At 46.6% G+C, this 72,089-nt stretch overlaps 2 protein-coding genes across 2 annotated transcripts; both read right to left on the reverse strand.

The window, feature by feature from the left end:
• Positions 1-1,436: 1,436 nt before the first annotated feature.
• LOC149330556 (venom protease-like) lies at positions 1,437-14,884 on the reverse strand. The gene is made up of 7 exons (XM_089559876.1): positions 14,759-14,884; positions 13,681-13,714; positions 12,068-12,138; positions 9,364-9,464; positions 8,425-8,687; positions 2,533-2,672; positions 1,437-1,637 (listed from the first exon to the last, which is right to left on the reverse strand). Exons 1-7 carry the CDS (start codon positions 14,882-14,884, stop codon positions 1,437-1,439), a joined length of 936 nt encoding a protein of 311 aa, XP_089416002.1.
• Positions 14,885-24,969: 10,085 nt separating this feature from the next.
• On the reverse strand, positions 24,970-39,512 carry LOC149330557 (venom protease-like). The gene is made up of 7 exons (XM_089559445.1): positions 39,503-39,512; positions 36,043-36,113; positions 35,493-35,590; positions 34,045-34,186; positions 32,697-32,811; positions 30,572-30,711; positions 24,970-25,176 (listed from the first exon to the last, which is right to left on the reverse strand). Exons 1-7 carry the CDS (start codon positions 39,510-39,512, stop codon positions 24,970-24,972), a joined length of 783 nt encoding a protein of 260 aa, XP_089415571.1.
• Between the last annotated feature and the right edge of the window lie 32,577 nt (positions 39,513-72,089).

Here is a 72,089-nt window from a genome sequence, read left to right on the forward strand (position 1 = left end):
CGCGCAGACTTTGACAAGGGTGCGCATGTCTTCGGGACCCATTTCACTGCATTGAAAACAGTGTAGCGAAGGTCGATGGAAAACGAGGCCGCACAACATCACCACCTCCGCTACAACGATCGTCGAAGCACCCGCCATACCTGACAACGGCAACGAGTCAGTCAGTGACCCATATATCCACCTCGAGAACAAGGAGAAGCGATATGTGCATACCACCCAGCGTTCCGCATGATCGCCGAAACGTTGTGTCAATCGTCAGTTATACATTTGTATTTTCGTTTTTTGTTTTCTTACTTCTCTTCTACGCCTTCAACTTCTTCCCCTCTCGCTCATCGACCATAGTTAGCGGGCTAACGATGAACACAAACGCCAATTTGAAACTCTTCCGTGCGGTTCTTTGAGCATGCTGCGCAATCTTACCTAAAGCTAGAAAACTACAGTCAAAATTTCCCGGAGTGCTTCACTACAGCGTCCCTCATAGCCTGAGTCGCTTTGGGACGTTATACCCTCATAAACCAAAAACCATAAACAGTAAAATTTTCCCTCTGTCTTTGCTTTCACGTGATTGTGATTTTTGAACCTCTTGTGAAATAGAGGAGCGTAGGCTTTGAGGATGGCCGCCTCCGTCCGCATTGCACGCGCACTGAAACGCGATTAAGGTCACGATTCAGCTGCGCCCACAGTTGAGTTTGTCTAGTATTTGGTAGAGGTGACTGTGATGAATGCTGCCTCATCATCCGACTTTATTTTATACGACGAAGATGACCCGAGGAACGATCTCAGAACGTAGGTTGCATAGCCTCTGTTAGTTTAGCCGGGACCGTTTCCCTCCATTCAGCGGCCATTTTCAATGGAGTGACGTTACTAATGTTATCTGCCTTATCTATATGGTCTCCCTACCAGCTGGCTTGATTTTGAAGCATTGGATGAAGTTTTTAACCTATTAGTTTTTATACCACAAGAAAATAACGAAGGCCCACAAAATACGGCCATTTTTCCCATCATAGGGAAGTTGTTAAATTCCTTTATCTACAGCACACTTTCCGCATGTAAGTAGACCATCGTGTCTCGTGCTTTTCTTTCTGGGATATCGTTGCCTTCCGGCTGTTAAAGACAGATTATGACAGGAAATTACTATGGGATTTGAGAATGGCGGACGTTTGAAGCTCGGGGTGCAGGGTAGGCGAATGTGACGCACTCTCACGCAAGGTCGCAAGGTCGTACATCCGTTCATAAAAAAAAAAAAACAAGCGTCCGGCGTAGCCGGTGCAGCAAGGGAAAGGAACAAGAGGGAGTTAGCTGTGGCTGTTCAACTGTGCAGCTGTTTTTGTAAAGCTGTTTTCGTACAGTTGTGGATGTACAAAAGCACCCGTTTCTCTCTGTAGCCACTCCGCACTCCATTTATTGTGTCTTCGATGAAAGACAGGCGGAGTGCTTCAAGTGCTTTGATCTGTCTGGCCTCCGATTTCCTTGAAGGCGCTCTGGTCGGCGATGGTCTGCAGGATCCACTCCTTGTAGACGTTGACGGGCACGTAGATTCCCGGCATGCCCTGCGCGCAGCCGACGCCGTGCGACACGATTCCCACCTGGATGTACCGGTGGGCCTGGCGGTACATCACGCCGGAGCCCGAGTCGCCCTGTGGCAGAAATATCTTTTACTAGGATCACCTGTTAAACGCTTGTAGCGACATCGGGTCGTTTGCACGAAATGAAGTAATCATCACGTGACCTGGATCTACAAACCTATTTAAATAGGCCCCATTATTTACGTATACAGTGGAACCTCATTACACCGATGCTGAAGGGGCCTGACGATTACTTCGTTATAGCCGTAGCTTCGTTATAGCCCATGGTGACCTAGCGTCCAAGGGGAATCGCCATTACTTCGTTCTATCAATTATTTTGTTATAAACCATTTCGTTATAACAAGGCTCGACGTATGCCACATCGGTGATGTCACCTATTTATTTCAATAAATAGGTCAGATGACTATAGACATGACAACGACTCGCTTACACGTCCATGATCCCATGAGTCCTTTAAGAGTCCGTGCTGAAAGCTCGTTTTTTTTTTGCCGGTAACCGCGTGCTGGGCCTTGGGAGTGCCATAAATGGAGGAGATACGCCTCAGTGTGGTATAAGTAATTTCATCATCATCATCATCATCGTCAGCCTGACTACACCCACTGCAGGGCAAAGGCCTCTCCCATGTCTCTCCAATTAACCCTGTCCTTTGTCAGCAGCGAAAAAAAATCCATGCTATCTGACATTACAGTGCGGCGGTAAATTATTGAAGGTGCGCTGTGAAATGTAGTCTCCAGTTCAGCTGTTGATAAGGCAATGCGTGCTGTTGCCGCAGAAAATGATGCCCCTACTTCATCAATGTGAAATGTTTGTGTCGTAGAAGAATCGGACAACATGAAATACTCGCTCATTCGCTCTCTCTAGAGCTGTCTTCGTCATAAACATGGCTCCCTCGTCGTTTGTTTGTGTATACCACTCACACTTCTGCGAAGCACTTGTCATAACCCACCTGACAGGCGTCCGTGTCCTCCGCGTATGCGCACATCATGCTGGATTTGTTGAAGCTGTACGACTGCAGCTTCTCTGCGCACTCCGACTGCTCCAGCACCTGCAGCTTGGTGTAGCGCAGTTTATCCGAGGGACCCCGGCCTGGTAGGTTGGGTGTGTCAGAGGGAAGTGAAGCAGGGGTTAGAAGGCAACAGAGTATCATATCTCCAGAACAAACAAAATACAATAAAAAACAACTGTCTACGAGGCACGCCGTAGTTTAGTACTGCCGATTAGTTTCGACTTGGGGTGTGCGAATATTCGAAATTTTCGAATATATTTCGAATATTATATTTTTAGTATTCGTATTCGATTCGAAATCCAAGTATTCGTGTTGTTTCGAATATTCGACACGAAGCGAATATTCGTATCTAGCCGAATATTCTATTGCGAGCACCGGCGTTCATTTCGGTCCTCAAGTCCTAAGACATAACAACATGGCGGCGCCCAGAGCAATGCGTAACGTTAGGCCATGCAGTAGCTGACTGCACTGGTGAGCTTCTTTGTGGCTATACCTGCGAAGCTGGTATAGTCAGAGCTGTTCGCGAAATACCTCGCAATACGAGCCAGTTCAGTGCCAATTGAGAGGGCATTTTCTGTGGCTGGAGAAGTCGTTCCAGCTAGAAGAGAACTACTTCTGCCTGACCATGTGGAGCAGCCGGTTTTCCTTCACGACAACCTGTTATGTTCATCCCAGCATCGCGCTTTTGTGCTTATTTCAAGCTAGCCTTGATCAATACTGTGTACTAGCCATATTCTCTGATATTTCACTCTTCTAAGAACAATGTTCGAGACTGATACTTTTTGTGCAGCCACACACACCTTTTTTGCTCATTTCATCACTGATAGTTGAACTGTGATGTTCTTGGGTGCTCAAATAAATGTTTTGTAGTTAAATGCGTCTGTCCTTGATTATTCGATATTCGATTCGATATTCGGAACCAAGTATTCATATTCGATTCGTATTCGAAAAGTTTGATATTCGCACACCCCTAGTTTCGACCATTTGGGCTGCCAAAGGAGCACTAAAGGGGAAGACTAAGTCAAGCTGGACTGATAGAGTAGGGTCACGTGATAGCAAATATGGTAGTGAGAGGGCACGAAGATTAATTTCATGACAGCACAAAAAAAGTGAACAAGGGATGGGGAGGCTGAGGGTGCTTATCCAACATTTCGACTAGAGAACTTGTCTTCATCTCGAGAAACGGTCATCATTGGCGGGGGGCTTAAATAGGGCCTTCACTTCGAGGAGGAAGCTCCGGTGAAGTGGTGAGATTGTGATATGGTTAGGGTACTAGGATTGGGAGTGTGGATTTGAAAATCTTGTCCAAGCAGGATGGCTGCGCGGGAAGGATTCCTCCAACTTCGCCCGGAAAATATGCTGTTTTTTCACAAAGAATAGAGCTCTTCGATTATCCACAAAATTGCATAGAAGCGAAGAGCATGTGGCGACACCTCTCTCAGATTCTTGCAACTGCTCGCAGTTCTTCGCAGGCCACGATTCGTTCACGCAGCGCTATATCGCCGTCAATAGACACTTTTAGTTGGCCGTACGGAACGGCGTTACGTACGCAGGAACGTTGCGGGTCGCGAGTGCGCATGCGCAGAACGTTCCGTACCGCTGGGCCGCTTGCGTACGTACGCACGCATCGTGTCGTTGCGTGCGTGCGCTACGGGCACGTTACGGGTTGCGTTGACAAGATGGCGGCGCCCAGCTCGCCCGCTTCGAAATAAATACATGTCGCCGCTGCATTCTCCGACGGGAGAGCTCGCTCAAATGGTAGCGGTTAGCTTTTATTTTGCACACTCTAGCCCACACGCAGAAGTATAAGCGATAACTAGCCCCTGTTTTTCAGATAATTTGGCGATTTTCAAGCTTTTAGGCATAACCGTGTTTACCTCGTAGCAACGACACCTGGCGGAGCACTTCTCAGGCTTTTAGTCAATTATTTCATTTTTTTTCTGCTTGCATAGTTTTCCTTGGAACAAAAAAAAAAAGACTCGGGATGCAGCCAGCTTCGTTACCAGTAATTATATGCTTCTCGGTATTTCGATAGCTGCTGTGGTAGTCGCGGAACACACGAGAATCACAACCTGAAGCAAACAAAACAGCGAGAAAGGCTGGAGGAGCGAAAAATGCGAAGGATATCTCGAATAAAAAAGTGCAAAACATCCAGCGGGCAGAAAGACAAGAAAGAAACACGAACGCTGTGCTTTTCGTTGCCATTTGGCCCACTCCGCTTGAGTGCAGTCGTACGCAGCAAGCCCAGAACTGGAAGCGCTCAACGCCATTCACACTCGGAAGTTGCTGACCTAATTCACCGCAGAGCTCCGGTCAGCACACGTCATAAAAATTGCACAACTTTCTCTAGTTCGGGGCATTGTGAATATGGGGAATTTCGTTACCGATTTTCTCAGCAACGTAGCCACTTTTCTGTGAAAAACAAAACCAAAAACAAAAAAACCTTTTGTAGTGTAGCTTAAGTTAAGAACAACGCAGCGAGCTATGGAAAGGAAAATTATAGGTGTAACGTTAAGAGATCGGAAGAGGGCAGAGTGGGTGAGGGAACAAACGCGGGTTAATGACATCCCAGTTGAAATCAAGAGGAAGAAATGGGCTTGGGCAGGGCATGTAATGCGAAGGCAAGATAACCGCTGGTCCTTAAGGGTAACGGAGTGGATTCCAAGAGAAAGCAAACGTAGCAGGGGATGGCAGAAAGTTAGGTGGGCGGATGAGATTAAGAAGTTTGCGGGGATACAGTGGCGGCAACTGACAAAGGACAGGGTTAATTGGAGAGACATGGGAGAGGCCTTTGCCCTGCAGTGGGTGTAGCCAGGCTAATGATGATGATAATGATGATGATGAGTGTTATCAGGGAATTATCTACTTACATAGCGTAGCTCCTTGCTTAGTTTGCTATTTCCCTTTAGCATCCGTTTGATGTGCACCGAAATCACAGTACATGTTGCGCTGGAGGCTATTGGGTGCCTAAGTGGATACAAAGAGGCGTCAAACGTAACTGAGACCGGCGGAGACGCAATCGAGTGGCCGTCTAAGGAAATTTACTGCGGAAGTTGACGGTGGCAGACTCAAAACAGGAACATTTATTTTGAGGTAATTTGGATAGACCTTAGTTCGACAGCTGAACCAACTCGGCTGATGATGATAGAACCACTGTGTTAGGGTCGCAATCATGCCGCACAGCGCTGTTTTTGCTTGTGGTGTGCATTGTTCCAATTTGCGCTGCTGATAAAGTGATATTCCTGCGGAGAAAAAGTTGGTGATACACTCGAATAGCGTAGAATTTTCCCCTGGACAAACTAAAAAAAATTCGCTGTGGCTTAGCTTGATTGAGCCCGGTAATTGCGAAAGCAATATCCGTGCCTACGCCATGGTTCAGCTGGTACTGTAGCTGGTGGTGGTGCTTGTGGTTAAACTTGTGGTGATGCATCGGTTATACAATCCAATCCAATTAACTCCAATCCAATCCAGTCCAATGTAATCTAATCTAACCTAATCTAATGTAATCTAATCCAATCCAATCCAATCCAATCCAATCTAATCCAGTCCAGTCCAGTCCAGTCCAATCCAGTCTAATCCAATCCAATCCAATCTAATGCAATCAAGGTCAAATGAAGGTCAGTGGTGGTCACCGCCGCGGCTGTTACCGCGGCGCTATTACATTATAAAATCATTCAGCCATTGGTTTGGTACGATGTGGTGGCGTTTCAGTCTTCCAAAAAAGCGAGAGGTGCGTTGAAAGCGATCGCCTCTTTTGTGGAGAGCTTAATGATCAGCTTCCTGGCACGCGCCGAAGAGCAGTTTGTTTTCCCTCTATCCAGGTTAAGGTCTGGATTTATGGGCTGAGACCACAGCCTTGTCGCTTAGCACAGTGTATTCAGGTTGAATGGCATGTGGCCGAAACGTTTGAGAACAAGGGCACTGAGATCGACCTATTCTGTCTAGCCGCTTTCTGTTCGGTAGAAAAGTAGAGGAGAGAGCGACCGACTACTGCGTTGATGAGCGCCTAAGCTGTGCCAGAGAGTTTCGATTTGAGGAAGCATCCGCACGCTGGGAGCTGATATATGCTTTGACCCAGAAAGTTTTTAATGATATGTGGATGCAGTATATATATAGGATATCCGCAATGTGTTTCCCCTTTTTAAAAGAAGTATGCTGACCAAATTGAATGGCCACTACACTGACATCATCGTCATCATCATAAGGCAAATGAGGAGCGTGAAGGACAAGCCTCTGTCATTGATTCCAAGTACACTTTACGTGCCCAGCCATGATCACCCTGCACCAGCGAATTTCCTAATGCAATATTCTTGCTTCCTTACTCCCGCCCAATCAAAGCTACGCTTCCCTTTAGGTGGCATTCATTATATTAAATTAACGGATCATCGGCTCTCTGTTCGCCGCATCACAAGCACAACCCATGTCCACTGTCTCTAGTAGTAGAATGGAAAGTTGGGCGAGTTGGTATACGTTCATTTTGGGTGGAAAAAACAGCGCGAAAGGGACGGAAGACAAAGATGAAGGAAAACACACGGACGAGCGCTGACTCACAACTAATTTTTTATTCAGAAAAAATAGACATTTATAGAGTGACGTCAGGTCATGTGACTTTTTTAACTATAAATGTCTGTTTTTTCTGAATAAAAAATTAGTTGTGAGTCAGCGCTCGTCCGTGTGTTTTCCTTCATCTTTGTCTTCCGTCCCTTTCGCGCTGTTTTTTCCACCCAAAAATCCACTGTCTCTCTTGATTTCAGTTATAGCTTATGATTAACTCGCTGTTGTTCTTTAATCTACTCTTCCTTCTTTTTCTTTCTGAACATTACACGATAATTTTCGTTTTCCCCAATTTTTAGCCTTTCCAGAGATTCCAAATATCACCTCCATTGCTGAGTGCTGCCATAGCAGATCGGCTAGATACACTGACTTTTTGGTGTCAAAGTCGCAGTCAAGTCAACGCGTTTTATTTAGACAACGAAGTGACAGTTGTCTAGGGGCAGACCGAAAGGCGGATAAATGCCTGACGAAGGATCTGCCCCCTTCTTGCTCCTATTGAGGAGCACAAGACAATCAGTGCAGAAAACACACACACAGTGCTCCACTAATACAGAATGGATGGCTAACAATATATTGTTTTATATTGAACGTCTATATGCCATTAAAATAAAACACAAAAACAAGAAAAAATGAACAGAATGGTTACGTCTTGAGTGAAAACAGCTACAAAGCGATGTTCTTTTTGCAAGCTTTCTATGACTTGCCTTATTGAAGAATGTCGGCAGCACGAAGATGATCGTTTACAAAACTGGAAATTCTTTAAGTTAGTTTGACTACCTGCGGCTGACCGCTGTCCGTGAGGGCTGTGGGACCAGATCTTTTCGACGCATATAGTGACGCTTTAGAGAGAGAGAGAGAGAGAGAGAGAGGGAAAGGCAGGGATGTTAACCAGAAAGGATTCCGGTTGGCTACCCTGCACAGGGGAAGGGAATGAGGGGAATTAAAGAGGAAAGAGAGAAGTAAAGGGAAATAATCACAGTCTGTCAATCAAGGCAGACTCTCTCAAAAAGCGAAAGAGTGCCTTGTAAGCCTTGACTGTTGTGGCCACGGACCGAGGATCTTGGCCTCTGTGAAAGGGCGAGGGTCCAGGCGGTCCAGAGCACATCGCAGCTTATGTCTTTCGGCTACAAAGGCAGGGCACTCACACATGATATGGGTGATTGTCTCATCACAGGCGCAGTTCACACAAGAAGGGCTGTCGGCCATCGCGAAAGTGACGCTTTAAATTAACATTTTTACTTTCTCTCTCCTTGTGTCTACAAGCCGGGGGTCACTCACTGCTCTTCTGGACTCCCCAGCCGGCCACGGTGACCATCTTTCCGGTCAGGTCGCCCAGGTCAAAGTCCAGGCAGACGGGCCTTATCTTGAATCCGAAGTCGAACGCCTTGGGCACCCGCAGAACAGCGATGTCGTCGTGGTACTGGTCCTCCGAGAAGCGAGGGTGCAGCGCCACTGCCGCGATGCGGGTCTTCACGGCGTGCTTGGACGTGGTGTCGGCGGCACCGTATATGCCCTCGATCTTCGGTATCAACTTGTGGTCGCTGCGTGTGAATTGTTGCTGTTGTTATCGCAGTGATCATCAGCGTTATCAAATATCAGGATGGGAGAAAGAAAGAAAAAAGATGGCATCTTCGTTCAGCGGGAGTGAAATGTTCTGCTGTATATGCCCTCTATGTTTGACATCAGCTTTTCCCCACTGCACATGACTTGTTATTGTAAGGATCATAATTGTCGTCATCATCATCATCATCATGAGATTTAGGAAGCTAGATGGAGAGACATAGTATCTGTCTTTGGAAGGAGTACAATGCCCCGTCATGGAGGTCCTTGCTAGTTACCTCCTTTTTTCTGTTTACTGTCTGATTTGTAACTGTTAGGAGCCATCGAATGAGATGCGTGCGCGACACGAAAGCTGTGTCTATGGGCATGTAAAGGTGGACAAAAAGACACAACCACTTGGGAGATGACAGGGCACACGTTATACATTTGTCCACCTCAACTGTATGTCTATTTTACGCATTACTTAGCTCGGCCGAAATATCATCCGACCAACTGGCTCAACTAAAGAGTAGTAGCTGCACATGAATGCAACCTGCATACTCATACGTTGTATACAGCTCTCTTCGCTAAGCATGTCATACATTGCGCTGTTGACTAGCGGGTCACGTCAGAATGCATGTTCCGCCTCGTCAAATACAACTTTCGGTGACCTCTTACCGCATGACGCAGTGCCCAGCTGTCAGGATGTGCCATCGTGTAATGATGGCGCCTCCGCAAGTCGCCGGAGACGATCCGTTGATGTACACCAAAAGTCGCACCTGAAGGACACATGACGTTTCGGCATGGTTAGAACCTTCATGCCTTTGGATGATGTGTATATAGCTCGGAAGTGCTCTCAGACATTTTGGGCTCTTTAGTATGACAAAAAAGCTACAGACAGTAACGGCAGGACCGTACTCCTATCGTCATCGCCACCATACCCCCCTCATGTGTCGTGCCTGCGCCCACCCCCAATGACCGCTGTCATAACTAGACTACAGATTCAGCGCCCACGCCCTACATTAGAGGGAAGGTAGTCGGGTACGACATATAGCGGAATACTACTTGAACGAACTTCAAGGAAACTTAAGGAAACGTTCGCTTCAGTAAAAATTCAGTGAACAGTAACGGGCAGGCGGTCACCTGTTCTTTTTTTTCCAGTAAGATTGTAACATCCACATCGTTATTAATGGAATTTCATTCGCAGTACTGAAAACTCCATGCGTGAAATGTGCACTCGGCTCTTTTTACAAATAGCAATCATTTTGGGCTCAATTTCATATATTCAGTATTGCCAACTTAGTGCGCTAGGGAATACGTTCGGCTACTGCTCAAGCGAAAAGCCAGCAGCTCAGCCGTACGAAAACTAAACCAGATATACAATCCAGAGGTCCCCCAATAGAAAGTATGGAGCTGGAAAATTTAAAAAATGGAGCAGTTCCAGAATCCCAATGTTCAATGTTTAACGGACTAAGATTTCTTCGTTTCTGCGAAAATTCCACAAAGTGTCCTCGAAACTTTAAGTTAGTGCGCTGAAATCTGTTCAACTGAAGCACATAATCATTTAATGCAATAGGGTTTTAGCAGGAGGGGGGGGGGGGTAAATAATTTTTGCAAAAATTTATTTAACTGAAAAATTTGTTAAGTGGAGCTGGCTTTATCAAAATAATAGGGCACATTAAAACGCGGTATTATATCATGTACAACATATCATACCTGGCAAAAGCCTACATATGCGGCAGTATAATTTTATGCGCATAAAGAAGTATTTTCAATAGGGTTAAACCGTAGGCAGGCTTGACACTGATGTCTACATCTCTCAGTGTAGTCCTGTTTTCAATATTACTTCGGATTAGGGCCAGGTGCAGTGGATTGTATAGTGCGAGGGACATTTCGCTTCACCGTGGGGACGACAGAACATAATATAAAAAAGTTGGGGATCTTCCTAACCATATTCTAAAGAATAAATTGTTATTGTACTTAGTGCAACACAACCTGTTCGCTTTTGTTTCTTTTTATGCTTTCTTTTTGTTTCTCCCCATCACTGCAGTGTTACTTTTGATCGTCGCGCCGTTGTCTGAAGCATTGTGTCCAATAACGGTTCCGAGACCCCGTCAGGCGTTTGAATACGCCTTTTGCCTCGGTTATCCAGACAGGAAAATTAAATATGTATATGCATGTACACTGTACCGGTTTCTGTCACAAATGAATGAATGAATGAATGAATGATTGAATGAATGAATAGTATTTAGGTTGCCTACTATGGTGTCTACAGTGAGTGCCTATTGTTCTTCTAGCAATTTTCCCGCCAGAACTCCGTTTGGAACCGGTTCTATTGCCCTTGTATGATATGCATGAGTAATCGCCTTCTAGAATGTTCGAGTGCCTTCCATTAGATTATCGTATGTGATTATACTAATCCGAATCACTAATTTACCTCAATCCACGGCTAATTCCCACTGATCCATCTTAGTCAATTTTAAGAGCTTGGCCTACTTCCAAAATTTTTGGGCTCCTTTGGAATAATTTTTTTTTTTTGGGGGGGGGGGGGGGAGGGGCAGCTTCTACATTTTAGGAGCCTTCAGAATTTCGAATCTGGCAGTGCTCTATGAACAGACCACTGGCGGTTACGTGGCGTTGATGACATCGCGACCCTCTCGACCAATCAGGGAATTTTGTGACAGAGAAGCTGGAAATTTTTCGTGGGACGACAACTTAAATTTTATCGCATTAATAAGTCTAAAAGTAAAGCGTTACGTGTGTTGTGACAAACGGTGGTTAACCACCATATTCACAAAGTTCAGACACATGGGCGTCCTTCTAGAAATCTTTTCCCGCTGGCAATGTTTGCATATGAGGACTTTTCCTATGGCAGCACTGTGACGGTCTCACCCTAATTACATAATCTGCGCTGAACTGCATATGCATTACGTGTCTGCATGTAGTGCAGATGCGTTTAACGTGTACCTTCTTGTAAGTACACGGAAACACCCATGCATCACATGGAGGTTTAGTGTAGGTGAAAAGTTCCCAGGACATAGGGTCCACTTTTGGGAACCATAGGCGGACACTTACGGCGCCTACGAAGCTACCAAGGTCCTTAGGAGGGAATTTGAGACTCTTCTTGATAATTCAGAGGTTTTGAGCTTCGTGAGCGTTGAGAATTGCCATGCTTTTAGGCTCGAAACCCGACTCTGTGTCCCGGAAACTTTTGACCAATAGTCTACATATTTCACGGCAGGTATTTTAGTGTTGCATATACTTGTCTTGAACACAGCCCTTTCTCTCTTGGTTCGCAATCCCGAACTCGGCAATGAAGAATGATCACTTGGACCTCGATAACAGTGAAAGAAGAAGGCAAGAAAAGATGATACAAACTTACCATCCAGGGGAACATCCCCTGACTGGCGCGTAACCCGTTGATCACCCTGGTCTCGAAGAACACACCGCATTCTATAAAATCCGTAGTTCGAACTCGTTTTCGTCACGGCATCGACAGCACTTACTTCTCGCAACACACTGTAAGATCCGGCCGGGCAAAACATACTGAATGCAAGCACCATAGCGCAAACCCACTGGAAAGCACGCCAGTGAACTATCGTTCCAGTTGTCTGATTTCACGCAAAGTTGAGAAATTTCACACTACAGCTCAAGACTACATCCAGGATTACAATTCTCCCCGCCGAACTCCACGCGCCAACAGCTTGATTCGCGAGGTTTAGTGCGAGTTTAGTGCAAGGTTTAGTGCAATCTGGACGCCAGTTTGGACTCCACGAGGATATCACTGGCAGTTCAGCTCAGCTTCTGGGTGGGCATCGTGTTTTAGAGGAGCAGCTGGAACGTCGTAAAGGCTTTCAAGTGCACTTTTTTCAGTGAACGCCGGATTTCTCTGTGGAAACACGTACTTTCAATGTGCGTCCGGCTTATTTCACAAATAGGCACGCATAAAAGAGTTCTGGTAGAATGAATTAGGTTGCGCCTTTTCTGTAGACACCGAGCACAATGCCAGACACGGGCTGAGAGAGTGGAGCGTTAAACCACGGATTTTATTCGACGCGTTCGTGGAAGAGCGGCTAACATTTGCGTACGTCTCTCCTCAAAAGGAGAGCAGCCCTGTACTGCGAAACGTCTCAGCGGTGATTTTTTAGTACGTCTTTCTACCGCGAGGAGTCCGAGCTCTTTCATTGAGGAGCAGTTTCTGGCTCCAAGGGATCAAAGCACGCTCAGCTCTATATGTGGGGCCTTGCCAACGTCGCAAGCTGTGAGAACCGCATCTTTCCGGGGTTCGCTGCTACAGCTCTTGGAGGAGGAGCAAATTTTTGCAGTTTGTTTTTTAAGGCTTTTCGTTGCGTCTTTTAGCTTTGCTCCTCAGGCTTTGGTGCGGGGTATACAGGGCTGCTTGAATCTAACGTTCTCCGTAAGCCTCAGAAGGCTATCTTTCGACGCATCGACGAAGAGGCTACCCCGGCATCTTTGGATGGAAAGTAGAGAAGCTACTTTGTGACGGAGAAAGGTCAGTCTGCTAGACGGTGATAGCGATAAAAGGGCTGCATGAAAGTAAAGTACTAAGAGATGTGGAGTACACAGACCAACATTATATACCTCGCATTTGAAGTTTCTACTCGGCATGTCTTTGGACTTCTGACACTTATTCCCTGCACGTATTCTTTTGGCGGTCGTTTCAAGAGACTGACAGAAAGCGATCCCTCTTCCGGGCGGTGTGAGTTCAAGGTTAAAAAATTTGTTCGGCCTTTTGGGTCATGGCTTTCAAACAAAAAGAGCTAGAACAGGGCGATTCTAAGAATGTTCGCAAACTTTTCGTGGTCATAGATTTCCACAGCAGATAAGTGCAATTGCAATGGCAGCCGATTTATGCACTGAAGTTTTAAACAGCACTATTTCTTCGCTGTTGTAGAAAAATATGGCATGTTTTAGTTCATTGAGCCGCGCTCGTAGCATCGTCCGTACAACTACGTAATATAAAGTTCAACTCACGTTTTTCGTTTTCAAACGCTTCTGCTGTTAAAATCTGGAAAACAAGATGCTTGTTTAGGTTTGTGGTCAATAATTACGGAAAGCATGAAGTAGTTACTGCCTTCAGTGTTCGCTAGTGTCAGCTAGTAAAAATTTACAAAGCCGTTTGAAAGAAGATGATGCTCTTGGCAAAAAAAAAAACAAAACAAAAGCAAACACGAACGGCAAATCCTCATTCGATCATAAAGGAAGATATTTTTTTAAGCATGTAACTTGTTACTTTAATTGCTGCAATTCCGGAAGGATGACCATGTTCATAGTGGAGGTGAAACGTTGTACGCAAGAATGAAGAAGCCGACGAGATGATTAGATTATTAGTTACCAAATTGTTCGTACCACTTATAATAACAGAAGCGACTTCTCCTGGTGTTGGACTGAGGTTGCAGCTTTGTGCATATGTTCTGAACGAAATCATGGGACGGAAATTATTGCTGTAGTGCTTTGTATGAATATTTTGAACGATAATATTTTTGTATTGTCTTTATTACAATCTTATATTTGCACAGTCGTAAGCTCACAATGTCTAAAATGATTTATTGCGCTTCATTATAGCGAAAAGCCGCAGTCTTTTCCTTGGGTTGTACTCGTCGTGGGCAGACATTGCAAGACTGCTGCTCCATCTTAAAAGGCTTCTCAGTAAACGTCATCAGTAGTTATGTTAGAAATAAGGATTCTAATATAAGTGCTAGTTGGCGAATGACGATTGTTTGCTTGTTGTCAACGTAGTCAGTTCACACGTCACAGCCACTTGGGTTGCGGTACTACGTATGGCCTGGTAGCTAGACACCCTTCACTCCTTCGCCCTCGTATGTGCAAGATCCTGCACAGACGCCAGTCTGTCACGGCCACCTCCAAGCTTCCCGTGCACCAATCACTGCCATGACTGATGCATCGGACTAGTGACGTTTCGCTCCTGATTGGACAAGCATAGACACGTGCTACGGATACTCAGTGCCACTGAGGAAACCGAGGGACCAATCAGAGAACGTGCTCAGCGAATATTTACCTCGAAAGCAATAAAAAGCTGTTTTATACTCACGGATAGGCTCAGTAGCAATAACGCCCATGCGACGCCGGCTCGAATCCCGGCGTAGACCACGTGTGTCTCGCCTATTCTCCCAGTCATTGACGCCGCCTCGGCTGGCTTAATACGCTCACTTGTCATGTTGTTTATTTGTTGACTTCTTCGGGGGTCTCCTTTGTGTCCCGCGACTTGCAGAGGCGGCTGCGTGAGAAATGCGGGGAGGCTGTCATGTTTTCTTCTCGTTTCCCGTGACTTCTCTCGAATCTCGGGCTCCTGGCGCTAACGGTAAGTGCGGGGGCTTCTAACGAGGCGATAGAAAGCATTATTTGCCCCCCCCCCCCCCCCCCCCCCCTTCCCGGCCTCCCCTTTAACTAATCAGCGCCCCCTAGAACGGCGAGTGCATTGGCTGGGAATGAAAGGCGGCACTCATTTGCTGAGGTGCAGGTGCCGCTCGCATGCATTAGCCGTTAGCCGTCAGCGAAGGACAGGTAACCCGTGCATGTCGTTGCCTTCTTGGCGGCTTTCTGGGTGCCTACAGCCACTTCTGTCAAGTCTAGCAAGCGGCTGGCCGTACGGAATATGCTGTACAGGGCATGTACGCCTGCCAAGATGTCTTTGCTGGACAAAGTGCAGCAGTTGTGGGGCAGGAAACAGACCGCTATTGTGGGATCTATGACCGGAGAGGTATTTTGAGTCGGTGGGCGTTGGCATGCGAGCGCAGAAAAGTAATGGTAGTATTTAGCGCAGCAGAAGGCGTCCATTCACCGCTAGCTTCTGGGAGCGTATAATAATTTCCGGAAGTTCCAAACGTGCGACTTTGGGGGCTTCTTGCGATAGAGTTTTACTGCTTCGTAACATGCAGACAGGCTAAGATGCAGAAGAATTGAATCGACCAATGGCTTTCTCTGCTTCTTTTCTTATCTACTTTCATCAGTTTGCTTCTAACACGGGTACCATTTTTTTAAGGACGGACACGTGCGCAGAAGAAAAGGACAGACTAGAGAGGAAGGCTGGGAGTGATAAATTCTTGTTTTGAGCTGCCATTTTTCCGCTTTGTGCGAGAAACGCGCGCCAACTCACCCCAGTGGCTTGCCCTTTCTGGTAATTAAGAACGGAGATCCTCTAGGATAGACAAGAGGCAGACGTTGTGGGCTGGCGTGTTCCAGTTAAACAGGACCCTTTCTTTACAGCAAAGGAAGCACAGCTGTGTGTTGGAGGTTTTCACTCCCTGGTCTGAATGCGAGTCTCGCTTGAAAGTCTTACCAGGAAGCCAGTATTGTACGGAGTGCATTCACGTCGTTCTTGTGAGACAGCGACTGTCTGTGCTGAGGGGTTTGAATTGCTGAGTGGCTGAGGCGCTAGCATTTTTTCGAAAATATCGCAAAAAGAAGTGAACATCTTGTACTGTTTTTGCCTTGGGCTCGCCATTCTCAAGAAATGTGCACAGGAAGTTTACTATGAAGCTTGTGACTGTGTTCCTTGCACTAGCATGTTTCATCCCAGGGCTTATATTATGTAGAATATTTGTAGTTGCTACACCACTTTCATGTAGAAAATTTTAAGAATGTTAAAATGTTCGAGAGTCAAATTAGGCATGTGACACGAATGATTTTGGTCCCTTTGGTAAGTTTTGATTATCATAAGAAGAATAGCTTGGTGGTTTGCGTACAATTACCGGCCCTTGGTCTTCACCTGACAGCAAAAGCTAGGCCGGGATTACTTTTGATAAAAAAGGAGTGCTTTCAGGGGGATTAAAATGTCCAGGTGAGAGGGTTTTGTATTGTTCGTCGTGTTCAGATGCAGTTTTCGTCGAGGCCAGCATGATATCCTATACTCATCATCATAACAACGTACCTGCGCTGGCACTGTGCTGAATTCACTAAGCATTTAATGAACAACCCCTGTTTATAAAGATCTGATATCCTGTGAAGAACCTGTGTTTAACAACCAATGCTTATCCGTCGTTTCAGCAACAAATACTTGTGAGTAATAATTTCTTCAGATCTTAGGTGGAATGAACATGTGACACGCACCTACAATAAAGCTATGAAGAAACTTGGCTTTTTAAGGCGTACATTAGAGAACGCTTCACCTGAAATTAAAATATTATCCTACAAAACATTAATCCGACCCGTACTAGAGTATGCCGCAATTGTCTGGGATCCACATACACAATCTAATATTACCAAACTTGAGGAAGTTCAAAGAAAATCAGCTAGGTTCATCTTTAACTCATACAGCTGGCGCACGTCCCCATCATGAATTCTAGAAGCTGCAGAACTTGAAAGTATCGCATTCAGACGTTACCGGGATAGGATTAAATTTTCCTATTTGCTCTGTATTAACCAGTTGGGAATAGACAAAAGTTGATACATTCTGCCAGCTAACCGCCGCTCTGCGCGCTCGTATCACACCAAAAAAAGTCCTAGATTAGATTTTCCGTGCAGGATAACGAATTTAAAAATTCTTTTTATCCGCGCACTACTTGCGACTGCAATGCGTTATCCGCCGACACGGTCGACTGCACAACGGTTTCGTCATTCCTCTCAGCACTTGCGCATAAATCTTAATTGACATGTGCCCCCCCCCCCCCCCCCATTAAAATGACATTCATGTTGTAAATAGTATCTTTTGTTTTTGTTTTTGTTCTGATTTATCATTCACAGTCCTGTATCTTGTTGCTTATTTTGCTGATTTTGAATTTGTTGATTTGTATTGTCCACTCCTGCCTGAGGCGTGATAATAAGGCTTGCAGTACCTGTTAATAAATAAATAAATAAGTAAATAAATAAATAAATAAATAAACTGCAGAATATATTTTCAGTAAGTTTAGCCTTAACTGGTCAGAGACAGTAAGAATGTACAGAACTCACATGCTCCTGAAAGTTGGCGTCATTCTCAAATGACCTGGACCTTGCAGTCGTTAATAACGCTATATATATAGAGGTTTACTGACCCCTCGCCCCTCCTTTTTGCTCACATTAAATGTAAAAGCGTGGAGATAAACCAGTCTGCTCATTCTGCAGAAAATTAGCCCCGTTTAACGAAACTTAAGAAAGATGGTATGTAAAATTGTTTCACAGCGCCTTGTGTTGATGTTCTGTGATGCCGTTTTCAAAGCATCAAACTATTCATCGCTGAGATTTGACAGTAGATATAATTGCCTGAAGTTGGACTCCGTATACCTTGTCATTTGTGTAAAGTAACTTTAAGACGCTTTACTATCTAGGAAGAAACAAAGCAACTGAGACTCAATAAAAATCTGAGTAAGTAACAGTAAAAGAGTCATTTTATGCGTCACTGCGCAAAACTGGCAGAGAAATGCGCTTTCCGACATCGTTTTTTATGCGGCCAAACTCCCTGCGCTAAGCTGCCGAATGGCTCGAATCTTAAGACAGCGAAAGCCTATTTGCGAACGGGTGGTTTCTTGTTGGCCTGCCAATTCCGTACTTCTGTATCACCGCTTTCTGAGCAGTCAGTACTGGACGAAAACGAAGCACGATGCACGGCGTTCCTGCTCAGAGTGCCATAGAAGCTTTATTTGTGATACGTCGTAGTATGACGATATTCGGTCGATGTTTAGCTTTAGCTTTGCTCCTTTTAACAATTGCCAGGTGCCTCTTTTTGTTCTATTTCTTGATAAAATAGCATAAGAAGCATAGAACTGCTGTAGCGAAGTTTCTTGGGAGCGAGGAAAGTTACTTTTTTCATACCTTTTTTTTTTACTGCGACAGCAGGACTACTGTACCACCCCGTGAATCTGACAGGTGTTGGAGTTAATCCTCCAGCCCAAGCGAGGACCATCCAGAAGTTCCACTCACCAGACCTCCCCACCCCACACCCCTAGTTAGTGGGTTGCCCACCAACACACCGCCACCCTCGATCCACGTTCCCATACCCACCCTCGCCCACCTCTAACCTTTAACCTCCACCACCAAACCACCTACAGCCATCCTACCCCTCCACCAATTAAAGGTCCATGGAGCAGCCTAACGGAAAAGTGACGAGAAATGGAATTAGGAGATGCGATAGCAAAGCCAGCTGACCTGCAGAAATAGCACCCACCAGCCACTTCTTTACCCCACATACCCTAGCTAAGATGCTTCCACCCACCCACCCACCCACCCACCCACCCACCCACCCACCCACCCACCCACCCACCCACCCACCCACCCACCCACCCACCCACCTTTGCCTTCAACCACCTCCACCCATATTCATCCTGCATAAAAATTCTGTCGAGATTGAAAATCCTCGGCTTAGGGCAATGACATTCATTAGACTAAAATCACTAAAGTAATAATCGAGGGTAAACCCTACTGATTTCGTAGGTTGTCGCGTCAGATGTCTGATCGTCCTGTACTTTTTTGAATGAAGTATTCACCGTCGTTACGCTTCATTAACGTTTGACAAAGCGGAACGCTCTGTAGGTGGTTTTCAACCTGTTGTTCGAGAATATGTTAAGACAGTTCATGTGCAAAACAAACCATCAAGAAACAGTTGACGCGGACTGCTGTTCTGCTTAACTCAACTGTCTTCTAAACATAATAACGTCCAGTAGACGCCCAGAAGGTGAGCTCCGGCGGTAGGAGGGGGGAGGCGCACCTCAGTGATCACTGGAGATGTTCCCCTGGTAGCCCACTCCAGACGAGAGCTTCTCACTTGTTTGTACCTCAAGAAACGGACGATCTATTAATGCCATGACCTCAGAACCTCTATGTACTAAACTCAGTCTATTTGTTAGAACAGCAATGTAGACGCCGTGGATGTACCTTGTTAATTTGGCTAGGCCATATCTGACTCTGAAATAGTTAGGAAGAACTGAGGCATGCCGAGGGCGTTAGGACTTTCATCGGTTAGAGAACCCGGCAAAGAGGGGCACCCTACCGAAATTGGTGGAGGAAAAGGAGTTTCCGAAAATGAAGAGACTCATGGAACGCAGAGAATTGTTCTCACCTTGATGAGTGGAAAGGCTTTTTGGACAGCTTTTTAGAGGAAGGGAAGGTCGTTACGGTGGTTGCATTAGATCTTGCAGGACTGCTGATAGCAGTGAACGGTCCCCATTATGTTGTCGTTCTTTGTGGACCCAACTCGAAAGCGGTCTGACAACTCCGCGCCGAACCTTTCTTATCATTTTTGGACAATGGCCTTCCGCGGAGGCTTAGAAGCTGTAATGCTCGGCTGTTGAGCCCGAGTCCGTGTGTTCGACCCCGATAGTCGCGGCCGCATTTAAATGGAGGTAGCAGTAAAAGAGAAGGTACCTATGCTCAGATTTCAGTGCACATTAAAGGCGCGCAGGCGGTAGAGGTTAATTAGCAGCCCTCCAGTACGGCGTACCTCGTAGCCCACAAAGCACCTTTTGCTAGTAAAACCTAACCAACCTATCTTCACGCAAGGACTTCTGCTACAGGGTGAAGCCTATGGGCCCTTATTCGGCAATGCAGTGAATAAGTTCTTACTCACCGCACGACTTCTAGTCTGCACCGACTCAGCAGAGGAAGTTGGTCAAAGTGCGAGACTGTGCTGAGGCCCCTCTTAGAAGACATGCTGCGCGCAGGGGCCTCCGGGCGTACTAAGTTCTCCTGCCACTCTTCAGGCTTGTAATCACACAAAACGAGCAGGGTAGAGTTCGTGCAAGGCGGAAGCGGGCGGGGCTAATTAGCCGGGGCAGTTGTCCGTGTCCTCCTCATGTCAGTGCGAATTAAAGGCAAGAGTTAGTTGTTATATCCGTGCTGATACACGAGTAAGCAAAGACTTGCATCGGAATGTATTGAAACTTCTGTTTCGACCGTCACAGCAGCACTTTTATCGGTCAAAACTTGCTTTCATCTCGCGTCAGTTTTTAATAAGTTCATATGTCGTTATAAAAAGCAAACCGCTGTGTAGTTAACGAAACTAGACTAACAAGCTAAGGGCGCGCTTTTGTTGTCGAGGCGGGTAGTGTGCCACATCAAGGACTGTCTCTTTTTTGGGCCTTCTTGTAGCTGAAACATATTTAACAGCGGAAGCCATCATCTGAGGCTTCCGGGAAAGTCTGTGTTCTCACCCGGCTTTCTTTGGACGCTTGCTGTCTGATCGCGCTAATTAGGAATACCGCCACACCTCTAGATTCAATTTGCGTCGGCTTTGCGAGCCGGCGTAAGAACTCTTGCCGGCCTATGCCCCTTCCAGTCTGCAGCGCCTGGCTTCTTGACATCTGGATGGCGTGTTTCGGGGGCTTGACGTTAACCGTGAAAGCCGTGTTTCCACAAAGATGGCATTACGAGGGGCAGGAGAAGCGAAAGTTTCGTTATTCCGTGGATAGTGGCATTTTTTTCTTTTTTCTTGGGACAGTGCGTTTGTGTGTGTGTGCCTGGAGGGCGGACCCTCATGTTTCGTGACGCGTACCGTTGCGCTTGGGTAGTTACGGCTGGAACGGCGCCGTGCACGTTTCATGGGTTGCCCGAGATCCGTGAGACTGCTTTATCGCTCGTCCACAAACGCTGCCGCTCCGACGTTCGTGACTTGGTCCCACGCACGGAGCTGCAGAAGCAGTCGTGAACTTTTGGCCTCGCCACTATGGCCCGCCTCTGGCCTGTTTGTAACTAGAAATTGCGGAAATGTTGAAAATTAATGCTATTTCAAAATTTTTTTCATCAAGGAATTTCTGTCTGGCCGCGCACGTTGGTTGTGGATTTGGGATTTTGCAAAATAGGAACACTGAGGTAATTATCCGGAGTGGAAATAGCAGGAAATCTAATTGGGCGAGACACGTAATGCAGAGGAGAGATAACCGTTGACCTATTAGAATACATTCTAAGGGGTTTAAAACGTGCCGTAGGAGAGTGAGTGTCGAGAGGGGAGGCAATATAAAAAAAATATTCTACAGTAAGGGGACGGAGGCTGAAGCCATGCAGGACTGATTGGAAGTAGGCAGCAGACATAACTCGACTGGTGCTGCTACTGCTGCTGCTTGTGACGATGAAACTTGGAACCGTAGCAGCATTTCTGGAGCAGCGGAAATGTTACTGAGTCCGCATTGGTGCTTCTGGGGCTGTGGCTATGTCCCAAGCAGCACAGGTAATCGGCCCAATATTGGAAATAGATGGTTTTATTGTGGTGCTTAGTATGACCAGCGCTTTTGCGAGAGGCTTTAAAGCGTGGTTGGCTTTCTACTCCGCACAAGGTTTCATATACAGTATGTGCTGTCAAGGCGCTTGAGTTGAAAAACTGCCTCTCCCGTAACCAAGAGTAGAGTAAGCATGAAATGTTTACGGAAAGGTTGTAGATGGTACTAGTCAAAATCTTTAAATGGGTCTAGTGTTCACCACACCACACCACACCACACCACACCACACCACACCACACCACACCACACCACACCACACCACACCACACCACACCACACCACACCACACCACACCGCACCGCACCACACCACACCGCACCGCACCACACCACACCACACCAAACCACACCACACCACACCACGCCACACCACACCAGGCCACGCCACGCCACGCCACACCACACCACACAACACCACACTCTTCTTGTTGCGTCGAAGCGATCGCCGGCAATAGTGCGGGCTTAGGTAGGCAGCCGCGAACCGTGGCCGGGAGCGGCCGCATAATCATGGCGCTGTCGGCAGGGGCGAGCAGTCTTCTGCTGTGGCGTATCACTCGCAAAGCGATCTATTTCCGCAAGACGCTTCCTACCTCTCTTTTCATCAGGCTCCATTGCTCGGCTTAAGCAGCTGTGACGGTGGAGGCATTAAAATGCAGGACGATGCAGAAGCGCACGCGGACACGACGAGACGCAGGCCTGACAAATATGCATATGCAGCGCGTTCGAATACTCCGCGAGCGTGTATACATCTGCCTGCCAAAGGGGGAGACGTCGTGAGCTGAAGGCCCAGCGGCCAGTCTTTTACATGCATGAGTGTGGGACCGCGGCGCCATCCTTGGGGACGGCGTGGAAGCAGTTTTTCCTCCCAAAGCCCTTCTCGCCCTGGAGCTCCCCTCTTGCACTAAGCGGCCCTCTCTCAAAGCCTCTAACAGATCATGTATGAGTCTCTTTAAATCTCGTACGGTGCTCGGATGCTCTCGTTTCAGCTCCTGGATATGTGGAATTCAGTGCCCGGATGTTGGCTCTCGGTCTCAGCTTGACGTCACCACACTGCCGACAATGGGAACTAAAAGCATTTTATGCTTAAAAACTAAAATGTATGGATGATTACGTTAGCAAGCTGCACCTTGTATGCTATTTAGTGAAGCCTTCTGAAATAATTTGGACGCTTATTTTTTTTAAAGCCCGTGTTGAACTCTCAGTGTTTAGGTAGTTTTGCATTTCTTGTCTTTTGAAATGCGGTTGCGGCGGCCGAGAACTGAACCGACCAATTCGGCGCACGTCAGCAGAACACCGTAGGCATTTTGTACACGGCGGCAGGTACACCTCACGCAGGCTGGAACTGACAGTTCTGAGTTCATGCAAACGCCCTGCACTACGGACAAAAAATGGCTGAGGTTCAACGCGGCTTGAGCCTAATTGTATGAGCGAAAGCTCTCTTAAGCATGGTCTCCACTGTCTCAAATTAAAGGTCAAGGTCAAAGGTCAAGGTCAGGTACCAAATGGCCTTGGTAATATGATCACGTGGTCATACTACCATAGCTTGGGCCATACCACCACGCAGTTAAGTTCGGTTTGACCTTGTGAGGGTTTGAAGGTCATTGTCGATGTGGTGACCACTGTCTGATATCAAATGTCAAGGGTCAAGGTGAGGTACCCAATAGTCATAGTCATACTACCATAGCTTGGGCCGTATCACCACAAAGTTAAGTTCAGTTGTACCTTGCGAGGCATTGAAGGTCGTTGTCTCATCCTTATCGAAACTGGAAGCTGTACCCCGAGGACTGGAGCTGTCGCTCTAGAACTTCTGCCAAGCTTATTAGCGTCGCTTATCTGAAGATACCAGGTCTGCTGGAGTGCATTAGGTCTTCAACGCCGGCTAAGTACACTGCCATCTTTTTCATTTAGTCCTCCGGCGGTAAAAACCATGCACCTGCGCCGAGACAGATAAAGAAAAACCCCGACAACTTGACACTAGCGACCTACGAAACGAAGCGCTTAAAAGTTGTGTTTTTCCCCGCAATTTGCTGGACTGCTATACAACCAGAAAATCTGACAACCTGTCATCATTACAGAACATGGTGTGATATTTGAAAAGTTTCGAACGCTGCTTTCATTACGTGCTAGTTTATAAGCAGAAGTGTGAGTGGGTTTCGCTAATTCTTCCGTCGGTCAGTTATATACAAATTCAATGAAATTTAGGTCTAACGCTTGTGACAGTTTATTTACAGCGAAAAAGAACAAAAACACTTGCTTTTCTGCGTTTTTCATTTCAGGGCGTGACACAACACTACAAGAGCAGGCGCATAAAGCAATGGTTACTTTCTCTATTGCCTTGTTTGTTCTTTCTTTTGCTGGCTTCACTGGCTTATGCTGGGCCTGCTGCCGAATTGGCAGCTGCATTACGCTGGCGGTGGCCTAATACTGAAATAATTACTTTTCGACTTTTCAAAGTACGGTGAACGAGTCTAAAAAGCTACAAAAAAGATCAAGGCTCTGCGTTTATGCATTTTATAAAAAGATTCATAGTAACGAACCCAGAATATGTGACTAAATGCAAAACTGGCCACAAAACAAACGAATCACATATCACGTTACACTGGGCTAGCACATAGCTTACTACAATTTGTTGTTTCGAGACTGCATAAAAAAAGTTTCGCGATGAAACACTTTTTTCTTCCTCAATTCTTCGCTGTCCTTGCCGTTACTGGACGACATTAAACTGCTGGACACACAAACTACTATTCATAAAGCTTTATTTATTGTATGGCAAGCAAGAACATCGCACAAGACAGTGCTTTTTGGGATTCAGAAAAGAACGCTTTAAAACTTTAAACCATGCAGTTTGTTTTTGTGGCCTTTTGAGGTTTTGGTGTTCTGAATTTTTTTACCCTCAAAAATGCATCAAACACTGCTTCAATTTTACACTTTTAACTTTACTACTTTAAACTTCGGTGCATAGGGACATAATACGACACGGATTTAGGAAAAGAAGGGCATTGGAATTCAACAGGATAGCTAAGCGGGCGAGTTGGTGATACATTATGCAAAAAACAGCGCGAACAAACGGGCATGAAAGGAAGAATACACAGGAACATACACAGGCATTGGAAAACGCGCTACATCAGCGGTTGTTTTGTATCTTCCGCATCCAGGTCCCTGTAGCCTTCATCAGAGCGTACGGAGGCCTCAAGCCACTCGGCGTAGGCGTCCACTCGTGCGTATACGCCTGGTTCCCCGGCACAGCCTATGCCGTGCGAGACGATGCCGGCTTGGATGTATTCACCTTCTTGGCCTTTGACGAAGAGCGGACCACCGGAGTCACCCTGGAAGAATGTAATTAAACGTTGCAGCGAAGATGGTACAGAGCTTTAGCGTAGCGGAGCCATCGCCCAAGGAGCACAGGTGATCGGCCTAATATTGGAGCGATAGCTTCACTACGCCACGTAAAGCCAAGGTCGCCGCGCTTTCAATTTTGACCTTGAAGCGAGCCAGAGGTCAAACTATGTAGAGCTTATGGTGTTACTATGGTGTGCTGCCCCACGGCAGCCAAGGTCATGTTCAAAAAAGGGTGGTCATTTGATATGTGACAGCATCGCACGCGTGACATGACGTGATTCACTTGACCGGTGACGTCATAACTTGTAATAAAGGAAAAGCGATAGCTCCCCCAGGCCATATGCAGGTAATCGGCCCAATATTGAAGCGATAGCTTCACTATGCCACGTAAAGCCAAGGTCGCCGCGCTTTCAATTTTGACCTTGAAGCGAGCCAGAGGTCAAACTATGTAGAGCTTATGGTGTTACTATGGTGTGCTGCCCCACGGCAGCCGAGGTCATGTTCAAAAGAGGGTGGTCATTTAATATGTGACAGCATCGCACGCGTGACATGACGTGATTCACTTGACCGGTGACGTCATAACTTGTAATAAAGGAAAAGCGATAGCTCCCCCAGGCCATATGCAGGTAATCGGCCCAATATTGAAGCGATAGCTTCACTATGCCACGTAAAGCCAAGGTCGCCGCGCTTTCAATTTTGACCTTGAAGCGAGCCAGAGGTCAAACTATGTAGAGCTTATGGTGTTACTATGGTGTGCTACCCCACGGCAGCCGAGGTCATGTTCAAAAGAGGGTGGTCATTTAATATGTGACAGCATCGCACGCGTGACATGACGTGATTCACTTGACCGGTGACGTCATAACTTGTAATAAAGGAAAAGCGATAGCTCCCCCAGGCCATATGCAGGTAATCGGCCCAATATTGAAGCGATAGCTTCACTATGCCACGTAAAGCCAAGGTCGCCGCGCTTTCAATTTTGACCTTGAAGCGAGCCAGAGGTCAAACTATGTAGAGCTTATGGTGTTACTATGGTGTGCTACCCCACGGCAGCCGAGGTCATGTTCAAAAGAGGGTGGTCATTTAATATGTGACAGCATCGCACGCGTGACATGACGTGATTCACTTGACCGGTGACGTCATAACTTGTAATAAAGGAAAAGCGATAGCTCCCCCAGGCCATATGCAGGTAATCGGCCCAATATTGAAGCGATAGCTTCACTATGCCACGTAAAGCCAAGGTCGCCGCGCTTTCAATTTTGACCTTGAAGCGAGCCAGAGGTCAAACTATGTAGAGCTTATGGTGTTACTATGGTGTGCTACCCCACGGCAGCCGAGGTCATGTTCAAAAGAGGGTGGTCATTTAATATGTGACAGCATCGCACGCGTGACATGACGTGATTCACTTGACCGGTGACGTCATAACTTGTAATAAAGGAAAATCGATAGCTCCCCCAGGCCATATGCAGGTAATCGGCCCAATATTGAAGCGATAGCTTCACTATGCCACGTAAAGCCAAGGTCGCCGCGCTTTCAATTTTGACCTTGAAGCGAGCCAGAGGTCAAACTATGTAGAGCTTATGGTGTTACTATGGTGTGCTGCCCCACGGCAGCCGAGGTCATGTTCAAAAGAGGGTGGTCATTTAATATGTGACAGCATCGCACGCGTGACATGACGTGATTCACTTGACCGGTGACGTCATAACTTGTAATAAAGGAAAAGCGATAGCTCCCCCAGGCCATATGCAGGTAATCGGCCCAATATTGAAGCGATAGCTTCACTATGCCACGTAAAGCCAAGGTCGCCGCGCTTTCAATTTTGACCTTGAAGCGAGCCAGAGGTCAAACTATGTAGAGCTTATGGTGTTACTATGGTGTGCTACCCCACGGCAGCCGAGGTCATGTTCAAAAGAGGGTGGTCATTTAATATGTGACAGCATCGCACGCGTGACATGACGTGATTCACTTGACCGGTGACGTCATAACTTGTAATAAAGGAAAAGCGATAGCTCCCCCAGGCCATATGCAGGTAATCGGCCCAATATTGAAGCGATAGCTTCACTATGCCACGTAAAGCCAAGGTCGCCGCGCTTTCAATTTTGACCTTGAAGCGAGCCAGAGGTCAAACTATGTAGAGCTTATGGTGTTACTATGGTGTGCTACCCCACGGCAGCCGAGGTCATGTTCAAAAGAGGGTGGTCATTTAATATGTGACAGCATCGCACGCGTGACATGACGTGATTCACTTGACCGGTGACGTCATAACTTGTAATAAAGGAAAAGCGATAGCTCCCCCAGGCCATATGCAGGTAATCGGCCCAATATTGAAGCGATAGCTTCACTATGCCACGTAAAGCCAAGGTCGCCGCGCTTTCAATTTTGACCTTGAAGCGAGCCAGAGGTCAAACTATGTAGAGCTTATGGTGTTACTATGGTGTGCTGCCCCACGGCAGCCGAGGTCATGTTCAAAAGAGGGTGGTCATTTAATATGTGACAGCATCGCACGCGTGACATGACGTGATTCACTTGACCGGTGACGTCATAACTTGTAATAAAGGAAACGCGAGTAGCTCCCCCAGGCCATATGCAGGTAATCGGCCCAATATTGAAGCGATAGCTTCACTACGCCACGTAAAGCCAAGGTCGCCGCGCTTTCAATTTTGACCTTGAAGCGAGCCAGAGGTCAAACTATGTAGAGCTTATGGTGTTACTATGGTGTGCTGCCCCACGGCAGCCAAGGTCATGTTCAAAAGAGGGTGGTCATTTAATATGTGACGGCATCGCATGCGTGACGCGACGTGATCCATGTGACTGATGACGTCATAACTTGTTAATATAAGGAGGAGCGCGCAGCCGCCCCCCAGACCATATGCAGCGCAATGGAAGACGACGAACAGCCCACGGCAGCCGCTCCTCGAGCTGCGAAGTTATAACGACAGTATGAATTATGTTGAATAAACATGAGAGAAGCCAACAGCCACAGAAACCAAGGGGCACAGGGGATTATTTTTTTTTTAAATTCATTTATTTTATTTTGTGGTGTTGATCAATTTAGAATATTAATGAATATGTTATCGCTTAAAGGTAACTGATTAGAAAAGCAGAAGAAAAAACAACCACATGCCGCCGGTGGGATCCGAACCCACGACCTCCGAATTACGCGTCCGGTGCTCTACCTCTGAGCTACGGCGACGGCTGTCAAATCTTCTGCTTTCGGGGGTATTTATGTTTACAAATAACCTAACCTTGAGAGTGTTCATCAGCGCCACCCACGTTCGTAAGCGGCGGACGTAGAACGTCCTGAATTACCGCTGGTGTGACATAGAACGCCATCGAACGGCGAGGGTGGAAGCTGTGTGAGAACCCTCTTATGCTTCCTATGGCGTCAAGGCTGCCAGAACCGAGGCCCTCGCTAAGCAATTAAGCAAACAAGGGAAGGGGACGAGGGGCTCGTTATAAATATGAGAGAAGCCAACAGCCACAGAAACCAAGGAGCACAGGGGATTATTTTAAATAAAGAGATTTACCAAGCTTAACATGTGAAGCTATCGCGTCTCACTAGGTTTAACCGCAGCTAAATCACCAGCAATTTTGTGAAAATAGATGGTTTCACTCTGGTGCTTTGTAGGACCGGCGTCTGCCAATGCGTTCCCAATATTGGGGGTTCCCAATATTACCTCTGCTGCTTGGGATCCTGGCTAACACGTATAGAGGACCAGGCGAGTTCCTGCTACGCGCATGCGCAGTGGCATGCAGGCACGAGTTTCTGCCTTGCTAAAGTGGAATCCTAGTCGAAAGAAGAAACGACAGAACCTTTCAGATGCACGACAAAACATTTTGTAGTGTTGTAACGACAGACTGTGCTGTTGTTTTTAGGTATTTCTCTTTAGTACTCTAGTTATTCTGTAGTATATTTCTATAGTCTATCGTTCTGCGAAGCCGCCGCGGTGGCTCAGGGGTTATGGCGCTCGGCTGCTAACCCGAAAGACTCGGCTTCGACCCCGGCCGCGGCGGTCGAATTTCGGTGCACGCGAAATTCTAGAGGCCCGTGTACTGTGCGATGTTAGTGAACATTAGAGAACCCCAGGTGGTCGAAATTTCCGGAGCCCTTCACTACGGCGCCCCTCATAGCCTCACTTGCTTTGGTAGGTTAAACCACCCTAAAACTATAAAACCAAACCTGCAGTTCCGTAGCAGTCCTCTGTTGTAAGGGCAAAAATTTCTGTTGTTACTACAAACTTTTGGTCGAAAACATTACAGAAAATGTGTTTTGATGCAGACATTTATGTTGTGTTTCTCGGCTAAGATAGCACGGATTTCGGACATTTTGGCGAGTTTTTCCAGTGTGAGAAGATAACGAAGCTCAGAGCTATAGCGCCTGTTCTTGGGGCTTACGGGGAGCTAAATAAGCATGAACTCCGGCCTCTTTTTGAAAAGGACACCAGGGACAAATAAAAGTTCGACTATAATGGTAACAGCGTTGTAATCACAAAAACGCAACTTTCACTGAACACGTACAGTTTATAACGAAGAGAAACACTACAAAAAAAGAAACAAGAAGTATAGGTGCCACTACCAGCGACCATTTTCACAGCCGAACTGCAACGACAATACGGCAGTCTTTTTCTCGGGGATCTCTGAAGCCAAGTGACGCCACCATACACTTCCAGTCGCAGTTTCAGTGATGTCAATTCACTCCAGGGCTTCGACAGCATACACTGCTCCTGAAATAGTGTGCTAAATCTAGTGTGCTAAATATGGGCGAAATCTTGCTTTGAGGGTCACTAACAACAAAAAGTGAATGAAGTGGTTCTCGGTCTTTCTTTAAGAATCCCGAAGTTAAGCAGCGGCCGCTCCTTCGCACATGTAAATTCTGCAAAAAGAAACTGCACACGGTTTCGTCAGAAGCACATCTCATATCTCCGTGTAGCGTGTCTGCCAAACCCCAAACACCCCACTAACAGCGTTTAACACCAACTTCAGGTTAACTGTAGCGTGATATGAGGTCACATTTTCAACTTGGTGATCCCATATTCGGTCGACGTTTTTGGGACACAGCGCAGCACTCTCGCCCATTTCATTCAACGCTTGGTAACACGCCGCTGAACACCCTGTAGCACCCTGACTGCTGCACCCTGTTGCACCCTGCCGCACCCTGCCGCACCCTGCCGCACCCTGCCGCTCTCCTGTTGATCTTTGTCACCCACACCGCCCAACTGTCATGCTGACCCTGACACCAGTCTAAGCGCATCTAGCGACTCGCACTTGGGACGCGTATTAAGACTTCTCTCTCTCTGTAGCGTTAAGACAAGTTCGCAGATCTAAAAAGCATTGTTGCCCTGTGCAGCACCCCACAAAACTTCCCTGTTTACAGACGACCCTTACCTGGCAGGCGTCAGTTGCGTTGGCATAAGCGCAGTAGTTTATATCCTTCCTGTAGCTGAGATACTTGTAAGTTTCTGCACAGATGTCATTCGGCAGGATCCTGACGACCGTGTACATGAGGTGGTCTGCAGGCGGGCCGTCTGCGAAGCGAAAATAAAGAAAAATTAGGGGACACTTAATTGCACAACGCGTTTAGAATTCGACAGCATTAAAGCTTGAAGTCCGTTTCGCCTGCTTCTCCTCCTCAGTCGTAGCTGCTGAGCCTGAGTAACCGCCGGTACTGCACCTTCAACGACACGCTTCCGTGGCCGCACTCTCCGATTACGGGGATTTTCCTCTACGGTAGACGCACTCGGCGTTGATTCTGCCTCCATTTGAAAGTGATAGGTGTAGTGGCCTAGGCATGTCTGCGCACAACCAAGCACACCTGTCAACTGACGTCGAGCACCGCACTGCGCTAGGACATGTCACGTGATCAGCATACCTGCCTTCTGCCACTGGCTAACTTCCAGCGCCATGTCAGGTCGTATCATGACGTCACACGCCTCGTCGACTAAGAGAATTTTAAGACAGGTAACGCCGGTCGCCACTTTTGATGGTACCGCATAAGATACAGAGAACCTGAAATGCCTGCTTAACACCACCCCTGAATTTTGGCTCTGGCTCTGTCTGCGAAAGAAAGAGCGTAGCTGTCTTGAACGTGCTTGAACTTCATTGTCATTCTTCGCAACAAACGTTATGTCAGAAGAATGACTCTTAAGGTGCGCTAGTTAGCTGGACGAAATCGGCAGTTTTGTCCATTGTTCTCTTGACTAGTAACGTTGCTATTGACGTCAGTGTGGAGTTTTTCGCCTAAGATTTCTCAGCGTTGCTTGAGATACTTGAGCGGTTTCATTTGGAAGTACCCCAAAAGAAATTTGAGCGTTTGGAAACGCTTTATCTCAGAGAGCTGATCAGCTGAACTGTTCTGAATTGCATAAATATTGCAACTATGCGGTGCAATGCAACTTGAAAATTGAATTTTCTTCCGAGTGAAATCTTTAATGGTCTGCGCACGTAGCTTTTTTACTGGTGGATTTCATTGGCCAGTTGCTAAGTCACTCAGGGATTCAATTGCAAAGCATGATTTGTGGCCGTATGGCTGCGCTCGGGTGGACGTCAATGAGTAATTACTCCCTTATTATGATTAATGAATTGGACAGGCAAAGCAGAACGGTGGTTCTAAAATTTAATTTGCAGAAAAACAGAAGTAATATTCAACAGTTACGAAAAGGAGCAGCAGTTTACGATTGTACAACATGAACTGGGGGGGCGAGAGCGCTGTGTTTTGTCCCTTCCTTGTCTGGCTTCGAGCCATAGTGCTGGTTTACAAGAACCAAGTTTACAATTGGTAGCGATGCGATGGAAGTGGTGAGGGAACACGTCTACTTGAGGCAGGTAGTGACCGCAGATCCGTACCACGGGAATAATAAGAGTGGAGTAAAGCGCATTTTGCAGGTGCATCTCAGATAACGAATTATACTTTGCCAATACCGCTCAAAAGAAAACGATATAACAGCTCTATCTTAGCGGTACTTACCTATGGGGAAAAAACGTGCCCGCAAACGAAAAGGGTTCAACTAAATTTCGGGTCAAGACAGCCAGGTATGGAAATGAAAATGATAGGTGTGACGTTTGATAGGTGTGATGATAGGTGTGACGGGGTTTAATGACTTCCCGGACGAAATTGAGAAGAAATGGACTTGGGCAGGGCATGTAATGTGAAGTCAAGATAACCGATGGTAATTAAGGGTAACATACTGGATTCCAAGAGAAGGCAAGCAGAGCAGGGGAGGCGGGGCTTAAGTTACGGGAACGAATGGGATTAAGAAGTTCGAAGGGATAAGATGGCCGTGGCTTGCACAGGGAAAAGTTAATTGGAGGGATATGGAAGAGGAGTTTTTCTTGAAGTAGGCGTAGCCTGATGATGATTGCGGTGGAATGCGCACCAGAGTCACCAGTTTAGTACTGATGGACTGGCTAAAAATAACACTTTCCAGTATGCATCCCGACGGAATATATCAATCAAATCAAATCTAAACCAACCAAGCGAAATCAAAGGTATTATGGGCATACTAAACCGCACTTTCGGAGACGAATCCCCATCCAGCAACGATTGCATCCTTGTTGAAGAAATCTATTGGTGCCAGGGGAACACATATGGGCTTCGCGTTGTATGCGTAGTGAAATGGTTTATCCACCTGCAGAAAAAAAAAGCGGACACTTTGAGGACGAAGTTCCCGACGAGCTTAACTGTCAAGAAAATATGTTAAGAGAAAAGCGATTTTTTTCACGGCGGACGAGAGAACTCAAACATAAAGACTGCTGGCAGCTTTCCCGCATTTTTGACGGGTAGTTATTTGAGATCTTTTTGTTACTGCTTGTGCTACAAAATCGCAATATGTTCTTGAGCATCCGCACTAAGCCGCTAAAAAGCAGAGCCGATAAAGGTTGCCTCACTGTAGTAGTGGCTTATTGTACACTGACTGGTATTAGCACTCGAATCCTGTGCACTCCAACTGCACACCGATATAATTGTTGTTTACTGAAAGGACTTCACAAAATTAAAACTATATTTTACCCGTGGGGGATTCTTAGCGATAGCCATTGTTCATATTCCGGCAAAACTGCAGTGTAGTCTTGTATTTCTTATAGCAGCAGAATACCAGTGATGCACAATCACCAATTACCAGTACAAAGTTGATCATTACTACTACTGAAAGTAATGATCAACAGTTTTCGTACGTGTCTCGGAGCTCACAAGAATGGGAGTTTGGCGGAGCATGGAGACACCGCATCCTATAGTGGGGCTGAAAATTTTTCATTCGCCTTACAGCTCTGATCTGGCTCCTTCCGTCTTCCACTTATTCGAATATTTCAATCAAAAGCAAGGCCAATGATTCGAGACATCAAAGGTGAACCATGCAGCGTTGCGTCTCTTCCTCTATAAGGCTATAATAGAGTTGTACCGAAGGGGTATTTTCAAGCTTCCCGACTGGTGGGGAAAATGTCTGCAGTGAAATCGGGACTATGTGGAAAACTGAAAAAGTCCGAAAAATAGAAAGACACCGCGAACACTTTCACTAATGCTATGCAATGATATGTAAAAAAATGTTTCTCATTGCTTTGGGCGCAACCCTGTACAAAGATATAAAGAACTTCAAATCTTGACTCATACTCAATGCACGCAGCCCCAGAAGCATAGGTAAAGGGACCAATATTGGAAACGTATTGGAAAAGGCCGGTGCTGCAAAGGGCCAGAGTGAAACTATCCATTACCAATATTGGCCCGATTACCAGTGCTGCTTGGGAGAATGACGAAGACCTTAAACCTTTAGAGGGTACGCAGTGTGAGGTCACATACTGTAGCTATTAAACGTTCTATTGGTCCTGCTTTACAAGGCCAAGCTTTCATATTAAAAAACTGCACATACCAGCAAGATTGCAATGTCGTTGAGCAAAGGGCTTGCACTGTACTCGGAATGGCGTCGTACCTTCACTACCTTGAGCTTTGTGCCCCGGTTGAAGTCTGTTTCCCCGTAGATGGCGTCTATTTTGACAACTTCCTTCTCCATCCTGGCAAGATTGGTAAAGGAGCATGCGGAAAGAAATACAGTCAGGTCACGACTGTGGTACACGTGCTTCTGGCGCCTACAGATGACTGTTCACTACAACGCAGACGTATGGGCAAGCTCTTTATCTCGTCTCTTCTTCCGCCGTCACCGTGCAGCTGCGCTATTTTAGCCTTATTAATGCGAAAGAATTAGATAACTATGCCGCGTCATCAGAACTTCTCCGCACGACTGTGCCGTCCAATGAAGATAAATGCGCAAAAGATTGATTTTATTTATTAATACTGCAATCCCAGGAAGGGATTTTCGCAGGGTGAGCATACAGAAAATAGGTAAGTACAAATATTAAGAAAAAAAAGTACAAAGGCGACAAATTAATAATAAGCAACAAAAACACAACAGCAAAAATGAAAGGCTCAATGACGTAACACAACAAAAAGTACACTAAGGTTTGGGGCATATACATACACTACTATCAAGTCATCAGTGAACATGGTCAACAGGGAATTAATTAAATGAAGAAAGAGCACCAAAACGATCACAATATTAAATTCAGTTAAAAAAAATGGGAAACGGGAATGCATGACAGAGGACATTATTGTGCACTGAGGTTGGGAAAAATTTGGTTCATGAGTTGTAATTAGTTAATTAACTAGACGCAAAAATTACACTTCGTCGATGTCAAAATAGCCATGAACGTCGATATAGGACATCGACGTCAGAACAGCCGCGGACGTCGATATGGTATGTGGACGTTTTGCTTTCGCATTGCTCCAATGCGAGTTTCCGCACCGATCTCAAAGTCTTTTTTTGTGTTCACTAGTGTTGCCCTGTCCTGTTTTTGCCCAGACACTAACGCTGCCTCGGCCGCTTTAACCTAAACCCATGCTCATTAGTGGAGACAGAAATTACGATGGCCATTCTACATAATCTGATGTCTCGTATTGTAACCAATCAGGTGCACAGAGAGATCGTCCCAGTTTACTATTTCCCTTCCTAGTCTTGAAGTTTTTTTCTTTTTCGAAGCAGCAACATATTTATTAGAAATTTTTTCCTCATTTGATGTGCTCATCTGGACAACACTCTATTCTTTAGACGCTATACTGTATATCATAGAATACAGTGGCTCCGAGAACGCTTCGATTTTTATAAAGCGGAGTTGGGGGTTAGTGTTACATCCGTCTAAGTTATATTTCGTCATCGGTGATCTCAGTGTTTTTCAAAACTGCCTGAGTCACCCAACCATAATGAAATGACTATGTGGGCCTTATTGAGCTCACTGAATGACCTCGAAACCTTATTAACCTCACCATATTGTGCAGTGGCCGGCAGTAAGGACGTGGCGCCTGGTTATGATGCTTCCTCCGCATCTAGAGTCGAATGTGGGAAAGTAGACCCTCAAGAACACCTGCAGGAAACAAAAACATCGCCAATTCAGGCACCATGCGCACTTTGTGGAAAGGAGAGTAGCAGAGTACACAACTTCACAGAACCCTTTCTGTTATACCAGGTGTTTCAGTGAAGACTCTTTTTGTGCTGCAGTTGAACAGAGTTACTTTCATGGGACGAAATGCTTTGCATCATTTGTGGAGTGTGGCTTCACTTGTAGCGTAGAATACGCAGGTGTTAATATTGCTTTTCAAAGCAAGCCCCGAACGGCATTAAGGACCGCTTCTAATGGCAGCAATTTATAGGGATCAATGTGCGGGCACTTCTGGATGCCGAGAGAGTAGCATGCGGAACCTTCAGCTCCGAGGGAAATAAAATTGTGAGATGTAATTGAAAGTTAAATTTTTGGTTGGAGATACAGGAGCTGATCCGCACGGCATCTAAAATTAACTTGAAGAAGGTTGATCTCACCATCCAGGGATACTGGTTCTTCTTGGCGAGCGTCCCGTTCACGATGTAATGCCCGATAGTATGGCCGCAACCTAGAATGTAAGCACCATCATCATTATCAGCAGGATTACATCAAGTACAATTACCCCCCCCCCCCCCTCCCCCGCCCCGCCCCGTCGTGTTCAACACTGTCCTTCGCAAGTCGTGGACGCTTTACTATGCAGTCTACTACGCAGTCCTCAATGATGCCTTCATTTGTGTCCACTCTCTTTAAAGCGAGTAAAATCGAGGGCCTTTCAGATGCCTTCCTCGAACAAGAATTACTGTAAAAGATTTACAAAGATAATTTTTTAAGAGGGTGCATTTTCCAGCTTCTTGCGACGAAGTTGCCTTGCCATACTTGCCTTTTTCATTTAGCTGAAGTTTCTGAGCATAAAGCTGAAAAAAAAAAATAGACATCATCGTAAACGTAGGTCTAACAACTGTAAAGCCGTGCACCATAGAAGATGTGGCATCAAAAATTCGCAAACTTCTTTAATGTTTGATGAAATGCAAGAAAGGTAGTGCTTGGTATAATCCCTTGAAGGAGGCAGGCTGCAATACAAATGGAGTGCCGTAAAGATCCAACTACATGAAGTTCACTTCCTGGATTTATTTAGTATTGCTGCCTTGCTTGCTAAACGCCCTGCACTGAATCATTGAAGTGTCGTTTTGAACATAACTGTTATGCTCCAGTTTGAAAAAAAAAATGGTAAGAATTCTGACAAGCGAATCAAAATTTAATGTTAGGCGAGAAAAGAAAGACTGCACGAAGCAAGCGCAAAAAGGCTGTAATGGTCGCAGACTTAAATTGAACTCTGAGCAATGTTTGAAAACGATTTTTTTTTTCGTGAATTATACTTTTCCCTTTTTGCGACTGCTCAGCCCCACCAGAACATAATCCTAGACTGGGGTTGCAACAGGGACTTTACATATTATGCACGGTCTATAGAACAACTATATGACTGCATGTAACCGTACCTGTCCAATGCTATAATTGTCATTTTCCTTTTGAAAGCAATAGAGCTGTGTGCAATCAACTTCAATTTGAGCTTGTTTTGTCTTCATTCGGGCCAACAGGCTTCTGTTCTTTTATTTATTTGCTTATTTGTTAAATTATTTAAGCACACTTCTCACTATTCCGTGCAGAATGCTGTGGTTATATGAACTGCTTGTTGACCCGAGCGTTAGTACGGTGAGCAATTGCCGACAGAAACCGCAAGGCTAACCCCACCGGTAGCTTACAGCACCTCAACTCAATTCAAGTGCTATTTGTGTACATTAGCGTTTCTTTGTGTTAGTTGATAGAACACTTTGTTTTACGCTTGTCTATTTGTGTGACAGGTCAGTTAGAGTGCGTGGAGTGTCACGAAAGGTGTGTTGTACCTACCAAGTGGCAGGCAGCTAGCAGGAGGCTCACTCCGAGGACGTTAACCATGACGCACAAGGGCAAAGGTCAAGTGCGCCAACGCAGACACCTGCGCTCAGGGACAAACTTTTGTAGCCACAATGTAAATGTGCCCGCTAAGCACTGACGGAAGCGTTGAATGCTGGCTAAACTTCAACATGGATCTATGACAAAGCACATACATGATTTATTCTATGAAGAACAATATTATGTGGTAGATATGACTGCCTAGTTTGCACCCAGAGATTGGTCGGTCTTTGAGGTCACCTTTCGACCCTAATTTGTCAGTGTCTGCGGAAGAAGGACCCTCGTAATCCTTCATGATTCACACACAAGTGGCGATAACATAGGCGATTTCACCTGTGGCTTTGTTTTAGGCCTTGCAAGAAACACCTAAGATGCCGGTACACCTTTTTTTGTGTGTTATAAGTTGGCAAGGGAGTGGAAATTGTCCTTCATACGCTGAAACGGTATATTATTGCTTGAATTCATCTATTAATGTTTTGACATATAACTTGACTTTAATCCAGCGTAAAGAGAACTCGTTATAATCGTAAAAAGACCTGCTTTAACATTCATTTGACAATATTAAGATTTCTGTTTTATGCTTTTCTCAATTTTTGTCACCCAGCCCTCGTGAAAGGCCGACACAATGTGGGCGATAAATCTATGCGGGCTTACTGTTTGTGTGCTTTCCTGCGCGTCGTAACTTAGCCACTTGTCGTAATATTGTGCTGCATTACGCTAAACACCACTATTTAACTCGGCAGCGAATCGCCAGTGTTATTAGAGCGCACATAGTGCTTTCAAGGGCATATAACGGTAGTGCGAAACGGGGACAAGAGCACACGTGCAGAAAGCTGAAAGATTTCAATGCATTAAAAGCATGAACAAATTTTGGAGTCGTAATTGCACTAAAATTTGGAGGCTATATATCTATCTACTGCGGGCAGTTTGTGATATGTCTAGAGAAGGCTATCAATCGTTATATTTTAGACTGCGTATAAGATTTGTCTATCGACAATCTATATAGGCTTTGCAGACAAACGCCAACAGACGGCCTGAAAACTTTTGTAAGGGGGTTGGGCACGCTTGCGGTCGATAATACAGGGAAAGCTCAAAGGACGTAGATTTTGGAACAGGTTAGCGCAATTACTTGCTCCGCACAGCAGCAACGTGCCCAATTCACATTATAAGCCCCGTTATGTACGAGTTGCAGCTGACTTATCCCAGCAATTTTTATAACGTCAAATCTGATTGAAGATGCTAACAGTTTAGGGCAGTGAACATGACCGTGGGTCCCATTACGATGAAAAGCAATATCTCGAATTTCTCGCCATGTGTGGAGGTCAGTGAGCATGAAATGAAACATGTAATAAAAATAACAAAAAAACGTCTGCTGATATGTTGATAAGACACTATTTCAACTAATGAAGAAGAGATAAATATACCGGCACTGCAGAGCGTTTATGCTCAAGTACAGCATCATTAATTGCACATGTAAATTAGAAGGGCAACCTTACGGTATGTCAAGGCGGTGACGTCTCAGGAACGTCTAGCACAAGCGCTTCACACCAAATACGCAAGAGAAAATGCCGAAGCCGTCAAAGCGGCCACAGCGATTCGGTGTGATTTTATTTTTAGCATGCTTTGGTATGATTGTCAGGAAAAAAAGCGCGGTGCGCGGTGTCACAGGTGTCATAGAGTGCTGCTTTGTCGTGCATCGCCTCCTTGTATGAAACTACAATTGCGCCGTAGTAGGCCCAGGGCTTGAGTGATGCAGACGTCGTCTCTGATGCACTAGTATTGTTATTGGCGCTGTAAAACAATAGACAGCAGTCTGCAGCGCAAACGTTTTTCTCTTTTAGCAAAAGACGCACTCTACGAACTATTAATAGTTAGCGCAGGACGGTGTTCCGCTTATGTCACTAAAAATAAAACATGCTCGATCGAAAGAGGATGTGACGGTGGGATTCTTGAGAACAATGGTCAGCGGGAGACAGAGTCCGCAAACCAACGTTTCCATTAGCATACATGTCTTCATCTGGGCAAATGCTTGGCTCTTGGCTCCCAGAAGGAAGGACCGGTGATGGTCAGTATTGCATTCCCAGTAAGCAGGCGTAGGCTTGACGACACGGCTTTATTCACAGTGCTGCATACTGGCAGCTCGAAAGAAAACTCCCCCCGAGTACAGCACATGACACGCATATATACATATACTCAGCAGCCCGGCACATGCGCAGAACAGACAGATATATCTTATCACACAGCGGTACACGCACGTGTCGCGCCCCAGATACCGACACAACACCTCCTCCCCTACTAGATCAAAAACGGTCATAGCCCCAACGGGTGAACTGGTGATTCGGGTGATTCGGTGAACTGGCGTCCTGGCAAAATTGTGCGTGTAAAGTCTCCCACTACGTATTTGGTTGTCATTGGAAACAAAGTGCGTTTTGTGCATGCTGATCATTTGCGACATTCCGTTCTTGATGATGAAAAAACAACTGCAAATGAAATATGCCTGCCACACGCTCAGGAGGTCGCCTTTCCCGATTGCTCCTTCTTAATGAAATGGGTTCATTTTCAGCCTCAGGTGGCACCCAGCCCACTGGGCCGGTTGCCATCTGAAAATGAACCCATTTCATTAAGAAGGAGCAATCGGGAAAGGCGACCTCCTGAGCGTGTGGCAGGCATATTTCATTTGCAGTTGTTTTTTCATCATCAAGAACGGAATGTCGCAAATGATCAGCATGCACAAAACGCACTTTGTTTCCAATGACAACCAAATACGTAGTGGGAGACTTTACACGCACAATTTTGCCAGGACGCCAGTTCACCGAATCACCACGCACAGAGCGCACTAGCACCCGGTCACCAGTCGCAAAGAATCGCGGCTTCGCTCTTCGCTTATCTGCAGCCTGTTTCACCCTTTCGCTTTTCTCTGTCATTGCACTGGACAGTTTTGGTCTCAACAAGGAAAATCTGGTTCGTAACTGTCTTCTTAAAAACAATTCAGCCGGTGTCCTTCCGGTGAAGGTGTGCGGCGTTGTTCGATAACAAAATAGGAAGTTGTCTATTCTGTGCTGCAAGGTTCTTGTAGTTCCCTTTTCTCTGTCCTCCAGCAACTGCTTGAACAGTGCTGTCTTGGTAGTCTGTACAGCCCGTTCCGCCGACCCATTCGACTGTGGGTGGTACGGAGGGGTGCAAGTGTGCTTTACTCCATTTGCTTTCAGGAAGTTTTCAAACTCAGCGGCACGGAATTGCGGCCCATTATCAGTTACAACTTCAGCAGGTAGACCATGAGCAGCAAACATGGATCTTACAACTTCAACGGTTTTAGCTGCCGTCGTCGTTGTACACACCTTCACTTCCAACCACTTGCTATAGGCATCAACTGCTAAAAGGAACATTTTTCCTTCCTTCTCCGCAAAATCGAGATGAACCCTTTCCCAAGGGTGCTCGCACACTTTCCAGGGAGCCAAAGGCGCTGATTGTGCTGCAGGTTGAACACTTTGACAAATGTGGCAAGTTCGCACCGTTCGTTCTAATGCTTCGTCGATACCTGGCCACCACACCATTGACCTTGCGACCATTTTCATCTTCGTGATTCCAAGGTGCTGCTCGTGCAGCAAGTTTAGTACAACACTGCGCAAACACTCCGGAATGATTACTCTGTTTGTCCAAATAATGCAGCCCGCTTCAATAGAAAGTTCGAAACGTCGAGCCCAGAAAGGCTGCAGTTCCTGAGAAACAGATTTTGGCCAACCATGCCATATCATGTCGCGAACCGCAGTTAGCAGCGTATTGCGCGTTGTTTCGCGTTCAATGTCTTTTGCCGTCAAAGGAAGCTCGTCAAGTGTAGAAAAATAAAAAATGTCTTCAGTGTGCTCTGACGTTTCTGGCAAAGGAAGTCTAGATAAGGCATCGGCTTGGGCAATTTCCGTACCGGGCTTGTGCGCTATCTTATAACTGTAGTTTGCGAGGAACACAAACCAACGGTGCACCCTAGCAGTTGCCACAGCACTGCTTTTTCTTTTCGGGTCGAAGAGTACGGTTAGTGGTTGGTGGTCTGTCAACACCTTAAATGTTCTACCATAAAGGTAGTTATGAAACCGTTTCACACCAAAAACAATGCTGAAAGCTTCTTTTTCAATTTGGCCATATTTGCACTCTGCAGGTGACAGTGACCGGGATGCAAATGCAATTGGTTTATCTTTCCCGTCCACGACGTGCGACAGTACAGCACCAAGACCATATTCGGATGCGTCACATGTTAGTTGTATTTCTTTTTTGACATCGTACAACTCCAGAACATGCTCGTTAGTCAGCATCTCTTTAGAAGTCTTAAAGGCAGTATCACATTGACGCGACCAGTGCCATGCAGTTTCTTTGCGCAACAAGTTATGCAGGGGTTCGAGAACTGTAGCCAGATTAGGCAAAAATTTTGAATAAAAATTGATCAAGCCCAAAAAAGCCTTTAGCTGGGTCACGTTTCCAGGTTTTGGTGCGTTCTTTATGGCTGCTACTTTATCAGCTGTGGGATGTAATCCATCTCTGTCGATTTCATGGCCCAGATATCGTATTCGTTGCTGGAACAGCTTACATTTCGCAGTGTTGACCCTTATGCCATGTTCTCTTAGGCGTATGAGCACCTGCTCCAATCGGTCATGACACTGCTTTTGATCTTTTCCCGCGATGACAATGTCATCTAAGTAGCAGGCTGTGCCAGTCAGCCCGTGTAGGACTGTGTCCATAACGGCTTGAAACACTCCTGGCGCGCAGGCTACGCCGTATGGCAAGCGTCGGAACCGGTAAAGGCCGAGGTGTGTATTGACGGTGAGCAGTTCTTGCGCTCGCTCGTCTAATTCCAGCTGCAAGTACGCCTTCGACAAATCTAAAACTGAAAAAACGGACCCGCCTTGTAACATTGTAAAAATGTCCTCTGGTAGAGGGAGCGGGTACTGGTCAACCTCAATTGCAGGATTTACCGTGACTCGGTAATCACCGCACAGCCGAAGCTCCTCACCATTTTTCTTTGTAACAATCACCAGTGGTGTCGCCCAAGCACTGTGGCGCACCTTATATATGACTCCAGCTTTTTCCAAATTAGCCAATTCCTGCTCAACCCGTTCTCGCAGCGCATACGGCACTGATCGCGCCTTACCAAATACAGGGGACGCATTTTCCTTAACTACAATGCTCGTCTTGAACCCTTTTATCGAACCGTAGCCAGGCTCGAACACTTCGCGGTATTTCTCGGTCAAGGTCATCAAGGGCATTTCTTTCGTCAGTGGCTGCACATGCATCACTTCATTCCACCGAATTTTGATTTTACTCAGCCAGTTCCTGCCAAACAACGTAGGCATTCTGGCGCCTTTCATCTCTTTAACAATTACTAGAGGCAAGTGAAAACACTGATCGTAGTACTTCACTACAACATCAATTATCCCCTTGATATCAATAGGCGTGCCATTGTACGTAACCAGTTCGACGTCTGCTGGCCTGAGCTCGGTGTTTGGAAAGTGCTTCGCGCACTCTGCCTCCGACATTACGGAAACCGCTGCTCCTGTGTCCAACTCCATGGGTACGTTTTCCCCATTTAACTGCACACTGACTACAATGGCAGGACTGGCCGCACGGTTGTCGGTGTGGCAAAGGGTCAGAAGTTCACTGTCCGACGATTCCTGCTCTAGTTGATGCACAACTCTAGTTTTGCACATTTTAGCAACATGGCCTTTCTTTTGACATTTGAAACAAACACTGTTCAAGAACGGACAACTTACAGGTGCGTGCCGCCCACCGCATCGATGACAATTCGATTTAGTCCTTTGAGTCGTATCCTTTCTTTTTGGTTGGTCGGAGGCGTGACAGCTGTACGCCGTCGACGACTTGCTCTGCCAGAGGACATCACTGCCGCTTGACGCGTGCTCCCCACTGGTTTCCGACATCATTGCCACTGTGTCTCTCGCTGCCATTTCCATGGCCGTAGCGACGCTGCAAACACGGTCCCAGGTGAGCTCGGTGTCGGTCATGGCCAACAGCCGGCAACGTATCGCCTCCGAGTGTAGACCAGCAATCAGGCGGTCCCGAAGGGCTTGTTCCAGGAAGCTGCCGAAGTCGCATGAGGCTGCCGCTTGCTTGAGCTTCACCACAAATTCCGCGACACATTCTTGAGGTCCTTGCTTCCTTCGATTAAAATCATATCTTTCGCTCACCACAGACCGCTTCGGAGTGTAGTGCTTCTGCAGAGCCGACACGACTTCCTTGTAAGTTGAGTTGCTGGGCGTCTTTGGAAGAAGCAGGCTTCGGAGCGTCACATACGCTTTTTCTCCTATGGCGCTGAGGAACAGATGCAGTTTCTTCTCCTCGGCCACTCCATTCCCTGTGAAGTACAACTCGAAGCGCTCGATGAAGACGTCCAAGTTGCCGCTGTCAGGATCAAACTCCGGTAGCTTGCCGACTGCGAATGCCATTCTCAGTTCGGGTTGGATCCCATCCTCGTCGCCAATTTATTGCATTCCCAGTAAGCAGGCGTAGGCTTGACGACACGGCTTTATTCACAGTGCTGCATACTGGCAGCTCGAAAGAAAACTCCCCCCGAGTACAGCACATGACACGCATATATACATATACTCAGCAGCCCGGCACATGCGCAGAACAGACAGATATATCTTATCACACAGCGGTACACGCACGTGTCGCGCCCCAGATACCGACACAACAGTCAGGAGAGTGTTTGTGGGAATGTTGGTGAGATACGCAACGTGAACTTTAAAATATTGGATGAGATACTTAAGCTCTGCCATAAGTGCATGATGCGATAGCGTAATGCGTGAATTCCCATATATACAGAAGGAAATTCTCTGCTTTGTCTTCCTAGATTCTATGGAAGTCCTGATACCCCTCCTGCGGAGTGCCTGCGAAGGCAGGTGCTCCCAGCGGCGAGCCCTGTGTGGCCCAGGTTGTTCTTCCCGAGGGAACAATCCTTAATTTTACTGCCACGTGCCACGGTGGGCAGTTTACTGACTATACTGTAGGCAGGCTGTGATGACGTAGAAGGTCCCATGACCTATGGGTCCCACCTGCGAGTCATGTTCATGATTTTTCGCTCACAACACGGAACGCCGATGCCGACAACAGCGACACCGGATTTACTGCCAACGGAACCTTTAACGCTACTGCGCTAAAATTGTTCATGCATTTGTTCATGCAATAAAAAAATTGTTCATGCAATAAAAATTGAAACCAGGAATTGGGGAGCAGGGAAGAAGTGCGAACGCGAGCACAAAAAATCTGTTTTGTCAAGGCATGGGGGCTCTGAATCGCCATCTCCGGTCCCACAAGGCGCCTCCTCTGGGGATCCCTCTGGTAGGTGCATCCCCGGATAAAAACTGCACCTGTCACCTGCGAGCCTCCACCCTCTTCTCCTTCCACCTTTCACAAGGTTGGTGCCAACCAGATGCCCACGGCGAAAGCAAATTCAAAGAAGCAAAGGAAGACGATCAATATAAACATTGAAACGCACAACCAATACTTCTAATGAAGATTTCTCGCATCACATCGCCGTGCATTTTTTTTTATTTAATTAAAGGCTTGTTATTTTACATCTTCAATTTCTACTGTCAGTTTTCCTTGCTTTCAGATATTTTTTCTTACGTCGAGGGGCAAACATGGACAAAAATACACCGTCGACCTGAATGGCATTAAATGCCGCACGCACGTCTTTGTATACACTTACACGCATAGCTACGGTATTTGAATAGGCGCGTAGGTGAGAAGCTGGGACAGTATTGCTATCGAGGCATGTTTAGAAGACGATTGTGGATAATAGGAAGTAGTCGTAAACGGAGAGAATAGCGTCGATAAAAACAAGCTTTTATAGATACTAGAGGCTTTACTACGAACCCCATGGTGAGGTCCTTCTTACTCCAATCTAAGTGTTTGTTCTACTTGTATGATTGTTAACAGATCTGCCTAAATTATATTTACAGTCGGCTACAAATGTTGGAAGGGAGATATAATCTTTTGTTAATTTTGGCAGCGGAATTTTTACTCGGGTTCCGGACGAGGGAAATACAACCCTATGCATTTCAAATAAATATGAGACAAACATAACTATCAGCTATCTCTGTCAGGTCTTCGAGTCGAAGAAGGCGTAGCCATTTGCTCTTTGTGTCGCAAGCCTCTAAATATGATTCGCCAAGGCAGAGAACCTCACAGTGTGCCTTGCCTGGGCACCCGACGCGAAAATGATAGTGTCCTACACGAGTATAACGTAACCATTACAGCCTCTCTGGCTTTGTAACAACGTGGAAAATACCGAAAACGGCGGTAAGAAAATTCATTGTCACTGTAAAATGCCCAGGCGGTCGACATGCTCGGCCTGTAAATTATGGTCGAATATAGGTCTACTGCTACTACTACTACTAGTCACTACCACATATATCTGAATGTAAAAGAGGAGGAATCCTAAGCTGGCGTTATTGCTTCAGCAAAAAAAGTTCGGCAGCGGTTCAACTCTGCTGAACCGATTTTCGCGTATCGAAAGCTACATAAGCAAGCGATGTCTGCCGGATGGTCAGAAGCGGTTCGCCACAATGTTCGAATATATGATTCACTGTACGTGCGCTCCTCACTGCGCTCTCTCCTTCCTCCATAGCCTCTAAGACAAGCGCAAAGATCTGGTTATACCACAAACCTGACATCACAACTGTGAGCTGAATCACGTGACACAACGTGATTACCACGTGGCTTTCTCACTGCGTCTGCCGACAACTTGCAAGGTCAAAGTTCAATGTCAAAGCTCAAGAACAAAGCTCTCGGTCAAATTTTAAGTCCAAGGTCAGAATTCAAAGGTCAATGTAAAAGTTCGAGGTCAAAGGTGGTCCACTAAGTAGACCCACATGGTTAGATATATGTGCATAGCAACAATAGATCTCAAGGACTTTTCATGGTCATTTGGAGGCTTACGGCGAAATGCGTCCCAGCTGTAGTAGTGTAGCTTTCGCTAGAAAAGAAACGCCTCATTACATTTATGACCAGTTACACTGGTTAGGGACCCCAAAGATGGTAATCAATTATTAATTCCTCGAGACCTAGGCCAGATGAGACACGCAAACTTCATACAGCGTTTAGTTGGAAGGACCACTGCTACGAACAGAGAAGCCACAACGAATTCTATGAAACGAAGGACCCATGCTTTTAGGGGCGTTAAAATTTTAGTCCTAACAACCCTTGAGGCTTCCAAAGGATTCCGCTTTGTTTAAATTGAGAAATGGGAATCGGCTAGGAAGCCTTTAATCACATTTCAAAGGAAGATGTGCAAGTTCTGAGAATAGCTGCTTAGCGTACGGGCATCGGTTGTCTGCAAAGCTGAACCATTTGCTGTGGCTTTTGATTGCTGGTATTCTGTGCCTAAAACATTACACACTTCCCCTGAAAGCACCTGTCATCCAATTTTGTCAGCTTGGGGAGTAATCAGAGGGAATAAGTAATATGAAGAAAAGAGCCCGAGGCAGCAGGAAATGACACTGCTTGAGAGTTTCAATTTGAAATTTATTAGTGCGAAAACATCGCTAATTCTATTACTAGAAAAGCCGGCGTTAGCGTGTGTTAGCGTGTGTACTTGCTGATGGTACAGGAAATCGCAGTGATGGCGAACAAACAGGCTGACGTCATCAAGCAGCCTTAGGACGGACAAGGAAACCGAGCACCGCCATTTCTGCCTATGGTGTAGATCTCCCTCTTCTACATACACTTCCAGCTGGCCGACTTCAATGTGGCGCCAGTTTTGCCGACTCCATCCTCACAAAAACTGCGACGCAAACGTTTGTGGTACCGCATTCCGGGCGGTGTCACGTGACCTCTCGTTGCATATAGCTTGCTTGTGCTAGTGAAGTAGAAGGCTAGCTTGCGACCCTGCATACGCACCTTCAGTTGTGTGCTTTGCCAGACACTTTTCCACTTCTCTTAAGACATGGTTGAAGTGTCCACCAAGATTTGAGACAGTTATTGCTCCATTTATTTTCCACTAAAACCAGTCTTCATACAAAATTGTCGTGCAACCATTCTTCTCAGGGCGTTGCGTGGATGTGTATGGGGATGGTGTGTGAGTGGGTGGGTGTCAATGTACCCAGGGATAAGACTCCTGTCGCATTCCCACACGCATGCAGTCTAACAGTCGCTGTCGAAATTTTTTTTGGTCGCAAGAAAAGAATGTGTTACGGTTTATGGTTTATGGGGTTTAACGCTCCAAAGCGACTAAGCTATGAGAGACGCTGTAGTGGAGGGCTCCGGAAATTTCGACCACCTGGGGTTCTTTAACGTGCACTGACATCGCACAACACACGGGCCTCTAGAATTTCTCCTCCAAAGAAATTAAACCGCCGCGGCAGGGATCGAACCCGCGTCTTTCGGGTCAGCAGCCGAGCACCATAACCACTGAGCCACAGCGGCGGCAGAATGTGTTACCAGGTAAAATGTTCGTATGGTGCCTCGTACGTTCTATCTTTTGAGGAAAAGATGTACGGGTGGACTGGAATATCAACTTTTATGCGAAGCATACTACTTTAGCTACCACTTCAGCCCTTCACCGTGGTTATGCGTCTCCAAATCACGTGATACATGACGTCACACCACGTGACACGATGACGTCATGACAGTGGAGAAACGGGGGCCCACCTCGCGCCGTCGCTGTGGTTGTGCGCCTCCAAATCACGTGATACATGACGTCACACCACGTGACACGATGACGTCACGACAGTGGAGAAACGGGGGCCCACCTCGCGCCGTCGCTGTGGTTGTGCGCCTCCAAATCACGTGATACATGACGTCACACCACGTGACACGATGACGTCATGACAGTGGAGAAACGGGGGCCCACCTCGCGCCGTCGCTGTGGTTGTGCGCCTCCAAATCACGTGATACATGACGTCACACCACGTGACACGATGACGTCACGACAGTGGAGAAACGGGGGCCCACCTCGCGCCGTCGCTGTGGTTGTGCGCCTCCAAATCACGTGATACATGACGTCACACCACGTGACACGATGACGTCACGACAGTGGAGAAACGGGGGCCCACCTCGCGCCGTCGCTGTGGTTGTGCGCCTCCAAATCACGTGATACATGACGTCACACCACGTGACTTGATGACGTCACGACAGTGGAGAAACGGGGGCCCACCTCGCGCCGTCGCTGTGGTTGTGCGCCTCCAAATTACGCGACACGATGATGCTTCGCATTCTCCAGGCTTAACCAAGTTAAGCCTCAGCCATTTTTTTGAGTAGCATAGGCACTATGCTTTCCGAGGTAGTTCTTTATCCAGGGCATGAATGCGCTGACACTTGTGAAGACAGCACCGTATGACGGGCATGCATTGAACCCGTACGAGGTAATTCCTACTTGGACGAAACGGCCGCCTTGAATCTTGATGGATATTGGGCCGCCAGAGTCGCCCTGTACGATGAAGTAGAGTTATTAGGTCATGAGGCATCGCTCACACACTTTGGGTTTGAAGAAGTCAAGTAGAAGCTAGCCTTTCCAAGTCTGATGGAAGGTAGGGCTTTGATATGAGAATCTTTTACTACCCGACTTCACACATGTAATACTAGGAAAATTTTTTTTTCTTAAAATCAGAACATATACCGGCGCGCTAGATTAGAGGAAATCAGTGCGGTCGTGCTCTAGCTTCATTGCTTCAGGAAAAACAGGCGCCTCTTTGCATTGATGAGCGGTTAAACGGCTTACCGATCCCAAAAATGGTAAACACTTATCTGGACTTCGCGACCCAGGTCAGATGAGACAAAATGCAAACATTTTAATGTGTTCACTCTGTAGGAATGCAGCTGCGAGCAGATAAGTACACAAGAAATTTTTCGCTAACCGATGGACCCTCGCTTCTAGGGGGAGGAGGAGAAAACATTTTTGCAACACTGTACTGAGTTGGGAAAGGGAGGTAAGGATGCTAATTGCGCTAGGTGGCAATCCCTATTCCGGGACACCATTGGCCGCCGCCGCTGCCCGTGCTCTCTGGACCAGGTCCCGCTGGGCCTCCAGGTCTGAGCTGCACAGGGCCGCATCCCAGCCTTCCCTACTTGGCTGACTTATAACGGCTATATGTGCATTGTTCTGGCAGGCCCATGCCATGTGGTATAGGTCAGCATACTGCCCGCAGAATTTGCACCTGCCCGTGAATGTCGGGTCCACGAGTTTTATTACGACGGGATTTAAGAAAGACCCAGATTGGGCCCGTCTAAGGTGGCACTCCTCGGTTCTGACGAGACCCTTGGCGGGTCCCGGGAGTAACCTCCTGCAGAGGCGCAAATGGTTTGCAAGTGATTAGCGGGATTGGTATGATTGCCGCATTATCATGTAAAACACAACAACCCTTGAGGCCTCTACTGTGTTACACTTTGGTTAAAAGTCGGCTAGGAAGCCTTAAATCACGTGTTCAAGGAACATGTGAATAGCTGCTTTAGTGTACGGGCAATGGCTAGCTCCACGTACAGCCAAAATGCGCGATAAGCAGCCTCTTTACGCCTGGTGCAGGGATTTCCCACTTAAAAGCTATTTACTTTTTTTTTTAATTTTAAACGAAATTAAAAACACAGCTTACTTGACAGACAGCAGTGTTATTCTGCTCTGCGCATAGCACAGTGTCCTTTTTGTGGGGCATCATGTGCAGCTCCAGGCATACTCTGGTCGGTATGGCAGTCAAAGTCGTGTACTGAAGGTAATCAGGTATAGTAACGCCCCCTGGATTGCAAAATGAAAAGCCACAATTCTGTTCAATGCACCGAGACTGTACGAATAATGTTCATAAATGCTAAACCTTGGGTCATATAGTAGACAACTTGAACAGAGCATTCAGAGTTTGTATTTGTACCGCTCTAGAAAGTAAAGGAATTGAATCGAATTGAATTATCTGGGTAGCGCCTTTCATGTGTTACATAGCGGAGTCCAAACCGTGCTTCTTTTGAGCATTTTTTTTTGCTTTATAAGAATCTCATATATACAAGGCTGTTGCATTATGTAGGAGGTCATATGTAATATTGTTGGTTTAAATGCAGGCTATGTGAGCTACCAGTAAGGCAATAGGTTCAAAGGGAATTTCCCCTACGGTATATAGATCAGTGCTGCCGTCTTTCATCGTAATTTAAACAGAGGGCAGGAAAAAGATACTCTCAGTAACACAAAGGCGAAGCGAACAAAGGTTGAAGGGGGGCCTCAGTTTCGCAAGACGACTTCGTCTGGGCAATGCGTTTATTATCGGCAGGGGTTAAAGGGCCTTCATTCCAAGGGGAAAGCACCGGTGAGGTGTAGGAAGGTGTGATGCCGAAAGGGTGGTCGGATCAGTAATGTGAGTTTGAAAACATTGTTGTCCAGTGGGGAAGGGGGCTTGGAAAGGTGGCATTTTGAAGGAGATTAGTTTGGTCGACCTGGAAAAACAGCGAAAAAACTATTTAGGTTCAATACCTCTAAACCCTCCCCACATCCCAGAATATTATTATGGTCAGCTGTTTATTTCTTGGTCGCTATTTTTTTTAGGTCAACCGCACTAGTTCGCTTTGGAATGCCACCTGTCACAGACCCCCTGCCTGGAAAACAGCGTTTTCAAGCTCACATGACCAATCCGACCACACTTCCCGCATCGTACCTTCTTACCTCTTGCAGGTGCTTTGTCATCAGAATAAAGGTCCTTTTTACCTCTGCCAATGATAAGCACGTTGCCAAGACGAACTAAAACCCTCTTGTCCAAGCGTTGGCTAGCAGACTGAGGCTCCACCTGAGCCTTTGTTCACTTTGCATTTGTTTTTCTGAACTAAAAAGACTCAGACGATGGAGTCCACCTGCAAAGCTAGTTTTCGCTCCATGGAAACAAGCAGCGAATTTGAGAGAGCCCTTGGCGCATCTTATTCACTGGAAAGAAATGGGAGGATTGCGCGTATTCAACTACATCGAGTATTCGAAAAGATGGGCGTGTCCCAGCCTCTGTTTAGCGTGCGAAACGGGCATCTTCACGGAATGTGGAGCTCTTCTGGTGATCGCAGTAAGAAAATAAGATTAATTTGTTAATCATTTCATTGCTCGATTCCCTTGCGCAAATTTTCTGCGAACTGTGCGAACGCCAAGCATTCCCACTCGGCAAGGAAGCACAGAAACCCGTTGAAAACGATTACACGCGGCATAGACGCATATGTCGGGGGTGGCAATGACTGTTATCCGACCTGCGAGTTATGCGAGGCGAGTGTAATGCCCTGGTTGAAGGAGAAAGTTACACTTTCCGATGTCGTTTAAAAGCGGCGAATTGAATGTAGGTTTCGTCGAGTTTACAATATCGTCATCGAAGTTCAGCCGCACCTCGTACTGTTACGCCCCAACCGGAAGCGACGACCAGTTTGCCGAGGACGTCCATCATCCTAGGCGGCAGACAGACAGGCTTCACTTTCACGGAATACTGGAACGGTTGTGCCACCTGCGCGGAGGGTGGACGGGGGAGGTGGGAGGGGGGCGGTGGCTGCGTTGTTGAACAAGAAAAAAAAAATCTCTCTGCATGCTTACCATTTGTGAGCTGATTCTTAGAGACAATTTCGGCAGTACGTAGGGCTTAAAGGTGCACTGAAGAGGATTCTGAACTTGTCTTTTTGCCGCGGGAACTCGATCTACACGTTTCTAGCATTCTTAGAAACTGCAACTTATTGTCCTGTATGGCCGATTTCCCTAATTAAATCGAATTAACGCCCGGCTCCCGCCCTTTTTTTTAATTCTGTCTCGTACGATGGGCGGAGTCGACCAACGCGTGAAGTTCCTTTCAGCCAGCTCCGTGGAGGCTTTGCTTTCGCTTTATTTTGTTTTTTAGGTTTCCATGAATAAATAGTTTCATTTGCAGATAATATAGCCGCAAAATAAGCCCGCCGAAATAAAAATACGCGCGGACTATTTGCTACTACGGACTACTACGTATTACTCCGCCGATGGCAGAGCGGCAAGCCGCCACGGGACTGGGTGAAAGGCACTCCACGCGTTGGTCGACTCCGCCCACCGTACGAGGCAGAATTTAAAAAAAATGGCGGGAGCCGGCTGTTAATTCGATTTAATTTGGGAAATCGGCCATACAGGGCAATAAGTCGCAGTTTCTAAGAATGCTAGGAACGTGTAGATCGAGTTCCCACGGCAAAAAGACAAGTTCAGATTCCTCTTCAGTGCACCTTTAACGTGCATACTTACGTCACGGTCAAGTGCATTTGGATGGATCTTGTCGACTTCTTGTCGCGCAGTGGGTTTGCTAACTCTCACCCGCTGCTTGAGGGCTCTGGCCTCCAGCTGACGTGGCGCACACGAAGCACGACGTTCTCTCTCAGCTACATTCATGGACCCCTCCCGCTGAAAGCCGCGCGTGCAGACGCTCCTTCAAACGATGCCTCTCAAGTTTAGCGATGAATTTATTTATTTTATTTATTTATTTATTCAATACTGCAGGCCTTTACGGCCCAAGCAGGAGGGGCATACAAATGACATAAGTGTACAGAACGAAGATAGCAAATAATAATTTCAAAACACTTGTTCTTTGGGCAATAGAACATGAGCAAAACAAGGACTAAACGAAAATGCAAACCGAGCTCTTCATTTGCGAATGTCAAACATAAACAAACAGAAGTAAGTCAATGAATGAAATATGCAAAAATGAAATGTCAAACTTGCGGCAAGGCAAAAACACGATCAGTTTGGGCAACCAAAAAGCAGACAAGAAAAATATTCAAGAGAAATTCAGGGTTTCAATTGAATCAATGCTGGTTAGAAGAGGCAGAGGTAAGTTGTTCCAATCTGTTAACGTGCGAGGAAAAAAAGAATATTTAAAAAGATTAGTTCTGGTGCTGTATGGCGTTAGAGAGTCATCGTGTCGATGTCGTGTTCGGCGTGCCGTAAGTAGTGTTATGTACGGATCAGGAGTTAGAGCAAGAAGGTTATTTTTAAGAAGGAACATAAATTTTAAGCGCTGAATTTTTCTTCTCAGTTCCAGTGTCGGTATTCCATGTTGTTTCATTAGTGCTGTCGGGGAATCAGTTGTACGGTACTTAGAAAAAATAAACCTGACTGCCTTACGCTGGATTCTTTCCAGAGCGTCAATGTTAGTTTTGGTATAATGCAAGATTATGGGACCAATGGGCAGCAGCGCCCTCTGCCTCCACCTATTTGCTTCTCTTGGTCCCTCTACCCTCGACGCACGTTCTTGCCATTTGGGCCTGTTCGTGGGCCGCCCTGTGACCACCCCAAGCAGCACAGGTAATCGGCCCAGTATCGGTAACATATTGGCAAAGACCGGTTCCACAAATGGCCAGAATGAAACCATCCATTTGCAATACTGGGCCGATATTGGACAGATCACGTCGTGATCTCCGAGAACTTGTCATAAGCAGCTGTGGCGGCAGAGCAACTAAACGTCTTAAGTGCCTAATAAAGTTTTGCCGCTCATCTGGTTGCGCAGTGATAGTTGTAAAAACGTGACACTGTGGGACACACGGCTTGGCCCAAGGAATTCCTTACCGGACGCTCTTGCTTCGATCTTCCCGCCATTGTGAACGCTACTCAGTTGAGCCTACGAGGGAAAGCTACAAAACCAGGAAGAAGGCACTTAAGAATGACAGGCGTGGTCTCAAAGTCTAACTTTTAACGCTGGACAGCCTTTATTGGGAACATATGGCGCACTAGCACTTGCACGAGTACTGTGCGTGGCAAGGCATCCTTGAGGTGCGTCCAAATGAACATCAAAATTGAACGGTCACATTGTGTATGTGTGAGAGAGAGATTTTATTGAATAAAGGAGAGGTCTGTCACAGTGCGATTTTCTACTGAAGGAGCGCGAGATTAGAGGTCAGTTGGTGCACCATGATTTAAAACAAAAACCTGCGGAGGCGTCGAGACACATGGATGAGATGAGCAGGACGTTGCTGCGGTAGTTCTGTGTGCCTCACCTCACCTAGTCTCCTGCAGAGTTCTTAAGTTTGAAATCTCGCTTTCCTATATTCTGATGTTTTCCATATCCGGAAAAGATCTAGGACATCCTCCGCGGTCTGCTAAATACCATGCCCATTACGCTTGCCAGCTTGACCACGCCTTCTTCGATGAGTATTTTGATTGTTCTGGATTTCGCGGAGCTGCTTCTGGCGGCGCTGTGAAGTTATTCAGCATTGTGCCGACAGTCGGAAGTTCTTTTCGAACCTATGGGCGGCCGTTCATGAAATGAACTCAAGTGAATACAAACTATGGGGTCGACTGTAGAATTTCCGGTTAAGATGTATCCGTCTAGTCATCTGTTTTTGATCGCCACTTCATCCATCCACCACTTTATTTCATTCATCCTTCCTTCATCCTCATGCTTATCAGGATAGCAGACATGACTATGCAGGCTGACTTCTAAGCATAAATGTTATCCTATTTTGACTACTATGAGTCTGTTACATAATTTGTACACGTAGGCTTAGCGGCTGAGTGCATCAAACAACGAAAGCTGTTATAGCTTTGGTTTGGCCGTACAGCCCCGCATTCCACTGTAGAGCCTTCAGCAGGCTACATATTTCTCTGCCCTCCTCATAACCTCCTCTTTCCAGGGTAGCCGCTCCCTCTGGGTTCTTCGCGCGGAAGCCACCTTCCGATTGAGCATTCGAGTAATCGGTAATTAGTGACTACAGATTGGTGATCAACAATTTAATCGATAATTGGGATTGCACTTGATAATTAAATGGGTTTTATGAGTTCTGACACTTGTGATTTCGAAAAGTGTGTAGTTCGCGATTTCTGAACGATAATTGTGAATTCGAAAAGTGTCGACATCTAGCGGCGGCCAGCAGGCGGTGTATGCCGTGGCTACATGCGTGGATAGTTTCCATCTCGCGTGAATACCACTAGGGGGCTTCGGGAAGGGGAGCTGAACGTTCCAACTTGCGTGGAAGGTGTCCATCACACGTGAGTGTATGGAGCAAAAAAAAACTAGGAGGGAGCGTCTGAGTCTGTGAGGAGGGTGCAGTCAGTGTTTTCTGCTGCCGCTGCTAGTGCTTTGCCTTTTGGGTTAGCTGTTTGGTATCCCCAGCTTTTGTCCATGGCATGTGGGAGAACCTGTTAGAAAATCTGGGCAGTGACCACTATATACTTAAAACACAAGTAACCTCAGACAGGCTAAAGCGCCAGCTGGGATCGGCAAAAATTACGGATTGGAGCGCTTTTCGCGAGGCATGCGACGGGAATCTCGCCGCGAAAGGGATCCAATCGATAGAAGAGTGGGGAAACATGCTGAAAGAAAAACAGCGCAAGTACACTAAAGAAATCGCGCGAACGACGCAGACACCCGAGGTGGACGCCAGGCTGCTCAAGCTATGGGAAGCTAGACGCGGGCTCACCAAGAGGTGGAAGAAACAAAAGTACAACAGAAAACTAAAACTTAAGATCGCAGAAGTCACAGCGAAAGCAGAAGAGTACGCGGCGCAATTGGCAAGGCAAAACTGGCAACAATTCAGTGACTCCCTCAACGGAACTTTGAGCACATCGAGGACGTGGCATATACTCAAGGCTCTCATAGATCCAACAAAAACCAAGGCAGAAAACAACAAAGCCATCTACCGGTTAATCCACCAGTTCAAGGGACCAGATTCAGCACTCCTGGATAAAGTACGCGTTAAGTGCTTCGGGGACACACACCCAGCAGCTTACGCAGAGCGCTATCGAGGAAGTGAAAACGACACCTTGGACAGACCCATCACGCGAGAAGAGGTCTACGCAGCGATTCGAAACACAACCAGAAATACGGCCGCGGGTGCAGATAAGATCAATAACGCACTCATCCGCAACCTCAGTGATGAGCTAGTCGCTGAATTAACGGACTTTCTCAACAAACACTGGGAAGCGGAGACCGTCCCCGAGGAGTGGAAACATGCGGAGGTTGTCATGATTCCTAAACCAGGCAAGAAACTACAAATTGAGAACCTCAGACCAATCTCGCTCACATCGTGCCTAGGAAAACTGTACGAACGAGTGGTGACGCTGAGATTACAACAGTACATGGAGGACAACGAACTGTATCCCCACAGCATGTTCGGTTTCAGAGCAAAACTATCGACCCAAGATGTACTACTTCAAATCAAAGAAGAAGTACTTGGGAACGTCCCCAAGAGCGGAGAAAACATAATACTGGCATTGGACATCAAGGGGGCTTTTGACAATGTCAGTCACGAGGCTATCCTTACGGGCATGAACGACCTGAACTGCGGAAGGAGAATCTACGGCTACGTCAAAGCCTTCCTCTCAAACAGAACGGCAACGATTGGCCTGGGGGAGCTCAGATCAGACAAATTTCTTACTCCAAATAAAGGAACACCTCAAGGATCGGTCATCTCCCCTACGCTCTTCAACATAGCCATGATTGGCTTGGCAAAACAGTTAAAAGCAATCGACGGCATACACCATGCCATGTATGCCGACGACATCACCATCTGGGTCAACACAGGCTCGCTCGGAGAGAAAGAAGAGAAATTACAAAAGGCAGCCACCTGCGTAGAGAACTACGTCAGAGAAAGAGGGCTAGCATGCTCCACCGAGAAATCAGAGCTCCTAAGAGTTTGGAGAGGAAAACAAAATCGCACAGTCCCCACTAGCGACGACTTAAAGTTGAACGTCTACCTCGACGGGAAGTCGATACCGGAAAAAACACTCATCAGAATCTTGGGGATGTGGATACAGTCAAACCAACGCTGCACTCACACTCTCGCCCTACTCAAAGCATCCACTCTACAAGTGGCCCGCATGATCACGCGCATCTCACACAGACGTCATGGCATGCGAGAGGAGGACACACTTAAGTTGGTCAGAAGCCTGGTAGTCAGCCGAGTGACATACAGCCTCCCCTACTATAATCCCATCAAGAGTGAGGTACAACAGGCGGACGTGATTCTACGCAAAGCCTACAAAACCGCACTCCACCTTCCTCACAGCACTTCAACTGAAAAGCTCCTAGCCCTAGGACTACACAACACTTTCGATGAATTGAGAGAGGCACAACTAGTCTCCCAACTGCGCAGACTACAACAGACCCCATCTGGCAGGGAGCTCCTAAAGAAACTGGGCCGCGCCGATCAAATTCAAGAAATACAGAGGACAGAAACAATTCCGGACGAATATCGCAACACACTAAAAGTAACGCCAATACCCCGGAACATGGATCCCAACCTACACAAAGCACGCAGAGAGGCAAGGGCTGAATACCTACAAAAGACATTAGCACCCCAAGAAACGACGGTATACGTGGACGCAGCCACATACACCAGAACAGCGGGGCAGCACAACAGCAATGCGGTAACAACGGTGATTGACTCAACCCTACGCGAGATCACCAGCGCATCACTACAAGACTGTACGATAGTCGAGGCTGAGGAAGCGGCCGTCGCTCTAGCGGCAGCGGAGGGCTATCGGTCTAAACGGTCTCTAAAAATCCTTACAGACTCACAAACAGCATGCCGCAACTACCTACGCGGCAGAATAGGGCACAGAGCGCTCCGCATACTCCGCTCTGGGGGCCACATAACACAACGACAAACAAACGGAGAACCAATCAGGCATACGATAGTATGGACGCCGGGACATACGGGAGTAACAGGGAACCAAGAGGCGGACAGAATAGCTCGAGGGTACACTTATTACCGAGCATCCAACGTAGGCGACCTCGAGGGGAACGAACCTGTACCCCAAGATTATTCGGCGATTCTAAATTATTACAAGGGCTGCAGAAAGCGGTATCCACCACCGGACAACTCCCTTAGCAGAGAGGACTCTGTCGCGTGGAGACAGCTACAGACGGGCTCCTACCCGAACCTACACGTACTCAACAAAATATATCCAACACAATACAATGACAAATGCCCTTGGTGCCAAGAACCCCCCACGCTGTACCACATAACGTGGGCTTGCCAGAGGATAAGCGTGGTACCAGTGATAACAAACCCGAGTGCGGAGCAATGGGAGGGAGTGCTCTCCAGCGATCGTCGGGTCGACCAAGAAGGTGTGATTCGGCGAGCAAAACTGGCAGCAGCATCCAGCGGAGCCCTGGACTAAGGGCAACCGACCTTTGAGCAAGATGGACGAAGCCATCTCAAAACCGCCGAACACAATCCGAATCTAGAGCTAATAAAGTTTTCACTCACTAGGAGGGAGCGCGCTCAGCCTCTGCAAGCCATCCTCCTCTGACGCCGCTGCCGAGGGCCCTTTTGCGCACTGACTCTTCGGAAATAGGCCCTCCACAGTTACCAGACTGCCAACCAGCGGTGCTTTTTAGTGAACGTCCGTACTCCGATGTAGCGCAGAAGCGCAGCGCCTGTGTTGCAGCTATGGCGGAATGCGTGCCGAGCTCGAGGTTGTCTGAAGGCTCCGCGTCTCAACACTTCTGTTGATTACACTCTTGAGTTTTTGGGTGCACTGTAGAAAACTGCAGGTAAACTTTTCATCAAAGGGTGCGGCCGCGACCTCGTCACTGTACAACTTTGATTAATAAAGAGAATGGAGAGGAATTCCTTTCGTCGTTATACACACATACGGAGCGTTTACTTCAGCGCATGCTATAAGCGGAGAACTCGAGAGTAGGCGAAGAAAACGAGCCTCTAAAAAAGGGCGCAGTGGCTTCCAGAGCACTCACGGCGGACGAACGTGTTTAACGAGCACTCCGGCGCGCTGTGCAAGATTCTATTTCTCGGGCAGGCGGACTTCAGCCCGCCCATGGGCCCGCCGTTCTCCGCTATTCTCGAGGCTCAAGTCGCGCCGAATACGCTCGCGCACATACTCGGTTCCGACGTGAAATGCAGCAGTGAAGTATTTCTCTCTCTCGCTTTCGACAGAGCGTGCCGGCGGCTTTACGTCTGCCCCTGCGCGGGGTCTCCCGGCCCCTGCGCACAATCACTTACAAAAAGAAGTAAACTGTATGTATGTACATAGCCGCGGGCACGTAGCGTCCTGTTTCGGACTAGTTGCGCGCGCGGCACACTGCACTAGCGGCTGGGGTGGGGCGCCCGGTCGCGTATACTGTCCGAGGTAGCACCCACGGAGTGTTCGTGTCACGCGTGCACTACCTGGCGAAGAGCAAGCGGGAAGTCAAGCCTGCCTGCTCGATGAACGCACAGAGGCTCACCATTGTTCTGTCACGGGTGCGCGCACTGCCGCGCGGCCACAGGAGCGCTTCGAGACTGTCCGGGATGATTTCCAGCGCCCTGTAGGCCGCGAGCATCCCGCGACGCGGCACTGCAGAAGCGGCACAGCGAAGGAACATGTGCTCTATGTCTCCATTGCGCCGCAGTCAGCGGCCGCGTCGCTCGGGGGTGGTGGCCGCTGCGGCGAGCGAGCAGTTTGCGCTGACCAGGGTGCCGTCATTGAACACGAGCAGATGGTCGGGCAGTTGCTCGTAGAGCGAGAGAGCGAAACCGAAACCGAAATCTGGCTAAGAGGTACCGCTGCCTTGACACGTGAGGGCCTTTTTCCGATTATGCTTTTCATTATATTTTTATGACTAGGCTTCAAGATTATGACTTCATGCTCCCTCCTAGTTTTTTTCTTCCTCCATGCGTGAGTGCCACCACGGGGAGCAAGGGAGAGGCTTTTTTCACTTCATATCACCCCCACTGTTCTCTGCTCATGCTCAGCGTTGCTATAGCAACAAAGAGTGGCTTGGCGCGTCGTCTCCTTCACTCGGAGCCGCGGCCTTAAAGCCGTTCAGTGTGCTAGCGTGCAGAGCAAGTTCAACTCATGTGCTTAAGCATTCGCGCCGGAATTGTGGGCGGCGGTACGGCTATAGCGTTGCAAGCATCGACCGTTGCCAGCACTGCACCTCATCATGGCGGGCGTCATGTCAACGGCATGCGAAGAAGAAATTCTCAGGAGCAAGGAAACACGTGGACAGGATTTGCACCATCTCACGAGATATTTGTGGACCGTCAACGAGACCCCGCTTTCATGAACGTAAGTACCCAAACTACCCAAAGTTTGTGCATGCGAATTATCACGGCTGCATGCCTCTTGACATCGTGCTTACGTCGTCGAGTCAGGTTCTAAATCACACGCTAAAATATACGGCTTGCACCGCAAACGGCTTTGACGCTATGAAGTGACCGAGAAGCAAAGATGCTATTGCGATAAAAAGAAGTACCAACAAAGGCCACATGGTTTGCGAGCGAATCGGCACAGCCTCGAACTGCTAACCCGAGATTACGCGCCTAAGAGCACGAATGCAGCATTAGTGCGCAGTTAGGCCTAGCACCCTGTCTCTGCGTCATCGGCGGCAACGAGGAGGCCGACGATATCGCCACCGCCGCACATCAGCTTTCTCTTGGCGACGTTCCCCTCTCCCTGCAGGACGGCCGAGCTGTGGTGCAAGATCGTCTCCGTCAACAACACCCACGCGTATCGTCGTTGGCGCGCGCTCGTTGCGCGTCACTAGCGCGCGATGCCACCGACTTTTGCTTGGCGACGAGTGCACTCATTGCGGAGAGACAATAGATAGCTTTAAAGGCGCTGGGCCCGGCATCATCCTGGACGGTCTCGAGGCGCTATTGCGGCCGCGTGGCCGTTGCTCTCCCGTGACAGAACATTGATTAGCCTCTGTATACATTCATCGAGAAGGCGGGCTCGACTCCTCGCTTAACTCATCAGCAGGTAGTGCGCCGGTGACGTGGACGCTCTTCGGACGATATGCGTCCGGCCGCACCACCCCGGCTGGTTCTGCAATGTGCCGCGCGCGCGATTTTTCAGCTTCAGGACGCTACGTCCGCGAGGCTTTGTATGTATAAAACGTATTTTTATGATGTGTAAATATGGCGGTAGTCACTCGCGGACGGTTTAACTTCGGAGAATGCTCTGAGCTCCCACGCGCGAGAAGCGCAAACTTGTTCAGGTTTGCATTTCGTAAATACTGTAGCTCTTCCCTAACCTTTCTAGCGATACCTGCAAAGCGATCGCTGTCCTCTCCCTGTTCCTTTCATTTTCGTCGGCTACTGCTGTGGTGCTTAAGATATTAGCCATTGGCACGGCCAGTGACGTCCTTTCCCTTCGCTTGTGTATTTTTCTTTTAATGAACCACAACTACTGGCGCGCGGTGCTGGAGGGCATATCGCAGTCATCATCACCATCAACCTGACTACGCTCACTGCTGGGCAAAGGCATCTTCCATGTCTGTCCAACTAACCCTGTCCTTTGCCAGCTGTGCCCACCGTATTCCCACAAACTTCTTAATATAGGAATATCATCCGCCCCTCTAACTTTCTGCCTGCCGCCCCCTGCTACGTTTACCGCCGTCGCGGCGGCTCAGTGGTTATGGTGCTCGGTTGCTGACCCGAAAGACGTGGGTTAGATCCCGGCCCCGGTGGTTGAATTTCGATGGAGGTGAAATTCTAGAGGCCCGTGTGCTGTGCGATGTCAGTGCACGTTAAAGGACCCCAGGTGGTCGAGATATCCGGAGCCCTTCACTACGGCGTCTCTCATAGCCTGAGTCGCTTTGGGACGTTAAACCCCACGAACCAACCGCTACGCTTACGTTATCTTGGAATTCACTCCGTTAACGTTAAGGACAACTGATTATCTTGCCTACAGATTACATGCTCTGCCCAAGCCGATTTGTTCCTCTTGATTTCGACTAAGATATGATTACACCGCGTTATTCGCTGACCCGCTCAGCTTTCTTCCTTTCACTTAACGTTAAACAACCTATCATTTTTCTTTCCATAGCTCGCTGCGTTGTCCTTAACTTGAGTTGAACCCTTTTCTTTATCCTCCACGTTTCGTCCCCATAGCCGAGTACCACGTTTCTGCCCCGTAGGTGAGTACCGGTAAGATACAGCTGTTCTATACTTTTCTCTTGGGGGATATTGATGAACTGCCATTAGTGATCTGACAGAACATGCCATATGCGTCCCACCCCATTATTATTCTTGTAGTTATTTCGCTGTTGCGATTCCAGGCGTATTCCCTTACAACTTCCAGCACCTCTCTACCAATTATACACTGCGGTTCCCTTATCCGAATGTTGACCGTTACTTTAATTTCCTGCACATTAATTTTAGACCCACCGTTGTGCTTTGATTAACTCATTCATCATGCTTTACAGTTCATCCGCCTTGTGACTTAGCAAGGCAATGTCATCAGCGATTCGCAGGTTACTAATGTATTCTTCATTGTCTTTTTCCCAACTGCTCCCAATCCAGGCCTCTATAAATATCTCCTCCAAACAGGCGATAAATAGCATTAGCGAGACACCCTTTATTATTGGAATTTTATTCCTGACTTTATGGAGGACTATGGTAGCTGTGCAGCCGTTATATATATCTTCCAATATTTTAGATAAGGCTCTTCTACACCCTGATTCCGCAATGCCTGCAAAACTTCTAAGGTTACAACTGAGCCAAATGCTTTCTCGAAATCAGTGAAGACTATATATAGGGACTGGTTGTATTCTGCACAGTTATCCATTAGCCTGATTGATAGTGTGAATATGGTCTATTTTCGAGTAGCCGCTTTCGCGTCTACTCTTTAGGCGAAGTTGAAACATCTCGGAATTTGTTTTGTGCGCTTATACAGATTTTAGGAATAATAAGATGGAGAAAAACAAAAAATGAAAAACTTGGGATAGAGTACCAGGAGGATGGCGATGTCATTGAGGTAAAGGCGGCCGTCATAGAGAGGATGGGGGATCATCTTCACGACAGCGACCTCGTTGGCTTCGTGAAGGTGGTTGTTGCTATACAGGACATCAATCGCGAACACTTTTCTGCCATCTCTGCACACGTAACGAAAGAAGAAAGAGTATCAATATAAAAAAAAAATATTAGCATTTCCAGGAGAAGACATACTTGGCATTACTGTTTCTTGATACATCTTCGCGGTAAGAAGTTCTACCAGAGGTAAAGACTAGCACTCTCTGGCAAAGGGAAGAACCAAGTTTTAAAGGTTATTTCATGTAACTGTCAATTTTATCGGGTGATACTACATTTCCTTCTTCATAGAGCAAAATGTTACGCTTCAAATGTGCAATAATGGCTGATTTTGCTGGTTATGCATTCAGAACTACAATGTGTGGTACGCCATCATTGAAACAGAAGCTACATGCTGCATGAACAAGTTTAACCTTCGAAGACGCACTGGCGTTTAAATCACTAAATCAGAAATCAGCACCTAATGTTTAATGGATGCGAGATTGGCGGCAATTTCAGCGAACTTGTTTAGGCATAGAAATAGCTTTTTCATTAGCGAGAATATCTTGTTCGTAATTTAGAGCCCACTATAAGCAGCCTTTTAGCATGGCCCAGATATTCGACTTACGAATTAGGAGATTCTTCGAGAGTTCCTCATTGAGAAACTGGCGTGACGGTTGTCCGGAATGACTCCGGAATATATTTTACATCCCTGTGAGTGGTGAAATTTATTATCTCTTGCACCGCAGTATATCCAGTATTATTATATTAATTTATTCATTTTTTCTTAATGAATAAAAAAGACAAATTGTAAGAGTAGCGCGGTGGAAAGCTTTGGAAAGCTTCACGGGCTCTGGCTTCTGAGAAACGGCTTTTGAAGATGAAGGAAATAAAATGTCCTTTGTCTGTATCAGGTATCTTTTTTTTCTATATAACCATGTATTTCGTCATGCCTTCAAAGAATGTTGCTTAGAGAATTGGGTTTTCCATGGCTAATTCCGGGTGAAAGAAATCATGTTAAGAACGAAGCGGAAGTACTTAGGCAACCACTATCTTTACACATTCTCCTTCATTATCGGCCTGTCATAAGTGAAGATGGCGCAGATGTTATTGTTCTAGCTCTTTTAATATATTCAAGTATAGGAAACAGTGCTAGATAAAAACTTTGCCGATATTAACACATGTGCGTCTAAGTGAATGTCCCGAATGATACCTGCAATGCCACCGACTAATGTTACCGTAAAATTCATCGTTGAATCCCAGAAAGGTGACAATGAGGAAGGCCTTGCATGTGTCTGCGGCCCGACGAAGACATTTCAAGGGATTATAAGGGGGAGGGGGGAAACGTACTACCAGATATGTTTGACGTATCTGGTAGTACGTAGTAGATTGGTAGTAGATTGGTAGTAGATCTGGTAGATCTGGTAGTAGATTGATGTGAGGTGAAAAAGGAGCGCACATTATTACGCAGTGGGCGGCTGTGAGCACGTGTCGTCTGGTTATGATGGTTCCTGCGCATCCTTTAGGTTTGTCGCCCACAAAATGATTCACCCTCAAGTGGACCTGCAAAGCGTTAAGAACACGATATTTTACTGTCCTCTCCAACTTAAGGACAAAAGAAAAATAGTGGAAATTTCCTGGTGTTGCTGAGATCACCCAGTACTATAGGACTTCGGCAGTTTAAGAATGCGTCTCGTAATGATTGGTTGGACGAGATAGTACAAGCAGTTCAAGAAAGTGAAGTTGAGCTGTTACAGAATTTACTTGGCCACTTAGGGAGCCTAACAATTATTCGCATCGGGTCCAGGATACCTTGTGTAATTCTGTTTGGCGGGATAGAACTGGCGCACTCCGCAAAAAAATTCGCTGTGGCTTAGCTTGGTTAAGCCCGGTAATTGCGAAAGCAATATCCGTACCTACGCCATGGTACAGCTGGTAGTGTAGGTGGTGGTGGTGCTTGTGGTTAGACTTGTGGTGATGCATCGGTTATACAATGCAATCCAATCCCATCCAATCCAATCCATTCAATTCCATTCCAATCCAATTCAATCCACTCCAATCCAATCCACTGCGATCCAATCCAATCCAATCTACTCCTATCCAATCCAATGTAATCTACTCCAATCTAATGTAATCTAATCCAATCTAATCCAATCAAATCCAGTCCAGTGCAGTCCAGTCCAATCCAGTCCAATCTAATCTAATCCAACCTAATTCAATCTAATCCAATCTAATTCAATCAAGGCCAAATGAAGGTCGATGGTGGTTACCGCCGCGGCACGGCAAAGGCGTGAAAGTGCAAGTAGTATTTCTTTCGCAATAATAATCTTTTGCCCTTCCTAAGTCCACGACGCGCTTCCCAATTCACACAACTAAGACATGCTAGCTGGCATTGCTTTACCACTGTCAGAAATACATAACCAGGCAGTGAAAGCAATTTACACTTGTCGCAGTGACTGGGCTCGACAAAAGAAGAGGCTATCCGAGGGCATGGGCTGCAACTTTCGCAGTAAATAACTGATGATAGTGAACTTGAACTTTACTGATGCTAGGGCAGCTTTGGCCAAGGAGTACTTTGGCATAAGGCATTTCGTTTACCCAGGGAGCAGCGAAAGACCCATTTTCCAAGCATTTCACCCCAGGGAGGCTGGGAACCGGTCAGGGGAATACATGTGTCCATTGGATCAGCGCTGGGTACCAAGTTATAACGGGGATCGATCCCCGCCGCTCCCCCATGCCGCCATAAATACTAACTACAATAGCGAGCGCAGCTTTGATGAAAAAAGTTTGTTTCGTTTGATTTTTATTTTAAGGCCACTTTGGAATATTAACGCGGGAGCCTAAACGGTCCCGTGTCATAGAGAAGCAGGTGTCGCTGTTGTCGGCGTTGTTGGCGGTTATCAAAAAATCCTTATCGAAGCAAATGATTCATAAATTTAAGGTGAACAGAAAACTGGGTTGCCTTGTCGTTCGGTGAGGATCGAAACCAGGACCCTTGGATTGCTAGACAGGCATGTCGCCCATAAGCCACGAAGGCTCGTTGGTTCACGTTTAATAACGGTGTTCCTAGTGAATACGTCATTATCTTTGATTTAGTGAAGTGTCTTAGAGACATGTACTGACTCGTACGCAAGCAATTATGAGCATGCTAACACGGAATACGGTATCTGAGAAGGTGACGCGAACGCGACCCGATAATGCTTTGGAGTTCTACTTTTAAATTCGAAGCCTAAGCATCCCACAATTTCTTTCATTTTGAACCGTCAAGAAGTCGCATATCAACCAGGTGGAAGTTGATTTTGAGCCAAATGTCTTCAGTAAGAGAGAAATATACACCCCTGAATGCGCATGGGCAGAGTAGAAAGTGAATTGCAAACCTCGCTGTCATACCATCCAGGGAAACTGGCCCTCCGCTGCAGTGCTCCCGTTGATAATGAGTTTCGGGTTGCCGGAAATGCCGCAGTCTTTGGGAACAAGAAGGCAATATTTGCTTATTACGAATCATGCCGCTTACATAAAACTTTTGCACCACTTCACCATCGCAAAATATATCGCTTTCTGGATACCTGTAGTTAACTGGCATCGCGTGTGTTTCGCGGCGTTATATTCAACAATACCTAAATCTTACCTATCTGTTCTCCTATACTCTTAGTGCGTTATTTACTTATAGAATGAAAGGACGCTTATTACTGAGACCCATACGTGCCTTGGTTACAAAATACACAAGGTCAAGCAGCTAAAGGTGTACATTAAGGCGCAGAAGGTGTAGCAATTTCTTTTTTTCGTTTAGCCAGTGTGGGAGAATAGGGGCCTCTCTGATTTGCTCTTTTTAATTTTCGTAGTACTTTTTCTTATGAGATACGCATGGTCTTAGAATGTCTCGCGAAAGCACAGTACCTTGTAGGCGCACTTAGCACACTCACCTCTTCCGTTGAGGTCGAAATCCTCCGCCCAGACCTGAAAAACGAAGTTGAATGCAAGGATACAGATTAGGACAGGTGTTTTGCCGGAACCTCTTTTACGCGTCTATTGTGTAAGACAAACACATCAAAGCGAACAAACGGCCAAAATTTGTCCACTGAGAAGAGAACGTATTAAGGGTCTCAGCTAATGCACAGCGAACCGTCTCATGAAGCTTTTCGTTTTGTTCTGCAAGAACGGTGATAAGCGGGCAAAGACAGATCATTATAGCATAACGTTGTTGTGAATCGATACCGATATAACCATGGTTGTGTGATAACCAACCGCTGACGTCATCGATCCCTCTTATGGAGACGATGGTCTATGCAACAACGAACCGCTCATATGATCCACATACGTAACATACCTATTGTCACGTCGGGGTGACTGCAGTCCGGAGAGCAGAAAGGTAGGAATATGGCTCCTTTACAAAACTCTGTATTCGGGCTGACTTTGCTTTGAAAAATGAATAAACAAATACTGCAAAGATTTGCGGCAGTATGTAGCTAGCTTCTAATGTCAGTGACGGCATCTCCATAACGCAAGAACGTTTCGAATTGTTGTAGCGTTTGACATTTTGGTGAATATCGGAAGCTATCATGCGCGAGTTAGCATGCCGACTGTGTCAAAGGTGATATCTACAGCAATGCACATTCCGTCGAAGAGGTCGCAATGGTCGAATTAATTTTATTGCAGGGCTGCACATCGCAGGAAAAAAGGGATGATGACGAGGCTATAACTTACCATTATGAGTTGAGCCAGAAAAATGCAGGCGCATTGCAGGAAACCGCCCATTTTTGGAGGCTTTATTTTCTACTAGGCCAACCTTTTCAGAAAAAAAAAATACTATATTGCTGACGCGCATGAGGAAATTTACATGGTATCTCGTTTATTATCAGCTACAATATATCAATGTAAAACCGTCATAGAAACCATAAGAATTTTATTTAAAGGGTACATCGTAATTACACAAACCACGTTAAGGTCTTTAATAGAGCAGTTCTTTTGGTAATTGGCTATCACCTTTAACCGTAATAGGAAAAAGTATCCTAGAAGCTATAGTTTCTTTTTTGATCAGCATGTGGGTGGGTAGTGTCCAACCGCGTTCAATATAACGTGTGTCTCAGCCAAATCTCCTGAAACACCTCTCCGAGCTGACCCACCAAGGGGAAAGTTGGCATGGTATAGTGCACCCTGTTCCACGAACTTGATCGAAACACCTTCTCTCTCAACACGGGCTGATAGTCGAGGCCTCCGCCCTGATGTTGCGCAAGTTCAGGGCAGGTTGTGTTTTTGTTTTGAATCAAACAGGGACCTTGAGAACATGTTTTGTAAGCCATGGGTAGCCCACGGACCAATCAGGACCACAGGCGGGATCACAAACGGGATCATAAGCGACAATTAGCTGGAACGTAATCCATGGTGGCGACAAAACGCAGTACGCGTTTTGTCGCGGTACCAGCAGGTACGCAACAGGCATGCGTAAGAAATGATGAAAAAGCTTAACCTAGAGATGCGTCTTAAGAAGCCGTCTGGCTGTAGTAAAAAAGATGGTTGGGAAATGTTATTTTCATTTCTTTTTCCTGCCTATTATAGTCCTTGTAGTTAAAACTGCAGTTCATTTGGCGTCGGCGCTGCAGCCACGAAGTATTTATTTCACAAACATGCGCAGAAGAAGACCCTTTACTTTAACTTTATATTGCCTGGACCCACGATGACTTGCCGATCACTACATATCTACGATTCAACTCCGAAGCTTAAAGCCGCCGCTTGCTAACAAACATTACTGGACAGTCTATGCTGCCCAGCTACTCCCAAGGCGTACGCAGTGGAACAAAGGAAAATGCATCAAAAAGCCTTAGTCAGCTAAAAAAGGGTTAGCTGTGTACGTTGTGACCTGTTGTTGCAGTGCTTGCAATCCTTACTGCACTTCTGATTTGACATGGGATGAATTAAATGAGTGAATGAATAATGTAATGAATTATTCTCTTTTAGGATATGGCGACGGGAAATGCATAAAAGTACTGTTCACCTACTTTCATAAAACAGTGCGGAAAGTGACACAAACAAATCCCTTTCACCAGGAACCGTGGTGTGGGATAGCAAAAAAATTAATTGCTAGACTGAAGCCCGGAGTAGCATAAAACATAAATAGACCACTGATTTTCGACGATTCACTGACTTCAAGATGCACCGCTGTGCGAGTTAGACATAAGGGAGTTGGACACAAGGGTGAAGGTGGGGGAAAGTCCAGCCAATCTTGCGACCCGAGGAGTCTATGGTGAGCGAGCAAGGCGGTTGAATGTTGCGCGCATCATGAAAGGAATTCGCCTCTGTAAATTTGAGCTGGGAGACGTTAATTAACATTTCCTGCTACGTGCTTTTTTTCTACATTTATAGTATTTCCATATTTTGCTTTCACTGTTTGCCACATATTTAATTTGGTTATGCATTTACAACTAGTAAGTTGCGGCTGTATTACTGGCAATGTTGATTGTAATGAAATGTTTACCTAGGCGTCAGCGCTGATACTATGCATTTTTTCGCCGTAAACACTTGAGCCATACTTTGGTATAAGCTATGACCACCGCCATGAGAGGGACATAGTGCCCTTGAGGAAACATGGTATGCTGTGTCAAGATAAGAAAATTTTATATTTTCGAAAAAAAAAACAAAACACCTAGTTCGAGATTATTCGATGGTTACTTGGCCATAGTAGACTTTTTGGATATATTTCTTAGATATGGCCAGTACAAGTATATCCGTACCTACGCCATGGTACAGCTGGTAGTGTAGCTGGTGGTGGGGCTTGTGGTTAGACTAGTGGTGATGCATCGGTTATACAATCCAATCCCATCCCGTCCCATCCAATCCAATCTAAACCAATACATTCCAATCCACTCCAATCCAATCCACTCCTATCCAATCCAATCAAATGTAATCTACTCTAATCTAATGTAATCTAATATAACCTAATCTAATCTAATCTAATCCAGTCCAGTCCAATCCAGTCCAGTACAATCTAATCTAATCCAATCTCATCCAATCTAATGCAATCAAGGTCAAATGAAGGTCAATGGTAGTCACCGCCGCGGCACGATGGTGGTCACCGCCGCGGCACGGCAAAGGCGTGAAAGTGCAAGTAGTATTGCTTTCGCAATAAAACACTGACCTCACTAAAACACTGCTGCGTTACGTGACTGTTGCCTTACGTTCCATGCACGCAACGACAAAGCTACATGAGGGAGAAGACTTTCAGTTCTTGCCTAAAAAGCAGCAGCACTTAGACGCGAAGACCTTGCAGCTTTAGCTAACGGCAGTTACAAGTGAATTGGCTTAGACGCCAGTATTTGATCAGTTCGACCACCGATGGAGTAGGCAGGCGACGGAATCGGCAAGCCAAGGCAGCACTCCAGACCGAGGGTGCTAGCAAGGCATTCAGAAAATTGTTTCTGGACTACGCGTGGAGCTACAGCTGTTCAATATGTGTTCAATTATGACTTTAGGACGGACTCTTCGCCGTGGCTCTGCCAAAGCAGCCAATACTCTCATTGGACATTTTTCGAAGCGCTAAAACAACATGGACGCAGAGAGAGCAGACAGGGACGAGCGCTACTTTCAACTGTTTATTTCGTAAAACCGCAAGTGATTTAAACAGTTCTCGAACGCTTTATGACTCGGCAGAAAACTGCACGTGCGAGATAAGACAGTATAGCTGCCGAGACTAACAGAACCAAGAAGATAAGTGCGCGATTACGTTGAAACCCTAAGGAAGGCAAGTTCTTTTTTTTTGACGATGAAATCGACGGTGAGCTTACACAAGTGCTACCCAGTGATGCAATGTTCTGTGCTTCTATAATCTCTCGGGTTAGTTGATCACGATTACGTCCGATGATGTGGCACTGATTTAACAATGGAGCACAATTACGGCACTTACAGCCGTGAATGGCTAGGCTGCTTCCGCAGGAATTTTTAACATTGTTGTTGTGCTGGCGTAGCCGGTCATCGAGACAACAGCCCGTTTGCCCAACATACTTTTTGCCACAAGATAGAGGGATGCAGTACACAACACAGTCTACACAGTCCACGTACGCTGTTTGGTGTTTGATACCACATAATTGTTTGACTTATTGGAGTGTTCCAGCAGCGACATGACGGCACTTCCTACAGTGGACCAGTCGTTTTGCACCACAGGTAGCTTTAGTGGGAATTTTGCCTTTGGACTGAACGAGAGGTGCCATTTCTGAGTAACTCCGTTCATATAGCTAATTATGGCTGGGAAGGAAAGAGATGTGAGAATATGCGTCAGTGACTGCAAAATAGCAAGATGCGCCCCGCCGAAGTTATGATTTACATACATACATACAAGAATTTTATTGCAAGATATATATACACAGTACATAGCGTGTGCCCGCAGAAGCGCAAGCGCTCGTGGGCGGGCCACGGCAGTCACAACAGCATGCGGTGAATACAAAACGCTGAAAGTGCACAATTTACAATCCATAAAGAAGGAAAAAAGAAGAAAAAAAGCAATAACACAAAGCCGAAATATTACATATAGTTCAGTCAACAAGTTTAGGGATTGATAATTATGTAAAGCAAAGAAAATCTGCAGTTAATAAATGGAACACAAATTTCCAAAACAAGATAGAAATTACAAAGCAACTCAGTATTTCCTTTCTTTGAAACTTGCAAACCACGCTTGCAGTCCAGATTTCACAGCCGTCAACGAATCACAACCAAACACCTTAGCAGGTAGTTTGTTAAAATGGTAGGGTATATAGAACTGTCGTGTCCTTTTACCACACAACACTTGTGATCTGTTACGGGCATATTATTCATAAAGCTGCGATACTTTAAAACATGCAGAATATGGAACACGCCTAATTAAGGAATTATCGGGGGTGGTTTTGTGCTGTGAATTTGTGTCAACCTTCTTTGGCGT

The sequence above is a fragment of the Amblyomma mixtum genome, chromosome 9 (assembly GCF_055824585.1).
Source record: "Amblyomma mixtum isolate Tamu chromosome 9, ASM5582458v1, whole genome shotgun sequence".
Taxonomy (NCBI): domain Eukaryota; kingdom Metazoa; phylum Arthropoda; class Arachnida; order Ixodida; family Ixodidae; genus Amblyomma; species Amblyomma mixtum.

Coding starts and splice junctions, on each gene's coding strand:
- LOC149330556 (XM_089559876.1), bottom strand. CDS start 14,884: ATGACAAGTGAGCGTATTAAGCCAGCCGAGGCGGCGTCAATGACTGGG. Junction 12,139..13,680: donor AGCGTTTGAAAACGAAAAAC/GTGAGTTGAACT, acceptor CGGATTTTATAG/AATGCGGTGTGTTCTTCGAG. Junction 9,465..12,067: donor AGGGGATGTTCCCCTGGATG/GTAAGTTTGTAT, acceptor TGTGTCCTTCAG/GTGCGACTTTTGGTGTACAT.
- LOC149330557 (XM_089559445.1), bottom strand. Junction 32,812..34,044: donor ACGACATTGCAATCTTGCTG/GTATGTGCAGTT, acceptor TTTTTTCTGCAG/GTGGATAAACCATTTCACTA. Junction 25,177..30,571: donor ACGCAACTGACGCCTGCCAG/GTAAGGGTCGTC, acceptor ACATTCTTCCAG/GGTGACTCCGGTGGTCCGCT.